The sequence below is a fragment of the Mobula birostris genome, chromosome 6 (assembly GCF_030028105.1).
Source record: "Mobula birostris isolate sMobBir1 chromosome 6, sMobBir1.hap1, whole genome shotgun sequence".
Classification (NCBI taxonomy): domain Eukaryota; kingdom Metazoa; phylum Chordata; class Chondrichthyes; order Myliobatiformes; family Myliobatidae; genus Mobula; species Mobula birostris.
In genome coordinates, this window is record NC_092375.1 from 106,998,037 (window position 1) to 107,064,672 (window position 66,636).

The following is a 66,636-nucleotide window of genomic DNA, read 5'->3' on the forward strand; positions in this document are numbered from 1 at the left end:
TGGGGTCTTCGGGCTTGAGGGTTGCAGACAGGCTTCGGGTCTTGAGTCTTGAGGCTTGGGGTCTTGAGGCTGGAGCTTGGAGACATTCTTGTGGTCATGAGGCTTGAAGCTTGGAGACAGGCTTGGGGTCTAGAGGATAGAGGCTTGGAGACAGGCTTGGGGTCTTGAGGCTAGAGGCTTGGGGTCTCGAGGCAAGATGCTTGGAGACAGGCTTGGGGTCATGAGTCTTGAGACTTGGAGACAAGCTTGGGATCTTGAGTCTTGAGGCTTGGAGACAGGCTTGGGGTCCTGAGGCTGGAGCTTGGAGACAGTCTTGGGGTCTGAAGGCTTGAATATTGGAGACAGGCTTGGAGTCTTGAGGCTAGAAGCATGGAGACAGTCTTGGGGTCTTGAGGCTAGAGGCTTGGGGTCTCGAAGCAAGCGGCTTGGAGACAGGCTTGGGGTTTTGAGGCTGGAGCTTGGAGACAGGCTTGGGTCTTGTCGCTGGAGCTTGGAGACAGGCTTGGGGTCTTGAGGCTGTTAACTTGGAGACAGGCTTGGTGTCTTGAGGCTAGAGGCTTGGTGTCTCGAGGCGAGAGGCCTGGAAACAGTCTTGGGGTCTTGAGCCTAGAGGTTTGGGGACAGGCTTGGGGTCTTGGGGCTTGAGGCTTGGAGACAGGCTTGGGGTCTTGAATCTTGAGGCTTGGAGACAGGCTTTGGGTCTTGAGGCTGGAGCTTGGAGACAGGATTGGGGTCTTGAGGCTGGAGCTTGGAAAAAGTTCGGGGTCTTGAGGGTTGAAGCTTGGAGACAGGCTTGGGGTCTTGTGTCTAGAATCTTGGAGACAGGCTTGGGGTCTTGAGGCTAGAGGCTTGTGGTCTCGAGGCAAGAGAGTTGGATATAGGCTTGGGAGCTTGAGGCTAAAGGCTTGGAGACAGGCTTGGTGTCTTGAGGCTTGAGGCTTGGAGACAGGCTTGCGGTCTTGAGGCTAGAAGGTTGGAGTCTCGAGGCAAGAGGCTTGGAGACAGGCTTGGGGTCTTGAGGCTGGAGGCTTGGAGACAGGCTTGGGGTCTAGGGGGTTGAGGCTTGGAGACAGGCTTGGGGTCCTGAGTCTTGAGGCTTGTAGACAGGCTTGGGTTCTTGAGACTTGAGTTTGGAGACAGTCTTGGGGTCTTGAAGCTTGAAGCTTGGAGACAGGCTTGGGGTCCTGAGGCAAGAGGCTTGGAGACAGGCTTGGGATCTTGAGGCTAGAGGCTTGGAGACAGGCTTGGGGTCTTGGGGCTTGAGGCTTGTAGACAGGCTTGAGGTTTTGAGGCTAGAGGCTTGGAGACAGGCTTGGGGTCCTGAGGCTAGAGGCTTGGTGTCTCGAGGCAAGCAGCTTGGAGTCAGGCTTGGGGTCTTGAGGGTAGAGGCTTGGGGTCTCGAGGCAAGCGGCTTGGAGACAGGCTTGTGGTCTTGAGGCTGGATCTTGGTGACAGGCTTGGGGTCTTGAGGCTTAAGGCTTGGGGTCTTGAGGCTTGAAGCTTGGAGACAGGCTTGGGGTCTTGAGGCTAGAGGCTTGGGGTCTCGAGACAAGAGGCTTGGAGACAGGCTTGGGGTCTTGAGGCAAGCGGCTTGGAGACAGTCTTGGGGTCTTGAGGCTGGATCTTGGTGACAGGCTTGGGGTCTTGAGGCTTAAGGCTTGGGGTCTTGAGGCTTGAAGCTTGGAAACAGGCTTGGGGTCTTGAGGCTAGAGGCTTGGGGTCTCGAGACAAGAGGCTTGGAGACAGGCTTGGGGTCTTGAGGCTAGAGGCTTGGAGACAGGTTTAGGGTCTTGAGGCTTGAGGCTTGGAGACAGGCTTGGGGTCTTGAGGCTAGAGGCTTGTGGTCTCGAGGCAAGAGAGTTGGATATAGGCTTGGGAGCTTGAGGCTAAAGGCTTGGAGACAGGCTTGGTGTCTTGAGGCTTGAGGCTTGGAGACAGCTTTGGGGTCATGGTGCTTGATGCTTGGAAACAGGCTTGGGATCTTGATGATTGAGGCCTGGAGAAAGGCTTGGGATCTTGGGGCTTTAGGCTTGGAGACCGTCTTGGGGTCTTGAGTCTTGAGGCTTGGAGACAGACTTGGGGTCTTGGGGCTTGAGGCTTGTAGACAGGCTTGCGGTCTTGAGTCTTGAGGCTTGGGGTCTTGAGGTTGGAGCTTGGAGACAGTCTTGGGGTCTTGAGGCTTGAAGCTTGGAGACAGGCTTGGGGTCTAGAGGCTTGGAGACAGGCTTGGGGTCTTGTGTATTGAGGCTTGGAGATAGGCTTGGGTTCTTGAGGCTGGAGCTTGGAGGCAGTCTTGGGGTCTTGAGGCTTGAAGATTGGAGACAGGCTTGGGGTCTTGAGGCTTGAAGCTTGGAGACAGGCTTGGGGTCTTGAGGCTTGAAGCATGGACACAGGCTTGGGGTCTTGAGGCTGGAGCTTGGAGACAGGCTTGGGGTCTTGGGTTTGAGGCTTGGAGACAGGCTTGGGATCTTGATGTTAGAGGCTTGCGGTCTCGAGGCAAGCGGCTTGGAGACAGGCTTGGGGTCTTGAGGCTTGAAGCTTGGAGACAGGCTTGGGGTCTTGAAGCTAGAAGGTTGGAGTCTCGAGGCAAGAGGCTTGGAGACAGGCTTGGGGTCTTGAGGCTGGAGGCTTGGAGACAGGCTTGGGGTCTAGGGGGTTGAGGCTTGGAGACAGGCTTGGGGTCCTGAGTCTTGAGGCTTGTAGACAGGCTTGGGTTCTTGAGACTTGAGTTTGGAGACAGTCTTGGGGTCTTGAAGCTTGAAGCTTGGAGACAGGCTTGGGGTCCTGAGGCAAGAGGCTTGGAGACAGGCTTGGGATCTTGAGGCTAGAGGCTTGGAGACAGGCTTGGGGTCTTGGGGCTTGAGGCTTGTAGACAGGCTTGAGGTTTTGAGGCTAGAGGCTTGGAGACAGGCTTGGGGTCCTGAGGCTAGAGGCTTGGGGTCTCGAGGCAAGCAGCTTGGAGTCAGGCTTGGGGTCTTGAGGGTAGAGGCTTGGTGTCTCGAGGCAAGCGGCTTGGAGTCAGGCTTGGGGTCTTGAGGGTAGAGGCTTGGTGTCTCGAGGCAAGCGGCTTGGAGACAGGCTTGTTATCTTGAGGCTGGATCTTGGTGACAGGCTTGGGGTCTTGAGGCTTAAGGCTTGGGGTCTTGAGGCTTGAAGCTTTGAGACAGGCTTGGGGTCTTGAGGCTAGAGGCTTGGGGTCTCGAGACAAGAGGCTTGGAGACAGGCTTGGGGTCTTGAGGCAAGCGGCTTGGAGACAGTCTTGAGGTCTTGAGGCTGGATCTTGGTGACAGGCTTGGGGTCTTGAGGCTTAAGGCTTGGGGTCTTGAGGCTTGAAGCTTGGAGACAGGCTTGGGGTCTTGAGGCTAGAGGCTTGGGGTCTCGAGACAAGAGGCTTGGAGACAGGCTTGGGGTCTTGAGGCTAGAGGCTTGGAGACAGGTTTAGGGTCTTGAGGCTTGAGGCTTGGAGACAGGCTTGGGGTCTTGAGTCTTGAGGCTTGGAGACAGGCTTTGTGTCTTGAGGCTGGGGCTTGGAGACAGGCTTGGGTTCTTGAGGCTGGACCTTGGAGACAGTCTTGGGGTCTTGAGGCTTGAAGCTTGGAGACAGGCCTGGGGTCTGGAATCTAGAAAATTGGAGACAGGCTTGGGGTCTTCAGGCTAGAGGCTTGGGGTCTCGAGGTAAGAGAGTTGGAGACAGGCTTGGGATCTTGAGGCTAAAGGCTTGGAGACAGGCTTTGTGTCTTGAGGCTTGAGGCTTGGAGACATTTTTGTTGTCATTGGGCTTGAGGCATGGAAACAGGCTTGGGTTCTTGAGGCTAGATGCTTGGAGACAGGCTTGGGGTCTTGGGGCTTGAGGCTCGGAGACAGGCTTGGGGTCTTGAGGCTAGAGGATTGGAGACATGCTTGGGGTCTTGTGGCTAGAGGCTTGGGGTCTCGAGGCAAGCAGCTTGGTGACCGGCTTGGGGACTTGAGGCTGGAGCTTGTTGACTGGCTTGGGGTCTTGAGGCTTGAAGATTGGAGACAGGCTTGGGGTCTTGAGGCTAGAAGCTTGAGGTCTTGAGGCAAGAGGCTTGTAAACAGTCTTGGGTTTTTGAGCCTAGAGGTTTGGAGACAGGCTTGGGGTCTTGGGGCTTGAGCCTTGGAGACAGGCTTGGGGACTTGAGTCTTGAGGCTTGGAGACAGGCTTGGGGTCTTGAGTCTTGAGGCTTGGAGACAGGCTTTGCGTCTTGTGGCTGGAGCTTGGAGACAGGCTTGGGGTCTTGAGGCTGGAGCTTGGAGACAGGCTTGGGGTCTTGAGGCTGGAGCTTGGAGACAGTCTTGGGGTCTTGAGGCTTGAAGCTTGGAGACAGGTTTGGGGTCTTGAGGCTAGAAACTTGGAGACAGGCTTGGTGTCTTGAGGCTTGAGGCTTGGAGACTGTCTTGGGGTCATCGGGCTTGAGGCTTGGAAACAGGCTTGGGATCTTGATGCTTGAGGCCTGGAGAAAAGCTTCGGGTCTTGGAGCTTGAGGCTTGTAGACCGTCTTGGGGTGTTGAGTCTTGAGACTTGGAGACAGACTTGGGGTCTTCGGGCTTGAGGGTTGCAGACAGGCTTCGGGTCTTGAGTCTTGAGGCTTGGGGTCTTGAGGCTGGAGCTTGGAGACATTCTTGTGGTCATGAGGCTTGAAGCTTGGAGACAGGCTTGGGGTCTAGAGGATAGAGGCTTGGAGACAGGCTTGGGGTCTTGAGGCTAGAGGCTTGGGGTCTCGAGGCAAGATGCTTGGAGACAGGCTTGGGGTCATGAGTCTTGAGACTTGGAGACAAGCTTGGGATCTTGAGTCTTGAGGCTTGGAGACAGGCTTGGGGTCCTGAGGCTGGAGCTTGGAGACAGTCTTGGGGTCTGAAGGCTTGAATATTGGAGACAGGCTTGGAGTCTTGAGGCTAGAAGCATGGAGACAGTCTTGGGGTCTTGAGGCTAGAGGCTTGGGGTCTCGAAGCAAGCGGCTTGGAGACAGGCTTGGGGTTTTGAGGCTGGAGCTTGGAGACAGGCTTGGGTCTTGTCGCTGGAGCTTGGAGACAGGCTTGGGGTCTTGAGGCTGTTAACTTGGAGACAGGCTTGGTGTCTTGAGGCTAGAGGCTTGGTGTCTCGAGGCGAGAGGCCTGGAAACAGTCTTGGGGTCTTGAGCCTAGAGGTTTGGGGACAGGCTTGGGGTCTTGGGGCTTGAGGCTTGGAGACAGGCTTGGGGTCTTGAATCTTGAGGCTTGGAGACAGGCTTTGGGTCTTGAGGCTGGAGCTTGGAGACAGGATTGGGGTCTTGAGGCTGGAGCTTGGAAAAAGTTCGGGGTCTTGAGGGTTGAAGCTTGGAGACAGGCTTGGGGTCTTGTGTCTAGAATCTTGGAGACAGGCTTGGGGTCTTGAGGCTAGAGGCTTGTGGTCTCGAGGCAAGAGAGTTGGATATAGGCTTGGGAGCTTGAGGCTAAAGGCTTGGAGACAGGCTTGGTGTCTTGAGGCTTGAGGCTTGGAGACAGCTTTGGGGTCATGGTGCTTGATGCTTGGAAACAGGCTTGGGATCTTGATGATTGAGGCCTGGAGAAAGGCTTGGGATCTTGGGGCTTTAGGCTTGGAGACCGTCTTGGGGTCTTGAGTCTTGAGGCTTGGAGACAGACTTGGGGTCTTGGGGCTTGAGGCTTGTAGACAGGCTTGCGGTCTTGAGTCTTGAGGCTTGGGGTCTTGAGGCTGGAGCTTGGAGACAGTCTTGGGGTCTTGAGGCTTGAAGCTTGGAGACAGGCTTGGGGTCTAGAGGCTTGGAGACAGGCTTGGGGTCTTGTGTATTGAGGCTTGGAGATAGCCTTGGGGTCTTGAGGCTGGAGCTTGGAGACAGTCTTGGGGTCTTGAGGCTTGAAGATTGGAGACAGGCTTGGGGTCTTGAGTCTTGAGACTTGGAGCAGGCTTGGGGTCTTGAATCTTGTGGCTTGGAGTCAGGCTTGGGGTCTTGAGGCTGGATCTTAGAGACAGTCTTGGGGTCTTGGGGCTTGAAGCTTGGAGACAGGCTTGGGGTCTTGGGGCTTGAGGCTTGGAGACAGGCTTCGGGTCTTGAGGCTAGAGGCTTGTGGTCTCGAGGCAAGTGGCTTGGAGACAGGCTTGGGGTTTTGAGGCTTGAAGCTTGGAGACAGGCTTGGGGTCTTGAGGCTTGAAGCTTGGAGACATGCTTGGGGTCTTGAGGCTGGAGCTTGGAGACAGGCTTGGGGTCTTGGGTTTGAGGCTTGGAGACAGGCTTGGGATCTTGATGATAGAGGCTTGCGGTCTCGAGGCAAGCGGCTTGGAGACAGGCTTGGGGTCTTGAAGCTTGAAGCTTGGAGACAGGCTTGGGGTCTTGAAGCTAGAAGGTTGGAGTCTCGAGGCAAGAGGCTTGGAGACAGGCTTGGGGTCTTGAGGCTGGAGGTTTGGAGACAGGCTTGGGGTCTAGGGGGTTGAGGCTTGGAGACAGGCTTGGGGTCCTGAGTCTTGAGGCTTGTAGACAGGCTTGGGTTCTTGAGACTTGAGTTTGGAGACAGTCTTGGGGTCTTGAAGCTTGAAGCTTGGAGACAGGCTTGGGGTCCTGAGGCAAGAGGCTTGGAGACAGGCTTGGGATCTTGAGGCTAGAGGCTTGGAGACAGGCTTGGGGTCTTGGGGCTTGAGGCTTGTAGACAGGCTTGGGGTTTTGAGGCTAGAGGCTTGGAGACAGGCTTGGGGTCTTGAGGCTAGAGGCTTGGGGTCTCGAGGCAAGCAGCTTGGAGACAGGCTTGGGGTCTTGAGGGTAGAGGCTTGGGGTCTCGAGGCAAGCGGCTTGGAGACAGGCTTGTGGTCTTGAGGCTGGATCTTGGTGACAGGCTTGGGGTCTTGAGGCTTGAAGCTTGGAGACAGGCTTGGGGTCTTGAGGCTAGAGGCTTGGGGTCTCGAGACAAGAGGCTTGGAGACAGGCTTGGGGTCTTGAGGCTAGAGGCTTGGAGACAGGTTTAGGGTCTTGAGGCTTGAGGCTTGGAGACAGGCTTGGGGTCTTGAGTCTTGAGGCTTGGAGACAGGCTTTGTGTCTTGAGGCTGGGGCTTGGAGACAGGCTTGGGTTCTTGAGGCTGGACCTTGGAGACAGTCTTGGGGTCTTGAGGCTTGAAGCTTGGAGACAGGCCTGGGGTCTGGAATCTAGAAAATTGGAGACAGGCTTGGGGTCTTCAGGCTAGAGGCTTGGGGTCTCGAGGCAAGAGAGTTGGAGACAGGCTTGGGATCTTGAGGCTAAAGGCTTGGAGACAGGCTTTGTGTCTTGAGGCTTGAGGCTTGGAGACAGTCTTGGTGTCATTGGGCTTGTGGCATGGAAACAGGCTTGGGATCTTGAGGCTAGATGCTTGGAGACAGGCTTGGGTTCTTGGGGCTTGAGGCTTGGAGACAGACTTGGGGTCTTGAGGCTAGAGGCTTGGAGACAGGCTTGGGGTCTTGTGGCTAGAGGCTTGGGGTCTCGAGGCAAGCAGCTTGGAGACAGGCTTGGGGTCTTGAGGCTGGAGCTTGTTGACTGGCTTGGGGTCTTGAGGCTTGAAGATTGGAGACAGGCTTGGGGTCTTGATGCTAGAAGCTTGAGGTCTCGAGGCAAGAGGCTTGTAAACAGTCTTGGGTTTTTGAGCCTAGAGGTTTGGAGACAGGCTTGGGGTCTTGGGGCTTGAGCCTTGGAGACAGGCTTGGGGTCTTGAGTCTTGAGGCTTGGAGACAGGCTTGGGGTCTTGAGTCTTGAGGCTTGGAGACAGGCTTTGCGTCTTGAGGCTGGAGCTTGGAGACAGGCTTGGGGTCTTGAGGCTGGAGCTTGGAGACAGGCTTGGGGTCTTGAGGCTGGAGCTTGGAGACAGTCTTGGGGTCTTGAGGCTTGAAGCTTGGAGACAGGTTTTTGCTCTTGAGGCTAGAAACTTGGAGACAGGCTTGGTGTCTTGAGGCTTGAGGCTTGGAGACTGTCTTGGGGTCATCGGGCTTGAGGCTTGGAAACAGGCTTGGGATCTTGATGCTTGAGGCCTGGAGAAAGGCTTGGGGTCTTGGAGCTTGAGGCTTGTAGACCGTCTTGGGGTGTTGAGTCTTGAGACTTGGAGACAGACTTGGGGTCTTGGGGCTTGAGGCTTGGAGACAGGCTTGGGGTCTTGAGTCTTGAGGCTTGGAGACAGGCTTTGTGTCTTGAGGCTGGGGCTTGGAGACAGGCTTGGGTTCTTGAGGCTGCACCTTGGAGACAGTCTTGGGGTCTTGAGGCTTGAAACTTGGAGACAGGCCTGGGGTCTGGAGTCTAGAAAATTGGAGACAGGCTTGGGGTCTTCAGGCTAGAGGCTTGGGGTCTCGAGGCAAGAGAGTTGGAGACAGGCTTGGGATCTTGAGGCTAAAGGCTTGGAGACAGGCTTTGTGTCTTGAGGCTTGAGGCTTGGAGACAGTCTTGGGGTCATTGGGCTTGAGGCATGGAAACAGGCTTGGGATCTTGAGGCTAGATGCTTGGAGACAGGCTTGGGGTCTTGGGGCTTGAGGCTTGGAGACAGGCTTGGGATCTTGAGGCTAGAGGCTTGGAGACAGGCTTGGGGTCTTGTGGCTAGAGGCTTGGGGTCTCGAGGCAAGCAGCTTGGAGACAGGCTTGGGGTCTTGAGGCTGGAGCTTGTTGACTGGCTTGGGGTCTTGAGGCTTGAATATTGGAGACAGGCTTGGGGTCTTGAGGCTAGAAGCTTGAGGTCTCGAGGCAAGAGGCTTGTAAACAGTCTTGGGTTTTTGAACCTAGAGGTTTGGAGACAGGCTTGGAGTCTTGAGGCTAGAGGCATGGAGACAGTCTTGGGGTCTTGAGGCTAGAGGCTTGGGGTCTCGAAGCAAGCGGCTTGGAGACAGGCTTGGGGTCTTGAGGCTGGAGCTTGGAGACAGGCTTGGGTCTTGTCTCTGGAGCTTGGAGACAGGCTTGGGGTCTTGAGGCTATAGGCTTGGAGTCTCGAGGCAAGAGGCTTCGAGTCAGTGTTGGGGTCTTGAGGCTAGAGGCTTGGAGACAGGCTTGGGGTCTGGAGGCTTGAGGCTTGGAGACAGGCTTGGGGACTTGAAGCTAGAGGCTTGGGGTCTCGAGGCAAGCGGCTTGGAGACAGGCTTGGGGTCTTGAGGCTTGAAGATTGGAGACAGGCTTGGGGTCTTGAGGCTGGAGCTTGGAGACAGTCTTGGGGTCTTGAGGCTTGAGGCTTGGAGACAGGCTTTGGGTCTTGAGGCTAGAGGCTTGGAGACAGGCTTGGGGTCTTGAGGCTGGAGCTTGGAGACAGGCTTGGGGTCTTGAGGCTAGAGGCTTGCGGTCTTGAGGCAAGCGGCTTGGAGACAGGCTTGGGGTCTTGAGGCTTGAAGCTTGGAGACTGGAGGCAAGAGGCTTTGAGACAGACTTGGGGTCTTGAGGCTAGAGGCTTGGAGACAGGCTTGGGGTCTTGAGGCTTGAGCTTGGAGACCGTCTTGGGGTCTTGAGGCTTGAAGCTTGGAGACAGGCTTGGGGTCTTGAGGCTTGAAGCTTGGAGACAGGCTTGGGGTCTTGAGGCTAGAGGCTTGGAGTCAGGCTTAATGTCTTGGGGCTTGAGGCTTGGAGTCAGGCTTGGGGTCTTGGGGCTTGAGGCTTGGAGACAGGTTTGGGGTCTTGGGGCTTGAGGCTTGGAGACAGGCTTGGGGTCTTGAAGCTAGAGGCTTGGAGACAGGCTTGGGGTCTTGGGGCTTGAGGCTTGGAGACAGGCTTTGGGCCTTGAGGCTAGAGGCTTTGAGACAGGCTTGGGGTCTTGAGGCAAGAGCCTTGGGGTCTCGAAGCAATCGGCTTGGAGACAGGCTTGGGGTCTTGGGGCTAGAGGCTTGGGGTCTCGAGGCAAGCGGCTTGGAAACAGGCTTGGGGTCTTGAGGCTTGAAGCTTGGAGACAGGCTTGGGGTCTTGAGGCTAGAAGCTTGGGGTCTCGAGGCAAGAGGCTTGGAGACAGTCTTGGGGTTTTGAGCCTAGAGGCTTGGAGGCAGGCTTGGGGTCTTGAGGCAGGATCTTGGAGACAGGCTTGGGGTCTTGAGGCTGGAGCTTGGAGACAGGATTGGGGTCTTGAGGCTGGAGCTTGGAAAAAGTTCGGGGTCTTGAGGGTTGAAGCTTGGAGACAGGCTTGGGGTCTTGAGTCTAGAATCTTGGAGACAGGCTTGGGGTCTTGAGGCTAGAGGCTTGTGGTCTCGAGGCAAGAGAGTTGGATATAGGCTTGGGAGCTTGAGGCTAAAGGCTTGGAGACAGGCTTGGTGTCTTGAGGCTTGAGGCTTGGAGACAGCTTTGGGGTCATGGTGCTTGATGCTTGGAAACAGGCTTGGGATCTTGATGATTGAGGCCTGGAGAAAGGCTTGGGATCTTGGGGCTTTAGGCTTGGAGACCGTCTTGGGGTCTTGAGTCTTGAGGCTTGGAGACAGACTTGGGGTCTTGGGGCTTGAGGCTTGTAGACAGGCTTGCGGTCTTGAGTCTTGAGGCTTGGGGTCTTGAGGCTGGAGCTTGGAGACAGTCTTGGGGTCTTGAGGCTTGAAGCTTGGAGACAGGCTTGGGTTCTAGAGGCTTGGAGACAGGCTTGGGGTCTTGTGTATTGAGGCTTGGAGATAGTCTTGGGGTCTTGAGGCTGGAGCTTGGAGGCAGTCTTGGGGTCTTGAGGCTTGAAGATTGGAGACAGGCTTGGGGTCTTGAGGCTTGAAGCTTGGAGACAGGCTTGGGGTCTTGAGGCTTGAAGCTTGGAGACAGGCTTGGGGTCTTGAGGCTTGAAGCATGGACACAGGCTTGGGGTCTTGAGGCTGGAGCTTGGAGACAGGCTTGGGGTCTTGGGTTTGAGGCTTGGAGACAGGCTTGGGATCTTGATGTTAGAGGCTTGCGGTCTCGAGGCAAGCGGCTTGGAGACAGGCCTGGGGTCTTGAGGCTTGAAGCTTGGAGACAGGCTTGGGGTCTTGAAGCTAGAAGGTTGGAGTCTCGAGGCAAGAGGCTTGGAGACAGGCTTGGGGTCTTGAGGCTGGAGGCTTGGAGACAGGCTTGGGGTCTAGGGGGTTGAGGCTTGGAGACAGGCTTGGGGTCCTGAGTCTTGAGGCTTGTAGACAGGCTTGGGTTCTTGAGACTTGAGTTTGGAGACAGTCTTGGGGTCTTGAAGCTTGAAGCTTGGAGACAGGCTTGGGGTCCTGAGGCAAGAGGCTTGGAGACAGGCTTGGGATCTTGAGGCTAGAGGCTTGGAGACAGGCTTGGGGTCTTGGGGCTTGAGGCTTGTAGACAGGCTTGGGGTTTTGAGGCTAGAGGCTTGGAGACAGGCTTGGGGTCCTGAGGCTAGAGGCTTGGGGTCTCGAGGCAAGCAGCTTGGAGTCAGGCTTGGGGTCTTGAGGGTAGAGGCTTGGGGTCTCGAGGCAAGCGGCTTGGAGACAGGCTTGTGGTCTTGAGGCTGGATCTTGGTGACAGGCTTGGGGTCTTGAGGCTTGAAGCTTGGAGACAGGCTTGGGGTCTTGAGGCTAGAGGCTTGGGGTCTCGAGACAAGAGGCTTGGAGACAGGCTTGGGGTCTTGAGGCAAGCGGCTTGGAGACAGTCTTGGGGTCTTGAGGCTGGATCTTGGTGACAGGCTTGGGGTCTTGAGGCTTAAGGCTTGGGGTCTTGAGGCTTGAAGCTTGGAAACAGGCTTGGGGTCTTGAGGCTAGAGGCTTGGGGTCTCGAGACAAGAGGCTTGGAGACAGGCTTGGGGTCTTGAGGCTAGAGGCTTGGAGACAGGTTTAGGGTCTTGAGGCTTGAGGCTTGGAGACAGGCTTGGGGTCTTGAGGCTAGAGGCTTGTGGTCTCGAGGCAAGAGAGTTGGATATAGGCTTGGGAGCTTCAGGCTAAAGGGTTGGAGACAGGCTTGGTGTCTTGAGGCTTGAGGCTTGGAGACAGCTTTGGGGTCATGGTGCTTGATGCTTGGAAACAGGCTTGGGATCTTGATGATTGAGGCCTGGAGAAAGGCTTGGGATCTTGGGGCTTTAGGCTTGGAGACCGTCTTGGGGTCTTGAGTCTTGAGGCTTGGAGACAGACTTGGGGTCTTGGGGCTTGAGGCTTGTAGACAGGCTTGCGGTCATGAGTCTTGAGGCTTGGGGTCTTGAGGCTGGAGCTTGGAGACAGTCTTGGGGTCTTGAGGCTTGAAGCTTGGAGACAGGCTTGGGGTCTAGAGGCTTGGAGACAGGCTTGGGGTCTTGTGTATTGAGGCTTGGAGATAGGCTTGGGGTCTTGAGGCTGGAGCTTGGAGGCAGTCTTGGGGTCTTGAGGCTTGAAGATTGGAGACAGGCTTGGGGTCTTGAGGCTTGAAGCTTGGAGACAGGCTTGGGGTCTTGAGGCTTGAAGCATGGACACAGGCTTGGGGTCTTGAGGCTGGAGCTTGGAGACAGGCTTGGGGTCTTGGGTTTGAGGCTTGGAGACAGGCTTGGGATCTTGATGTTAGAGGCTTGCGGTCTCGAGTCAAGCGGCTTGGAGACAGGCTTGGGGTCTTGAGGCTTGAAGCTTGGAGACAGGCTTGGGGTCTTGAAGCTAGAAGGTTGGAGTCTCGAGGCAAGAGGCTTGGAGACAGGCTTGGGGTCTTGAGGCTGGAGGCTTGGAGACAGGCTTGGGGTCTAGGGGGTTGAGGCTTGGAGACAGGCTTGGGGTCCTGAGTCTTGAGGCTTGTAGACAGGCTTGGGTTCTTGAGACTTGAGTTTGGAGACAGTCTTGGGGTCTTGAAGCTTGAAGCTTGGAGACAGGCTTGGGGTCCTGAGGCAAGAGGCTTGGAGACAGGCTTGGGATCTTGAGGCTAGAGGCTTGGAGACAGGCTTGGGGTCTTAGGGCTTGAGGCTTGTAGACAGGCTTGGGGTTTTGAGGCTAGAGGCTTGGAGACAGGCTTGGGGTCCTGAGGCTAGAGGCTTGGGGTCTCGAGACAAGCAGCTTGGAGTCAGGCTTGGGGTCTTGAGGGTAGAGGCTTGGGGTCTCGAGGCAAGCGGCTTGGAGACAGGCTTGTGGTCTTGAGGCTGGATCTTGGTGACAGGCTTGGGGTCTTGAGGCTTAAGGCTTGGGGTCTTGAGGCTTGAAGCTTGGAGACAGGCTTGGGGTCTTGAGGCTAGAGGCTTGGGGTCTCGAGACAAGAGGCTTGGAGACAGGCTTGGGGTCTTGAGGCAAGCGGCTTGGAGACAGTCTTGGGGTCTTGAGGCTGGATCTTGGTGACAGGCTTGGGGTCTTGAGGCTTAAGGCTTGGGGTCTTGAGGCTTGAAGCTTGGAGACAGGCTTGGGGTCTTGAGGCTAGAGGCTTGGGGTCTCGAGACAAGAGGCTTGGAGACAGGCTTGGGGTCTTGAGGCTAGAGGCTTGGAGACAGGTTTAGGGTCTTGAGGCTTGAGGCTTGGAGACAGGCTTGGGGTCTTGAGTCTTGAGGCTTGGAGACAGGCTTTGTGTCTTGAGGCTGGGGCTTGGAGACAGGCTTGGGTTCTTGAGGCTGGACCTTGGAGACAGTCTTGGGGTCTTGAGGCTTGCAGCTTGGAGACAGGCCTGGGGTCTGGAATCTAGAAAATTGGAGACAGGCTTGGGGTCTTCAGGCTAGAGGCTTGGGGTCTCGAGGTAAGAGAGTTGGAGCCAGGCTTGGGATCTTGAGGCTAAAGGCTTGGAGACAGGCTTTGTGTCTTGAAGCTTGAGGCTTGGAGACATTTTTGTTGTCATTGGGCTTGAGGCATGGAAACAGGTTTGGGATCTTGAGGCTAGATGCTTGGAGACAGGCTTGGGGTCTTGGGGCTTGAGGCTCGGAGACAGGCTTGGGGTCTTGAGGCTAGAGGATTGGAGACATGCTTGGGGTCTTGTGGCTAGAGGCTTGGGGTCTCGAGGCAAGCAGCTTGGTGACAGGCTTGGGGTCTTGAGGCTGGAGCTTGTTGACTGGCTTGGGGTCTTGAGGCTTGAAGATTGGAGACAGGCTTGGGGTCTTGAGGCTAGAAGCTTGAGGTCTCGAGGCAAGAGGCTTGTAAACAGTCTTGGGTTTTTGAGCCTAGAGGTTTGGAGACAGGCTTGGGGTCTTGGGGCTTGAGCCTTGGAGACAGGCTTGGGGACTTGAGTCTTGAGGCTTGGAGACAGGCTTGGGGTCTTGAGTCTTGAGGCTTGGAGACAGGCTTTGCGTCTTGAGGCTGGAGCTTGGAGACAGGCTTGGGGTCTTGAGGCTGGAGCTTGGAGACAGGCTTGGGGTCTTGAGGCTGGAGCTTGGAGACAGTCTTGGGGTCTTGAGGCTTGAAGCTTGGAGACAGGTTTGGGGTCTTGAGGCTAGAAACTTGGAGACAGGCTTGGTGTCTTGAGGCTTGAGGCTTGGAGACTGTCTTGGGGTCATCGGGCTTGAGGCTTGGAAACAGGCTTGGGATCTTGATGCTTGAGGCCTGGAGAAAAGCTTCGGGTCTTGGAGCTTGAGGCTTGTAGACCGTCTTGGGGTGTTGAGTCTTGAGACTTGGAGACAGACTTGGGGTCTTGGGGCTTGAGTCTTGGAGACAGGGATGGGGTCTTCGGGCTTGAGTGTTGCAGACAGGCTTCGGGTCTTGAGTCTTGAGGCTTGGGGTCTTGAGGCTGGAGCTTGGAGACATTCTTGTGGTCATGAGGCTTGAAGCTTGGAGACAGGCTTGGGGTCTAGAGGATAGAGGCTTAGAGACAGGCTTGGGGTCTTGAGGCTAGAGGCTTGGGGTCTCGAGGCAAGATGCTTGGAGACAGGCTTGGGGTCATGAGTCTTGAGACTTGGAGACAAGCTTGGGATCTTGAGTCTTGAGGCTTGGAGACAGGCTTGGGGTCCTGAGGCTGGAGCTTGGAGGCAGTCTTGGGGTCTGAAGGCTTGAATATTGGAGACAGGCTTGGAGTCTTGAGGCTAGAGGCATGGAGACAGTCTTGGGGTCTTGAGGCTAGAGGCTTGGGGTCTCGAAGCAAGCGGCTTGGAGACAGGCTTGGGGTTTTGAGGCTGGAGCTTGGAGACAGGCTTGGGTCTTGTCGCTGGAGCTTGGAGACAGGCTTGGGGTCTTGAGGCTGTTAACTTGGAGACAGGCTTGGGGTCTTGAGGCTAGAGGCTTGGTGTCTCGAGGCGAGAGGCCTGGAAACAGTCTTGGGGTCTTGAGCCTAGAGGTTTGGGGACAGGCTTGGGGTCTTGGGGCTTGAGGCTTGGAGACAGGCTTGGGGTCTTGAATCTTGAGGCTTGGAGACAGGCTTTGGGTCTTGAGGCTGGAGCTTGGAGACAGGATTGGGGTCTTGAGGCTGGAGCTTGGAAAAAGTTCGGGGTCTTGAGGGTTGAAGCTTGGAGACAGGCTTGGGGTCTTGTGTCTAGAATCTTGGAGACAGGCTTGGGGTCTTGAGGCTAGAGGCTTGTGGTCTCGAGGCAAGAGAGTTTGATATAGGCTTGGGAGCTTGAGGCTAAAGGCTTGGAGACAGGCTTGGTGTCTTGAGGCTTGAGGCTTGGAGACAGCTTTGGGGTCATGGTGCTTGATGCTTGGAAACAGGCTTGGGATCTTGATGATTGAGGCCTGGAGAAAGGCTTGGGATCTTGGGGCTTTAGGCTTGGAGACCGTCTTGGGGTCTTGAGTCTTGAGGCTTGGAGACAGACTTGGGGTCTTGGGGCTTGAGGCTTGTAGACAGGCTTGCGGTCTTGAGTCTTGAGGCTTGGGGTCTTGAGGCTGGAGCTTGGAGACAGTCTTGGGGTCTTGAGGCTTGAAGCTTGGAGACAGGCTTGGGGTCTAGAGGCTTGGAGATAGGCTTGGGGTCTTGTGTATTGAGGCTTGGAGATAGGCTTGGGGTCTTGAGGCTGGAGCTTGGAGACAGTCTTGGGGTCTTGAGGCTTGAAGATTGGAGACAGGCTTGGGATTTTGAGTCTTGAGACTTGGAGCAGGCTTCGGGTCTTGAGTCTTGTGGCTTGGAGTCAGGCTTGGGGTCTTGAGGCTGGATCTTAGAGACAGTCTTGGGGTCTAGGGGCTTGAAGCTTGGAGACAGGCTTGGGGTCTTGGGGCTTGAGGCTTGGAGACAGGCTTCGGGTCTTGAGGCTAGGGGCTTGTGGTCTCGAGGCAAGTGGCTTGGAGACAGGCTTGGGGTTTTGAGGCTTGAAGCTTGGAGACAGGCTTGGGGTCTTGAGGCTTGAAGCTTGGAGACATGCTTGGGGTCTTGAGGCTGGAGCTTGGAGACAGGCTTGGGGTCTTGGGTTTGAGGCTTGGAGACAGGCTTGGGATCTTGATGATAGAGGCTTGCGGTCTCGAGGCAAGCGGCTTGGAGACAGGCTCGGGGTCTTGAGGCTTGAAGCTTGGAGACAGGCTTGGGGTCTTGAAGCTAGAAGGTTGGAGTCTCGAGGCAAGAGGCTTGGAGACAGGCTTGGGGTCTTGAGGCTGGAGGTTTGGAGACAGGCTTGGGGTCTAGGGGGTTGAGGCTTGGAGACAGGCTTGGGGTCCTGAGTCTTGAGGCTTGTAGACAGGCTTGGGTTCTTGAGACTTGAGTTTGGAGACAGTCTTGGGGTCTTGAAGCTTGAAGCTTGGAGACAGGCTTGGGGTCCTGAGGCAAGAGGCTTGGAGACAGGCTTGGGATCTTGAGGCTAGAGGCTTGGAGACAGGCTTGGGGTCTTGGGGCTTGAGGCTTGTAGACAGGCTTGGGGTTTTGAGGCTAGAGGCTTGGAGACAGGCTTGGGGTCTTGAGGCTAGAGGCTTGGGGTCTCGAGGCAAGCAGCTTGGAGACAGGCTTGGGGTCTTGAGGGTAGAGGCTTGGGGTCTCGAGGCAAGCGGCTTGGAGACAGGCTTGTGGTCTTGAGGCTGGATCTTGGTGACAGGCTTGGGGTCTTGAGGCTTGAAGCTTGGAGACAGGCTTGGGGTCTTGAGGCTAGAGGCTTGGGGTCTCGAGACAAGAGGCTTGGAGACAGGCTTGGGGTCTTGAGGCTAGAGGCTTGGAGACAGGTTTAGGGTCTTGAGGCTTGAGGCTTGGAGACAGGCTTGGGGTCTTGAGTCTTGAGGCTTGGAGACAGGCTTTGTGTCTTGAGGCTGGGGCTTGGAGACAGGCTTGGGTTCTTGAGGCTGGACCTTGGAGACAGGCTTGGGGTCTTCAGGCTAGAGGCTTGGGGTCTCGAGGCAAGAGAGTTGGAGACAGGCTTGGGATCTTGAGGCTAAAGGCTTGGAGACAGGCTTTGTGTCTTGAGGCTTGAGGCTTGGAGACAGTCTTGGTGTCATTGGGCTTGAGGCATGGAAACAGGCTTGGGATCTTGAGGCTGGATGCTTGGAGACAGGCTTGGGTTCTTGGGGCTTGAGGCTTGGAGACAGGCTTGGGGTCTTGAGGCTAGAGGCTTGGAGACAGGCTTGGGGTCCTGTGGCTAGAGGCTTGGGGTCTCGAGGCAAGCAGCTTGGAGACAGGTTTGGGGTCTTGAGGCTGGAGCTTGTTGACTGGCTTGGGGTCTTGAGGCTTGAAGATTGGAGACAGGCTTGGGGTCTTGAGGCTAGAAGCTTGAGGTCTCGAGGCAAGAGGCTTGTAAACAGTCTTGGGTTTTTGAGCCTAGAGGTTTGGAGACAGGCTTGGGGTCTTGAGGCTAGAGGCTTGGAGACAGGCTTGGGGTCTTGTGGCAAGAGGCTTGGGGTCTCGAGGCAAGCAGCTTGGAGACAGGCTTGGGGTCTTGAGGCTGGAGCTCGTTGACTGGCTTGGGGTCTTGAGGCTTGAAGATTGGAGACAGGCTTGGGGTCTTGAGGCTAGAAGCTTGAGGTCTCGAGGCAAGAGGCTTGTAAACATTCTTGGGTTTTTGAGCCTAGAGGTTTGGAGACAGGCTTGGGGTCTTGGGGCTTGAGCCTTGGAGACAGGCTTGGGGTCTTGAGTCTTGAGGCTTGGAGACAGGCTTGGGGTCTTGAGTCTTGAGGCTTGGAGACAGGCTTTGCGTCTTGAGGCTGGAGCTTGGAGACAGGCTTGGGGTCTTGAGGCTGGAGCTTGGAGACAGGCTTGGGGTCTTGAGGCTGGAGCTTGGAGACAGTCTTGGGGTCTTGAGGCTTGAAGATTGGAGACAGGTTTTTGCTCTTGAGGCTAGAAACTTGTAGACAGGCTTGGTGTCTTGAGGCTTGAGGCTTGGAGTCTGTCTTGGGGTCATCGGGCTTGAGGCTTGGAAACAGGCTTGGGATCTTGATGCTTGAGGCCTGGAGAAAGGCTTGGGGTCTTGGAGCTTGAGGCTTGTAGACCGTCTTGGGGTGTTGAGTCTTGAGACTTGGAGACAGACTTGGGGTCTTGGGGCTTGAGGCTTGGAGACAGGGATGGGGTCTTCGGGCTTGAGGGTTGCAGACAGGCTTCGGGTCTTGAGTCTTGAGGTTTGGGGTCTTGAGGCTGGAGCTCAGAGACATTCTTGGGGTCATGAGGCTTGAAGCTTGGAGACAGGCTTGGGGTCCAGAGGATAGAGGCTTGGAGACAGGCTTGGGGTCTTGAGGCTAGAGGATTGGGGTCTCGAGGCAAGATGCTTGGAGACAGGCTTGGGGTCATGAGGCTTGAGGCCTGGAGATAGGCTTGGGTTCTTGAGTCTTGAGACTTGGAGACAAACTTGGGATCTTGAGTCTTGAGGCTTGGAGACAGGCTTGGGGTCCTGAGGCTGGAGCTTGGAGACAGTCTTGGGGTCTGAAGGCTTGAATATTGGAGACAGGCTTGGAGTCTTGAGGCTAGAGGCATGGAGACAGTCTTGGGGTCTTGAGGCTAGAGGCTTGGGGTCTCGAAGCAAGCGGCTTGGAGACAGGCTTGGGGTCTTGAGGCTGGAGCTTGGAGACAGGCTTGGGTCTTGTCGCTGGAGCTTGGAGACAGGCTTGGGGTCTTGAGGCTGTTAACTTGGAGACAGGCTTGGTGTCTTGAGGCTAGAGGCTTGGTGTCTCGAGGCGAGAGGCCTGGAAACAGTCTTGGGGTCTTGAGCCTAGAGGTTTGGGGACAGGCTTGGGGTCTTGGGGCTTGAGGCTTGGAGACAGGCTTGGGGTCTTGAATCTTGAGGCTTGGAGACAGGCTTTGGGTCTTGAGGCTGGAGCTTGGAGACAGGATTGGGGTCTTGAGGCTGGAGCTTGGAAAAAGTTCGGGGTCTTGAGGGTTGAAGCTTGGAGACAGGCTTGGGATCTTGTGTCTAGAATCTTGGAGACAGGCTTGGGGTCTTGAGGCTAGAGGCTTGTGGTCCCGAGGCAAGAGAGTTGGATATAGGCTTGGGAGCTTGAGGCTAAAGGCTTGGAGACAGGCTTGGTGTCTTGAGGCTTGAGGCTTGGAGACAGCTTTGGGGTCATGGTGCTTGATGCTTGGAAACAGGCTTGGGATCTTGATGATTGAGGCCTGGAGAAAGGCTTGGGATCTTGGGGCTTTAGGCTTGGAGACCGTCTTGGGGTCTTGAGTCTTGAGGCTTGGAGACAGACTTGGGGTCTTGGGGCTTGAGGCTTGTAGACAGGCTTGCGGTCTTGAGTCTTGAGGCTTGGGGTCTTGAGGCTGGAGCTTGGAGACAGTCTTGGGGTCTTGAGGCTTGAAGCTTGGAGACAGGCTTGGGGTCTAGAGGCTTGGAGACAGGCTTGGGGTCTTTTGTATTGAGGCTTGGAGATAGGCTTGGGGTCTTGAGGCTGGAGCTTGGAGACAGTCTTGGGGTCTTGAGGCTTGAAGATTGGAGACAGGCTTGGGGTCTTGAGTCTTGAGACTTGGAGCAGGCTTGGGGTCTTGAGTCTTGTGGCTTGGAGTCAGGCTTGGGGTCTTGAGGCTGGATCTTAGAGACAGTCTTGGGGTCTTGGGGCTTGAAGCTTGGAGACAGGCTTGGGGTCTTGGGGCTTGAGGCTTGGAGACAGGCTTCGGGTCTTGAGGCTAGAGGCTTGTGGTCTCGAGGCAAGTGGCTTGGAGACAGGCTTGGGGTTTTGAGGCTTGAAGCTTGGAGTCAGGCTTGGGGTCTTGAGGCTTGAAGCTTGGAGACATGCTTGGGGTCTTGAGGCTTGAGCTTGGAGACAGGCTTGGGGTCTTGGGTTTGAGGCTTGGAGACAGGCTTGGGATCTTGATGATAGAGGCTTGCGGTCTCGAGGCAAGCGGCTTGGAGACAGGCTCGGGGTCTTGAGGCTTGAAGCTTGGAGACAGGCTTGGGGTCTTGAAGCTAGAAGGTTGGAGTCTCGAGGCAAGAGGCTTGGAGACAGGCTTGGGGTCTTGAGGCTGGAGGTTTAGAGACAGGCTTGGGGTCTAGGGGGTTGAGGCTTGGAGACAGGCTTGGGGTCCTGAGTCTTGAGGCTTGTAGACAGGCTTGGGTTCTTGAGACTTGAGTTTGGAGACAGTCTTGGGGTCTTGAAGCTTGAAGCTTGGAGACAGGCTTGGGGTCCTGAGGCAAGAGGCTTGGAGACAGGCTTGGGATCTTGAGGCTAGAGGCTTGGAGACAGGCTTGGGGTCTTGGGGCTTGAGGCTTGTAGACAGGCTTGGGGTTTTGAGGCTAGAGGCTTGGAGACAGGCTTGGGGTCTTGAGGCTAGAGGCTTGGGGTCTCGAGGCAAGCAGCTTGGAGACAGGCTTTAGGTCTTGAGGGTAGAAGCTTGGAGACAGGCTTGGGGTCTTGAGGCTAGAGGCTTGGGGTCTCGAGACAAGAGGCTTGGAGACAGGCTTGGGGTCTTGAGGCTAGAGGCTTGGAGACAGGTTTAGGGTCTTGAGGCTTGAGGCTTGGAGACAGGCTTGGGGTCTTGAGTCTTGAGGCTTGGAGACAGGCTTTTTGTCTTGAGGCTGGGGCTTGGAGACAGGCTTGGGTTCTTGAGGCTGGACCTTGGAGACAGTCTTGGGGTCTTGAGGCTTGAAGCTTGGAGACAGGCCTGGGGTCTGGAGTCTAGAAAATTGGAGACAGGCTTGGGGTCTTCAGGCTAGAGGCTTGGGGTCTCGAGGCAAGAGAGTTGGAGACAGGCTTGGGATCTTGAGGCTAAAGGATTGGAGACAGGCTTTGTGTCTTGAGGCTTGAGGCTTGGAGACAGTCTTGGTGTCATTGGGCTTGAGGCATGGAAACAGGCTTGGGATCTTGAGGCTAGATGCTTGGAGACAGGCTTGGGTTCTTGGGGCTTGAGGCTTGGAGACAGGCTTGGGGTCTTGAGGCTAGAGGCTTGGAGACAGGCTTGGGGTCTTGAGGCTGGAGCTCGTTGACTGGCTTGGGGTCTTGAGGCTTGAAGATTGGAGACAGGCTTGGGGTCTTGAGGCTAGAAGCTTGAGGTCTCGAGGCAAGAGGCTTGTAAACATTCTTGGGTTTTTGAGCCTAGAGGTTTGGAGACAGGCTTGGGGTCTTGGGGCTTGAGCCTTGGAGACAGGCTTGGGGTCTTGAGTCTTGAGGCTTGGAGACAGGCTTGGGGTCTTGAGTCTTGAGGCTTGGAGACAGGCTTTGCGTCTTGAGGCTGGAGCTTGGAGACAGGCTTGGGGTCTTGAGGCTGGAGCTTGGAGACAGGCTTGGGGTCTTGAGGCTGGAGCTTGGAGACAGTCTTGGGGTCTTGAGGCTTGAAGCTTGGAGACAGGTTTTTGCTCTTGAGGCTAGAAACTTGTAGACAGGCTTGGTGTCTTGAGGCTTGAGGCTTGGAGACTGTCTTGGGGTCATCGGGCTTGAGGCTTGGAAACAGGCTTGGGATCTTGATGCTTGAGGCCTGGAGAAAGGCTTGGGGTCTTGGAGCTTGAGGCTTGTAGACCGTCTTGGGGTGTTGAGTCTTGAGACTTGGAGACAGACTTGGGGTCTTGGGGCTTGAGGCTTGGAGACAGGGATGGGGTCTTCGGGCTTGAGGGTTGCAGACAGGCTTCGGGTCTTGAGTCTTGAGGCTTGGGGTCTTGAGGCTGGAGCTCGGAGACATTCTTGGGGTCATGAGGCTTGAAGCTTGGAGACAGGCTTGGGGTCTAGAGGATATAGGCTTGGAGACAGGTTTGGGGTCTTGAGGCTAGAGGCTTGGGGTCTCGAGGCAAGATGCTTGGAGACAGGCTTGGGGTCATGAGGCTTGAGGCTTGGAGATAGGCTTGGGTTCTTGAGTCTTGAGACTTGGAGACAAGCTTGGGATCTTGAGTCTTGAGGCTTGGAGACAGGCTTGGGGTCCTGAGGCTGGAGCTTGGAGACAGTCTTGGGGTCTGAAGGCTTGAATATTGGAGACAGGCTTGGAGTCTTGAGGCTAGAGGCATGGAGACAGTCTTGGGGTCTTGAGGCTAGAGGCTTGGGGTCTCGAAGCAAGCGGCTTGGAGACAGGCTTGGGGTCTTGAGGCTTGAGCTTGAAGACAGGCTTGGGTCTTGTCGCTGGAGCTTGGAGACAGGCTTGGGGTCTTGAGGCTGTTAACTTGGAGACAGGCTTGGTGTCTTGAGGCTAGAGGCTTGGTGTCTCGAGGCGAGAGGCCTGGAAACAGTCTTGGGGTCTTGAGCCTAGAGGTTTGGGGACAGGCTTGGGGTCTTGGGGCTTGAGGCTTGGAGACAGGCTTGGGGTCTTGAATCTTGAGGCTTGGAGACAGGCTTTGGTTCTTGAGGCTGGAGCTTGGAGACAGGATTGGGGTCTTGAGGCTGGAGCTTGGAAAAAGTTCGGGGTCTTGAGGGTTGAAGCTTGGAGACAGGCTTGGGATCTTGTGTCTAGAATCTTGGAAACAGGCTTGGGGTCTTGAGGCTAGAGGCTTGTGGTCCCGAGGCAAGAGAGTTGGATATAGGCTTGGGAGCTTGAGGCTAAAGGCTTGGAGACAGGCTTGGTGTCTTGAGGCTTGAGGCTTGGAGACAGCGTTGGGGTCATGGTGCTTGATGCTTGGAAACAGGCTTGGGATCTTGATGATTGAGGCCTGGAGAAAGGCTTGGGATCTTGTGGCTTTAGGCTTGGAGACCGTCCTGGGGTCTTGAGTCTTGAGGCTTGGAGACAGACTTGGGGTCTTGGGGCTTGAGGCTTGTAGACAGGCTTGCGGTCTTGAGTCTTGAGGCTTGGGGTCTTGAGGCTGGAGCTTGGAGACAGTCTTGGGGTCTTGAGGCTTGAAGCTTGGAGACAGGCTTGGGGTCTAGAGGCTTGGAGACAGGCTTGAGGTCTTGTGTATTGAGGCTTGGAGATAGGCTTGGGGTCTTGAGGCTGGAGCTTGGAGACAGTCTTGGGGTCTTGAGGCTTGAAGATTGGAGACAGGCTTGGGGTCTTGAGTCTTGAGACTTGGAGCAGGCTTGGGGTCTTGAGTCTTGTGGCTTGGAGTCAGGCTTGGGGTCTTGAGGCTGGATCTTAGAGACAGTCTTGGGGTCTTGGGGCTTGAAGCTTGGAGACAGGCTTGGGGTCTTGGGGCTTGAGGCTTCGAGACAGGCTTCGGGTCTTGAGGCTAGAGGCTTGTGGTCTCGAGGCAAGTGGCTTGGAGACAGGCTTGGGGTCTTGAGGCTTGAAGCTTGGAGACAGGCTTGGGGTCTTGAGGCTTGAAGCTTGGAAACAGGCTTGGGGTCTTGAGGCTGGAGCTTGGAGACAGGCTTGGGGTCTTGGGTTTGAGGCTTGGAGACAGGCTTGGGATCTTGATGTTAGAGGCTTGCGGTCTCGAGGCAAGCGGCTTGGAGACAGGCTTGGGGTCGTGAGGCTTGAAGCTTGGAGACAGGCTTGGGGTCTTGAAGCTAGAAGGTTGGAGTCTCGAGGCAAGAGGCTTGGAGACAGGCTTGGGGTCTTGAGGCTGGAGGCTTGGAGACAGGCTTGGGGTCTAGTGGGTTGAGGCTTGGAGACAGGCTTGGGGTCCTGAGTCTTGAGGCTTGTAGACAGGCTTGGGTTCTTGAGACTTGAGTTTGGAGACAGACTTGGGGTCTTGGGGCTTGAGGCTTGTAGACAGGCTTGCGGTCTTGAGTCTTGAGGCTTGGGGTCTTGAGGCTGGAGCTTGGAGACAGTCTTGGGGTCTTGAGGCTTGAAGCTTGGAGACAGGCTTGGGCTCTAGAGGCTTGGAGACAGGCTTGGGGTCTTGTGTATTGAGGCTTGGAGATAGGCTTGGGGTCTTGAGGCTGGAGCTTGGAGACAGTCTTGGGGTCTTGAGGCTTGAAGATTGGAGACAGGCTTGGGGTCTTGAGTCTTGAGACTTGGAGCAGGCTTGGGGTCTTGAGTCTTGTGGCTTGGAGTCAGGCTTGGGGTCTTGAGGCTGGATCTTAGAGACAGTCTTGGGTTCTTGGGGCTTGAAGCTTGGAGACAGGCTTGGGGTCTTGGGGCTTGAGGCTTGGAGACAGGCTTCGGGTCTTGAGGCTAGAGGCTTGTGGTCTCGAGGCAAGTGGCTTGGAGACAGGCTTGGGGTCTTGAGGCTTGAAGCTTGGAGACAGGGTTGGGGTCTTGAGGCTTGAAGCTTGGAGACAGGCTTGGGGTCTTGAGGCCGGAGCTTGGAGACAGGCTTGGGGTCTTGGGTTTGAGGCTTGGAGACAGGCTTGGGATCTTGATGTTAGAGGCTTGCGGTCTCAAGGCAAGCGGCTTGGAGACAGGCTTGGGGTCTTGAGGCTTGAAGCTTGGAGACAGGCTCGGGGTCTTGAAGCTAGAAGGTTGGAGTCTCGAGGCAAGAGGCTTGGAGACAGGCTTGGGGTCTTGAGGCTGGAGGCTTGGAGACAGGCTTGGGGTCTAGGGGGTTGAGGCTTGGAGACAGGCTTGGGGTCCTGAGTCTTGAGGCTTGTAGACAGGCTTGGGTTCTTGAGACTTGAGTTTGGAGACAATCTTGGGATCTTGAAGCTTGAAGCTTGGAGACAGGCTTGGGGTCCTGAGGCAAGAGGCTTGGAGACAGGCTTGGGATCTTGAGGCTAGAGGCTTGGAGACAGGCTTGGGGTCTTGGAGCTTGAGGCTTGTAGACAGGCTTGGGGTTTTGAGGCTAGAGGCTTGGAGACAGGCTTGGGGTCTTGAGGCTAGAGGCTTGGGGTCTCGAGGCAAGCAGCTTGGAGTCAGGCTTGGGGTCTTGAGGGTAGAGTCTTGGGGTCTCGAGGCAAGCGGCTTGGAGACAGGCTTGTGGTCTTGAGGCTGGATCTTGGTGACAGGCTTGGGGTCTTGAGGCTTAAGGCTTGGGGTCTTGAGGCTTGAAGCTTGGAGACAGGCTTGGGGTCTTGAGGCTAGAGGCTTGGGGTCTCAAGACAAGAGGCTTGGAGACAGGCTTGGGGTCTTGAGGCTAGAGGCTTGGAGACAGGTTTAGGGTCTTGAGGCTTGAGGCTTGGAGACAATCATGGGGTCTTGAGGCTTGAAGCTTGGAGATAGTCTTGGGGTCTTGAAGCTAGAAGGTTGGAGTCTCGAGGCAAGAGGCTTGGAGACAGGCTTGGGGTCTTGAGGCTGGAGGCTTGGAGACAGGCTTGGGGTCTAGGGGGTTGAGGCTTGGAGACAGGCTTGGGGTCCTGAGTCTTGAGGCTTGTAGACAGGCTTGGGTTCTTGAGACTTGAGTTTGGAGACAGTCTTGGGGTCTTGAAGCTTGAAGCTTGGAGACAGGCTTGGGGTCCTGAGGCAAGAGGCTTGGAGACAGGCTTGGGATCTTGAGGCTAGAGGCTTGGAGACAGGCTTGGGGTCTTGGGGCTTGAGGCTTGTAGACAGGCTTGGGGTTTTGAGGCTACAGGCTTGGAGACAGGCTTGGGGTCTTGAGGCTAGAGGCTTGGGGTCTCGAGGCAAGCAGCTTGGAGACAGGCTTGGGGTCTTGAGGGTAGAGGCTTGGGGTCTCGAGGCAAGCGGCTTGGAGACAGGCTTGTGGTCTTGAGGCTGGATCTTGGTGACAGGCTTGGGGTCTTGAGGCTTGAAGCTTGGAGACAGGCTTGGGGTCTTGAGGCTAGAGGCTTGGGGTCTCGAGACAAGAGGCTTGGAGACAGGCTTGGGGTCTTGAGGCTAGAGGCTTGGGGTCTCGAGACAAGAGGCTTGGAGACAGGCTTGGGGTCTTGAGGCTAGAGGCTTGGAGACAGGTTTAGGGTCTTGAGGCTTGAGGCTTGGAGACAGGCTTGGGGTCTTGAGTCTTGAGGCTTGGAGACAGGCTTTGTGTCTTGAGGCTGGGGCTTGGAGACAGGCTTGGGTTCTTGAGGCTGGACCTTGGAGACAGTCTTGGGGTCTTGAGGCTTGAAGCTTGGAGACAGGCCTGGGGTCTGGAGTCTAGAAAATTGGAGACAGGCTTGGGGTCTTCAGGCTAGAGGCTTGGGGTCTCGAGGCAAGAGAGTTGGAGACAGGCTTGGGATCTTGAGGCTAAAGGCTTGGAGACAGGCTTTGTGTCTTGAGGCTTGAGGCTTGGAGACAGTCTTGGGGTCATTGGGCTTGAGGCATGGAAACAGGCTTGGGATCTTGAGGCTAGATGCTTGGAGACAGGCTTGGGGTCTTGGGGCTTGAGGCTTGGAGACAGGCTTGGGGTCTTGAGGCTAGAGGCTTGGAGACAGGCTTGGGGTCTTTTGGTAAGAGGCTTGGGGTCTCGAGGCAAGCAGCTTGGAGACAGGCTTGGGGTCTTGAGTCTGGAGCTTGTTGACTGGCTTGGGGTCTTGAGGCTTGAAGATTGGAGACAGGCTTGGGGTCTTGAGGCTAGAAGCTTGAGGTCTCGAGGCAAGAGGCTTGTAAACAGTCTTGGGTTTTTGAGCCTAGAGGTTTGGAGACAGGCTTGGGGTCTTGGGGCTTGAGCCTTGGAGACAGGCTTGGGGTCTTGAGTCTTGAGGCTTGGAGACAGGCTTGGGGTCTTGAGTCTTGAGGCTTGGAGACAGGCTTTGCGTCTTGAGGCTGGAGCTTGGAGACAGGCTTGGGGTCTTGAGGCTGGAGCTTGGAGACAGGCTTGGGGTCTTGAGGCTGGAGCTTGGAGACAGTCTTGGGGTCTTGAGGCTTGAAGCTTGGAGACAGGTTTTTGGTCTGGAGGCTAGAAACTTGGAGACAGGCTTGGTGTCTTGAGGCTTGAGGCTTGGAGACTGTCTTGGGGTCATCGGGCTTGAGGCTTGGAAACAGGCTTGGGATCTTGATGCTTGAGGCCTGGAGAAAGGCTTGGGGTCTTGGAGCTTGAGGCTTGTAGACCGTCTTGGGGTGTTGAGTCTTGAGACTTGGAGACAGACTTGGGGTCTTGGGGCTTCAGGCTTGGAGACAGGGATGGGTTCTTCGGGCTTGAGGGTTGCAGACAGGCTTCGGGTCTTGAGTCTGGAGGCTTGGGGTCTTGAGGCTGGAGCTTGGAGACATTCTTGGGGTCATGAGGCTTGAAGCTTGGAGACAGGCTTGGGGTCTAGAGGATAGAGGCTTGGAGACAGGTTTGGGGTCTTGAGGCTAGAGGCTTGGGGTCTCGAGGCAAGATGCTTGGAGACAGGCTTGGGGTCATGAGGCTTGAGGCTTGGAGATAGGCTTGGGGTCTTGAGGCTGGAGCTTGGAGACAGTCTTGGGGTCTTGAGGCTTGAAGCTTGGAGACAGGCTTGGGTTCTTGAGTCTTGAGACTTGGAGACAAGCTTGGGATCTTGAGTCTTGAGGCTTGGAGACAGGCTTGGGGTCCTGAGGCTGGAGCTTGGAGACAGTCTTGGGGTCTGAAGGCTTGAATATTGGAGACAGGCTTGGAGTTTTGAGGCTAGAGGCATGGAGACAGTCTTGGGGTCTTGAGTCTAGAGGCTTGGGGTCTCGAAGCAAGCGGCTTGGAGACAGGCTTGGGGTCTTGAGGCTGGAGCTTGGAGACAGGCTTGGGTCTTGTCGCTGGAGCTTGGAGACAGGCTTGGGGTCTTGAGGCTATAGGCTTGGAGTCTCGAGGCAAGAGGCTTCGAGTCAGTGTTGGGGTCTTGAGGCTAGAGGCTTGGAGACAGGCTTGGGGTCCTGAGTCTTGAGGCTTGTAGACAGGCTTGGGTTCTTGAGACTTGAGTTTGGAGACAGTCTTGGGGTCTTGAAGCTTGAAGCTTGGAGACAGGCTTGGGGTCCTGAGGCAAGAGGCTTGGAGACAGGCTTGGGATCTTGAGGCTAGAGGCTTGGAGACAGGCTTGGGGTCTTGGGGCTTGAGGCTTGTAGACAGGCTTGGGGTTTTGAGGCTACAGGCTTGGAGACAGGCTTGGGGTCTTGAGGCTAGAGGCTTGGGGTCTCGAGGCAAGCAGCTTGGAGACAGGCTTGGGGTCTTGAGGGTAGAGGCTTGGGGTCTCGAGGCAAGCGGCTTGGAGACAGGCTTGTGGTCTTGAGGCTGGATCTTGGTGACAGGCTTGGGGTCTTGAGGCTTGAAGCTTGGAGACAGGCTTGGGGTCTTGAGGCTAGAGGCTTGGGGTCTCGAGACAAGAGGCTTGGAGACAGGCTTGGGGTCTTGAGGCTAGAGGCTTGGGGTCTCGAGACAAGAGGCTTGGAGACAGGCTTGGGGTCTTGAGGCTAGAGGCTTGGAGACAGGTTTAGGGTCTTGAGGCTTGAGGCTTGGAGACAGGCTTGGGGTCTTGAGTCTTGAGGCTTGGAGACAGGCTTTGTGTCTTGAGGCTGGGGCTTGGAGACAGGCTTGGGTTCTTGAGGCTGGACCTTGGAGACAGTCTTGGGGTCTTGAGGCTGGACCTTGGAGACAGTCTTGGGGTCTTGAGGCTTGAAGCTTGGAGACAGGCCTGGGGTCTGGAGTCTAGAAAATTGGAGACAGGCTTGGGGTCTTCAGGCTAGAGGCTTGGGGTCTCGAGGCAAGAGAGTTGGAGACAGGCTTGGGATCTTGAGGCTAAAGGCTTGGAGACAGGCTTTGTGTCTTGAGGCTTGAGGCTTGGAGACAGTCTTGGGGTCATTGGGCTTGAGGCATGGAAACAGGCTTGGGATCTTGAGGCTAGATGCTTGGAGACAGGCTTGGGGTCTTGGGGCTTGAGGCTTGGAGACAGGCTTGGGGTCTTGAGGCTAGAGGCTTGGAGACAGGCTTGGGGTCTTTTGGTAAGAGGCTTGGGGTCTCGAGGCAAGCAGCTTGGAGACAGGCTTGGGGTCTTGAGTCTGGAGCTTGTTGACTGGCTTGGGGTCTTGAGGCTTGAAGATTGGAGACAGGCTTGGGGTCTTGAGGCTAGAAGCTTGAGGTCTCGAGGCAAGAGGCTTGTAAACAGTCTTGGGTTTTTGAGCCTAGAGGTTTGGAGACAGGCTTGGGGTCTTGGGGCTTGAGCCTTGGAGACAGGCTTGGGGTCTTGAGTCTTGAGGCTTGGAGACAGGCTTGGGGTCTTGAGTCTTGAGGCTTGGAGACAGGCTTTGCGTCTTGAGGCTGGAGCTTGGAGACAGGCTTGGGGTCTTGAGGCTGGAGCTTGGAGACAGGCTTGGGGTCTTGAGGCTGGAGCTTGGAGACAGTCTTGGGGTCTTGAGGCTTGAAGCTTGGAGACAGGTTTTTGGTCTGGAGGCTAGAAACTTGGAGACAGGCTTGGTGTCTTGAGGCTTGAGGCTTGGAGACTGTCTTGGGGTCATCGGGCTTGAGGCTTGGAAACAGGCTTGGGATCTTGATGCTTGAGGCCTGGAGAAAGGCTTGGGGTCTTGGAGCTTGAGGCTTGTAGACCATCTTGGGGTGTTGAGTCTTGAGACTTGGAGACAGACTTGGGGTCTTGGGGCTTCAGGCTTGGAGACAGGGATGGGTTCTTCGGGCTTGAGGGTTGCAGACAGGCTTCGGGTCTTGAGTCTGGAGGCTTGGGGTCTTGAGGCTGGAGCTTGGAGACATTCTTGGGGTCATGAGGCTTGAAGCTTGGAGACAGGCTTGGGGTCTAGAGGATAGAGGCTTGGAGACAGGTTTGGGGTCTTGAGGCTAGAGGCTTGGGGTCTCGAGGCAAGATGCTTGGAGACAGGCTTGGGGTCATGAGGCTTGAGGCTTGGAGATAGGCTTGGGGTCTTGAGGCTGGAGCTTGGAGACAGTCTTGGGGTCTTGAGGCTTGAAGCTTGGAGACAGGCTTGGGTTCTTGAGTCTTGAGACTTGGAGACAAGCTTGGGATCTTGAGTCTTGAGGCTTGGAGACAGGCTTGGGGTCCTGAGGCTGGAGCTTGGAGACAGTCTTGGGGTCTGAAGGCTTGAATATTGGAGACAGGCTTGGAGTTTTGAGGCTAGAGGCATGGAGACAGTCTTGGGGTCTTGAGTCTAGAGGCTTGGGGTCTCGAAGCAAGCGGCTTGGAGACAGGCTTGGGGTCTTGAGGCTGGAGCTTGGAGACAGGCTTGGGTCTTGTCGCTGGAGCTTGGAGACAGGCTTGGGGTCTTGAGGCTATAGGCTTGGAGTCTCGAGGCAAGAGGCTTCGAGTCAGTGTTGGGGTCTTGAGGCTAGAGGCTTGGAGACAGGCTTGGGGGCTGGAGGCTTGAGGCTTGGAGACAGGCTTGGGGTCTTGAGGCTGGAGCTTGGAGACAGTCTTGGGGTCTTGAGGCTTGAGGCTTGGAGACAGGCTTTGGGTCTTGAGGCTAGAGGCTTGGAGACAGGCTTGGGGTCTTGAGGCTGGAGCTTGGAGACAGGCTTGGGGTCTTGAGGCTAGAGGCTTGCGGTCTCGAGGCAAGCGGCTTGGAGACAGGCTTGGGGTCTTGAGGCTTGAAGCTTGGAGACTGGAGGCAAGAGGCTTTGAGACAGGCTTGGTGTCTTGAGGCTAGAGGCTTGGAGACAGGCTTGGGGTCTTGAGGCTTGAGCTTGGAGACAGTCTTGGGGTCTTGAGGCTTGAAGCTTGGAGACAGACTTGGGATCTTGAGTCTTGGGGCTTGGAGACGGGCTTGGGGTCTTGAGGGTGGAGCTTGGAGACAATCTTGGGGTCTTGAGGCATGAAGCTTGGAGACAGGCTTGGGGTCTTGAGGCTAGAGGCTTGGAGTCAGGCTTGGGGTCTTGGGGCCTGAGGCTTGGAGACAGGCTTGGGGTCTTGGGGCTTGTGGCTTGGAGACAGGCTTGGGGTCTTGAAGCTAGAGGCTTGGAGACAGGCTTGGGGTCTTGGGGCTTGAGGCTTGGAGACAGGCTTTGGGTCTTGAGGCTAGAGGCTTGGAGACAGGCTTGGGGTCTTGAGGCAAGAGCCTTGGGGTCTCGAGGCAATCGGCTTGGAGACAGGCTTGGGGTCTTGGGGCTAGAGGCTTGGGGTCTCGAGGCAAGCGGCTTGGAAACAGGCTTGGGGTCTTGAGGCTTGAAGCTTGGAGACAGGCTTGGGGTCTTGAGGCTAGAAGCTTGGGGTCTCGAGGCAAGAGGCTTGGAGAAAGTCTTGGGGTTTTGAGCCTAGAGGCTTGGAGGCAGGCTTGGGGTCTTGAGGCAGGATCTTGGAGACAGGCTTGGGGTCTTGAGGCTGGAGCCTGTAGACAGTCTTGATGTCGTTAGGCTTGAAGGTTGGAGACAGGCTTCGGGTCTTGAGGCTGTTAACTTGGAGACAGGCTTGGGGTCTTGAGGCTAGAGGCTTGGTGTCTCGAGGCGAGAGGCCTGGAAACAGTCTTGGGGTCTTGAGCCTAGAGGTTTGGGGACAGGCTTGGGGTCTTGGGGCTTGAGGCTTGGAGACAGGCTTGGGGTCTTGAATCTTGAGGCTTGGAGACAGGCTTTGGGTCTTGAGGCTGGAGCTTGGAGACAGGATTGGGGTCTTGAGGCTGGAGCTTGGAAAAAGTTCGGGGTCTTGAGTGTTGAAGCTTGGAGACAGGCTTGGGGTCTTGAGTCTAGAACCTTGGAGACAGGCTTGGGGTCTTGAGGCTAGAGGCTTGTGGTCTCGAGGCAAGAGAGTTGGATATAGGCTTGGGAGCTTGAGGCTAAAGGCTTGGAGACAGGCTTGGTGTCTTGAGGCTTGAGGCTTGGAGACAGCTTTGGGGTCATGGTGCTTGATGCTTGGAAACAGGCTTGGGATCTTGATGATTGAGGCCTGGAGAAAGGCTTGGGATCTTGGGGCTTTAGGCTTGGAGACCGTCCTGGGGTCTTGAGTCTTGAGGCTTGGAGACAGACTTGGGGTCTTGGGGCTTGAGGCTTGTAGACAGGCTTGCGGTCTTGAGTCTTGAGGCTTGGGGTCTTGAGGCTGGAGCTTGGAGACAGTCTTGGGGTCTTGAGGCTTGAAGCTTGGAGACAGGCTTGGGGTCTTGATGATTGAGGCCTGGAGAAAGACTTGGGATCTTGGGGCTTTAGGCTTGGAGACCGTCCTGGGGTCTTGAGTCTTGAGGCTTGGAGACAGACTTGGGGTCTTGGGGCTTGAGGCTTGTAGACAGGCTTGCGGTCTTGAGTCTTGAGGCTTGGGGTCTTGAGGCTGGAGCTTGGAGACAGTCTTGGGGTCTTGAGGCTTGAAGCTTGGAGACAGGCTTGGGGTCTAGAGGCTTGGAGACAGGCTTGGGGTCTTGTGTATTGAGGCTTGGAGATAGGCTTGGGGTCTTGAGGCTGGAGCTTGGAGACAGTCTTGGGGTCTTGAGGCTTGAAGATTGGAGACAGGCTTGGGGTCTTGAGTCTTGAGACTTGGAGCAGGCTTGGGGTCTTGAGTCTTGTGGCTTGGAGTCAGGCTTGGGGTCTTGAGGCTGGATCTTAGAGACAGTCTTGGGGTCTTGGGGCTTGAAGCTTGGAGACAGGCTTGGGGTCTTGGGGCTTGAGGCTTCGAGACAGGCTTCGGGTATTGAGGCTAGAGGCTTGTGGTCTCGAGGCAAGTGGCTTGGAGACAGGCTTGGGGTCTTGAGGCTTGAAGCTTGGAGACAGGCTTGGGGTCTTGAGGCTTGAAGCTTGGAAACAGGCTTGGGGTCTTGAGGCTGGAGCTTGGAGACAGGCTTGGGGTCTTGGGTTTGAGGCTTGGAGACAGGCTTGGAATCTTGATGTTAGAGGCTTGCGGTCTCGAGGCAAGCGGCTTGGAGACAGGCTTGGGGTCGTGAGGCTTGAAGCTTGGAGACAGGCTTGGGGTCTTGAAGCTAGAAGGTTGGAGTCTCGAGGCAAGAGGCTTGGAGACAGGCTTGGTGTCTTGAGGCTTGAGGCTTGGAGACAGCTTTGGGGTCATGGTGCTTGATGCTTGGAAACAGGCTTGGGATCTTGATGATTGAGGCCTGGAGAAAGGCTTGGATCTTGGGGCTTTAGGCTTGGAGACCGTCCTGGGGTCTTGAGTCTTGAGGCTTGGAGACAGACTTGGGGTCTTGGGGCTTGAGGCTTGTAGACAGGCTTGCGGTCTTGAGTCTTGAGGCTTGGGGTCTTGAGGCTGGAGCTTGGAGACAGTCTTGGGGTCTTGAGGCTTGAAGCTTGGAGACAGGCTTGGGGTCTTGATGATTGAGGCCTGTAGGCAGAAGGCTTGGGATCTTGGGGCTTTAGGCTTGGAGACCGTCCTGGGGTCTTGAGTCTTGAGGCTTGGAGACAGACTTGGGGTCTTGGGGCCTGAGGCTTGTAGACAGGCTTGCGGTCTTGAGTCTTGAGGCTTGGGGTCTTGAGGCTGGAGCTTGGAGACAGTCTTGGGGTCTTGAGGCTTGAAGCTTGGAGACAGGCTTGGGGTCTAGAGGCTTGGAGACAGGCTTGGGGTCTTGTGTATTGAGGCTTGGAGATAGGCTTGGGGTCTTGAGGCTGGAGCTTGGAGACAGTCTTGGGGTCTTGAGGCTTGAAGATTGGAGACAGGCTTGGGGTCTTGAGTCTTGAGACTTGGAGCAGGCTTGGGGTCTTGAGTCTTGTGGCTTGGAGTCAGGCTTGGGGTCTTGAGGCTGGATCTTAGAGACAGTCTTGGGGTCTTGGGGCTTGAAGCTTGGAGACAGGCTTGGGGTCTTGGGGCTTGAGGCTTCGAGACAGGCTTCGGGTATTGAGGCTAGAGGCTTGTGGTCTCGAGGCAAGTGGCTTGGAGACAGGCTTGGGGTCTTGAGGCTTGAAGCTTGGAGACAGGCTTGGGGTCTTGAGGCTTGAAGCTTGGAAACAGGCTTGGGGTCTTGAGGCTGGAGCTTGGAGACAGGCTTGGGGTCTTGGGTTTGAGGCTTGGAGACAGGCTTGGGATCTTGATGTTAGAGGCTTGCGGTCTCGAGGGAAGCGGCTTGGAGACAGGCTTGGGGTCGTGAGGCTTGAAGCTTGGAGACAGGCTTGGGTCTTGAAGCTAGAAGGTTGGAGTCTCGAGGCAAGAGGCTTGGAGACAGGCTTGGGGTCTTGAGGCTGGAGGCTTGTAGACAGGCTTGGGTTCTTGAGACTTGAGTTTGGAGACAGACTTGGGGTCTTGGGGCTTGAGGCTTGTAGACAGGCTTGCGGTCTTGAGTCTTGAGGCTTGGGGTCTTGAGGCTGGAGCTTGGAGACAGTCTTGGGGTCTTGAGGCTTGAAGCTTGGAGACAGGCTTGGGCTCTGGAGGCTTGGAGACAGGCTTGGGGTCTTGTGTATTGAGGCTTGGAGATAGGCTTGGGGTCTTGAGGCTGGAGCTTGGAGACAGTCTTGGGGTCTTGAGGCTTGAAGATTGGAGACAGGCTTGGGGTCTTGAGTCTTGAGACTTGGAGCAGGCTTGGGGTCTTGAGTCTTGTGGCTTGGAGTCAGGCTTGGGGTCTTGAGGCTGGATCTTAGAGACAGTCTTGGGTTCTTGGGGCTTGAAGCTTGGAGACAGGCTTGGGGTCTTGGGGCTTGAGGCTTGGAGACAGGCTTCGGGTCTTGAGGCTAGAGGCTTGTGGTCTCGAGGCAAGTGGCTTGGAGACAGGCTTGGGGTCTTGAGGCTTGAAGCTTGGAGACAGGGTTGGGGTCTTGAGGCTTGAAGCTTGGAGACAGGCTTGGGGTCTTGAGGCCGGAGCTTGGAGACAGGCTTGGGGTCTTGAGGCTAGAAGCTTGAGGTCTCGAGGCAAGAGGCTTGTAAACAGTCTTGGGTTTTTGAGCCTAGAGGTTTGGAGACAGGCTTGGGGTCTTGGGGCTTGAGCCTTGGAGACAGGCTTGGGGTCTTGAGTCTTGAGGCTTGGAGACAGGCTTGGGGTCTTGAGTCTTGAGGCTTGGAGACAGGCTTTGCGTCTTGAGGCTGGAGCTTGGAGACAGGCTTGGGGTCTTGAGGCTGGAGCTTGGAGACAGGCTTGGGGTCTTGAGGCTGGAGCTTGGAGACAGTCTTGGGGTCTTGAGGCTTGAAGCTTGGAGACAGGTTTTTGGTCTGGAGGCTAGAAACTTGGAGACAGGCTTGGTGTCTTGAGGCTTGAGGCTTGGAGACTGTCTTGGGGTCATCGGGCTTGAGGCTTGGAAACAGGCTTGGGATCTTGATGCTTGAGGCCTGGAGAAAGGCTTGGGGTCTTGGAGCTTGAGGCTTGTAGACCGTCTTGGGGTGTTGAGTCTTGAGACTTGGAGACAGACTTGGGGTCTTGGGGCTTCAGGCTTGGAGACAGGGATGGGTTCTTCGGGCTTGAGGGTTGCAGACAGGCTTCGGGTCTTGAGTCTGGAGGCTTGGGGTCTTGAGGCTGGAGCTTGGAGACATTCTTGGGGTCATGAGGCTTGAAGCTTGGAGACAGGCTTGGGGTCTAGAGGATAGAGGCTTGGAGACAGGTTTGGGGTCTTGAGGCTAGAGGCTTGGGTCTCGAGGCAAGATGCTTGGAGACAGGCTTGGGGTCATGAGGCTTGAGGCTTGGAGATAGGCTTGGGGTCTTGAGGCTGGAGCTTGGAGACAGTCTTGGGGTCTTGAGGCTTGAAGCTTGGAGGCTGGCTTGGGTTCTTGAGTCTTGAGACTTGGAGACAAGCTTGGGATCTTGAGTCTTGAGGCTTGGAGACAGGCTTGGGGTCCTGAGGCTGGAGCTTGGAGACAGTCTTGGGGTCTGAAGGCTTGAATATTGGAGACAGGCTTGGAGTTTTGAGGCTAGAGGCATGGAGACAGTCTTGGGGTCTTGAGTCTAGAGGCTTGGGGTCTCGAAGCAAGCGGCTTGGAGACAGGCTTGGGGTCTTGAGGCTGGAGCTTGGAGACAGGCTTGGGTCTTGTCGCTGGAGCTTGGAGACAGGCTTGGGGTCTTGAGGCTATAGGCTTGGAGTCTCGAGGCAAGAGGCTTCGAGTCAGTGTTGGGGTCTTGAGGCTAGAGGCTTGGAGACAGGCTTGGGGTCCTGAGTCTTGAGGCTTGTAGACAGGCTTGGGTTCTTGAGACTTGAGTTTGGAGACAGTCTTGGGGTCTTGAAGCTTGAAGCTTGGAGACAGGCTTGGGGTCCTGAGGCAAGAGGCTTGGAGACAGGCTTGGGATCTTGAGGCTAGAGGCTTGGAGACAGGCTTGGGGTCTTGGGGCTTGAGGCTTGTAGACAGGCTTGGGGTTTTGAGGCTACAGGCTTGGAGACAGGCTTGGGGTCTTGAGGCTAGAGGCTTGGGGTCTCGAGGCAAGCAGCTTGGAGACAGGCTTGGGGTCTTGAGGGTAGAGGCTTGGGGTCTCGAGGCAAGCGGCTTGGAGACAGGCTTGTGGTCTTGAGGCTGGATCTTGGTGACAGGCTTGGGGTCTTGAGGCTTGAAGCTTGGAGACAGGCTTGGGGTCTTGAGGCTAGAGGCTTGGGGTCTCGAGACAAGAGGCTTGGAGACAGGCTTGGGGTCTTGAGGCTAGAGGCTTGGGTCTCGAGACAAGAGGCTTGGAGACAGGCTTGGGGTCTTGAGGCTAGAGGGTTGGAGACAGGTTTAGGGTCTTGAGGCTTGAGGCTTGGAGACAGGCTTGGGGTCTTGAGTCTTGAGGCTTGGAGACAGGCTTTGTGTCTTGAGGCTGGGGCTTGGAGACAGGCTTGGGTTCTTGAGGCTGGACCTTGGAGACAGTCTTGGGGTCTTGAGGCTTGAAGCTTGGAGACAGGCCTGGGGTCTGGAGTCTAGAAAATTGGAGACAGGCTTGGGGTCTTCAGGCTAGAGGCTTGGGGTCTCGAGGCAAGAGAGTTGGAGACAGGCTTGGGATCTTGAGGGCTAAAGGCTTGGAGACAGGCTTTGTGTCTTGAGGCTTGAGGCTTGGAGACAGTCTTGGGGTCATTGGGCTTGAGGCATGGAAACAGGCTTGGGATCTTGAGGCTAGATGCTTGGAGACAGGCTTGGGGTCTTGGGGCTTGAGGCTTGGAGACAGGCTTGGGGTCTTGAGGCTAGAGGCTTGGAGACAGGCTTGGGGTCTTTTGGTAAGAGGCTTGGGGTCTCGAGGCAAGCAGCTTGGAGACAGGCTTGGGGTCTTGAGTCTGGAGCTTGTTGACTGGCTTGGGGTCTTGAGGCTTGAAGATTGGAGACAGGCTTGGGGTCTTGAGGCTAGAAGCTTGAGGTCTCGAGGCAAGAGGCTTGTAAACAGTCTTGGGTTTTTGAGCCTAGAGGTTTGGAGACAGGCTTGGGGTCTTGGGGCTTGAGCCTTGGAGACAGGCTTGGGGTCTTGAGTCTTGAGGCTTGGAGACAGGCTTGGGGTCTTGAGTCTTGAGCTTGGAGACAGGCTTTGCGTCTTGAGGCTGGAGCTTGGAGACAGGCTTGGGGTCTTGAGGCTGGAGCTTGGAGACAGGCTTGGGGTCTTGAGGCTGGAGCTTGGAGACAGTCTTGGGGTCTTGAGGCTTGAAGCTTGGAGACAGGTTTTTGGTCTGGAGGCTAGAAACTTGGAGACAGGCTTGGTGTCTTGAGGCTTGAGGCTTGGAGACTGTCTTGGGGTCATCGGGCTTGAGGCTTGGAAACAGGCTTGGGATCTTGATGCTTGAGGCCTGGAGAAAGGCTTGGGGTCTTGGAGCTTGAGGCTTGTAGACCATCTTGGGGTGTTGAGTCTTGAGACTTGGAGACAGACTTGGGGTCTTGGGGCTTCAGGCTTGGAGACAGGGATGGGTTCTTCGGGCTTGAGGGTTGCAGACAGGCTTCGGGTCTTGAGTCTGGAGGCTTGGGGTCTTGAGGCTGGAGCTTGGAGACATTCTTGGGGTCATGAGGCTTGAAGCTTGGAGACAGGCTTGGGGTCTAGAGGATAGAGGCTTGGAGACAGGTTTGGGGTCTTGAGGCTAGAGGCTTGGGGTCTCGAGGCAAGATGCTTGGAGACAGGCTTGGGGTCATGAGGCTTGAGGCTTGGAGATAGGCTTGGGGTCTTGAGGCTGGAGCTTGGAGACAGTCTTGGGGTCTTGAGGCTTGAAGCTTGGAGACAGGCTTGGGTTCTTGAGTCTTGAGACTTGGAGACAAGCTTGGGATCTTGAGTCTTGAGGCTTGGAGACAGGCTTGGGGTCCTGAGGCTGGAGCTTGGAGACAGTCTTGGGGTCTGAAGGCTTGAATATTGGAGACAGGCTTGGAGTTTTGAGGCTAGAGGCATGGAGACAGTCTTGGGGTCTTGAGTCTAGAGGCTTGGGGTCTCGAAGCAAGCGGCTTGGAGACAGGCTTGGGGTCTTGAGGCTGGAGCTTGGAGACAGGCTTGGGTCTTGTCGCTGGAGCTTGGAGACAGGCTTGGGGTCTTGAGGCTATAGGCTTGGAGTCTCGAGGCAAGAGGCTTCGAGTCAGTGTTGGGGTCTTGAGGCTAGAGGCTTGGAGACAGGCTTGGGGGCTGGAGGCTTGAGGCTTGGAGACAGGCTTGGGGTCTTGAGGCTGGAGCTTGGAGACAGTCTTGGGGTCTTGAGGCTTGAGGCTTGGAGACAGGCTTTGGGTCTTGAGGCTAGAGGCTTGGAGACAGGCTTGGGGTCTTGAGGCTGGAGCTTGGAGACAGGCTTGGGGTCTTGAGGCTAGAGGCTTGCGGTCTCGAGGCAAGCGGCTTGGAGACAGGCTTGGGGTCTTGAGGCTTGAAGCTTGGAGACTGGAGGCAAGAGGCTTTGAGACAGGCTTGGTGTCTTGAGGCTAGAGGCTTGGAGACAGGCTTGGGGTCTTGAGGCTTGAGCTTGGAGACAGTCTTGGGGTCTTGAGGCTTGAAGCTTGGAGACAGGCTTGGGATCTTGAGTCTTGGGGCTTGGAGACGGGCTTGGGGTCTTGAGGGTGGAGCTTGGAGACAATCTTGGGGTCTTGAGGCATGAAGCTTGGAGACAGGCTTGGGGTCTTGAGGCTAGAGGCTTGGAGTCAGGCTTGGGGTCTTGGGGCCTGAGGCTTGGAGACAGGCTTGGGGTCTTGGGGCTTGTGGCTTGGAGACAGGCTTGGGGTCTTGAAGCTAGAGGCTTGGAGACAGGCTTGGGGTCTTGGGGCTTGAGGCTTGGAGACAGGCTTTGGGTCTTGAGGCTAGAGGCTTGGAGACAGGCTTGGGGTCTTGAGGCAAGAGCCTTGGGGTCTCGAGGCAATCGGCTTGGAGACAGGCTTGGGGTCTTGGGGCTAGAGGCTTGGGGTCTCGAGGCAAGCGGCTTGGAAACAGGCTTGGGGTCTTGAGGCTTGAAGCTTGGAGACAGGCTTGGGGGTCTTGAGGCTAGAAGCTTGGGGTCTCGAGGCAAGAGGCTTGGAGAAAGTCTTGGGGTTTTGAGCCTAGAGGCTTGGAGGCAGGCTTGGGGTCTTGAGGCAGGATCTTGGAGACAGGCTTGGGGTCTTGAGGCTGGAGCTTGTAGACAGTCTTGATGTCGTTAGGCTTGAAGGTTGGAGACAGGCTTCGGGTCTTGAGGCTGTTAACTTGGAGACAGGCTTGGGGTCTTGAGGCTAGAGGCTTGGTGTCTCGAGGCGAGAGGCCTGGAAACAGTCTTGGGGTCTTGAGCCTAGAGGTTTGGGGACAGGCTTGGGGTCTTGGGGCTTGAGGCTTGGAGACAGGCTTGGGGTCTTGAATCTTGAGGCTTGGAGACAGGCTTTGGGTCTTGAGGCTGGAGCTTGGAGACAGGATTGGGGTCTTGAGGCTGGAGCTTGGAAAAAGTTCGGGGTCTTGAGTGTTGAAGCTTGGAGACAGGCTTGGGGTCTTGAGTCTAGAACCTTGGAGACAGGCTTGGGGTCTTGAGGCTAGAGGCTTGTGGTCTCGAGGCAAGAGAGTTGGATATAGGCTTGGGAGCTTGAGGCTAAAGGCTTGGAGACAGGCTTGGTGTCTTGAGGCTTGAGGCTTGGAGACAGCTTTGGGGTCATGGTGCTTGATGCTTGGAAACAGGCTTGGGATCTTGATGATTGAGGCCTGGAGAAAGGCTTGGGATCTTGGGGCTTTAGGCTTGGAGACCGTCCTGGGGTCTTGAGTCTTGAGGCTTGGAGACAGACTTGGGGTCTTGGGGCTTGAGGCTTGTAGACAGGCTTGCGGTCTTGAGTCTTGAGGCTTGGGGTCTTGAGGCTGGAGCTTGGAGACAGTCTTGGGGTCTTGAGGCTTGAAGCTTGGAGACAGGCTTGGGGTCTTGATGATTGAGGCCTGGAGAAAGGCTTGGGATCTTGGGGCTTTAGGCTTGGAGACCGTCCTGGGGTCTTGAGTCTTGAGGCTTGGAGACAGACTTGGGGTCTTGGGGCTTGAGGCTTGTAGACAGGCTTGCGGTCTTGAGTCTTGAGGCTTGGGGTCTTGAGGCTGGAGCTTGGAGACAGTCTTGGGGTCTTGAGGCTTGAAGCTTGGAGACAGGCTTGGGGTCTAGAGGCTTGGAGACAGGCTTGGGGTCTTGTGTATTGAGGCTTGGAGATAGGCTTGGGGTCTTGAGGCTGGAGCTTGGAGACAGTCTTGGGGTCTTGAGGCTTGAAGATTGGAGACAGGCTTGGGGTCTTGAGTCTTGAGACTTGGAGCAGGCTTGGGGTCTTGAGTCTTGTGGCTTGGAGTCAGGCTTGGGGTCTTGAGGCTGGATCTTAGAGACAGTCTTGGGGTCTTGGGGCTTGAAGCTTGGAGACAGGCTTGGGGTCTTGGGGCTTGAGGCTTCGAGACAGGCTTCGGGTATTGAGGCTAGAGGCTTGTGGTCTCGAGGCAAGTGGCTTGGAGACAGGCTTGGGGTCTTGAGGCTTGAAGCTTGGAGACAGGCTTGGGGTCTTGAGGCTTGAAGCTTGGAAACAGGCTTGGGGTCTTGAGGCTGGAGCTTGGAGACAGGCTTGGGGTCTTGGGTTTGAGGCTTGGAGACAGGCTTGGAATCTTGATGTTAGAGGCTTGCGGTCTCGAGGCAAGCGGCTTGGAGACAGGCTTGGGGTCGTGAGGCTTGAAGCTTGGAGACAGGCTTGGGGTCTTGAAGCTAGAAGGTTGGAGTCTCGAGGCAAGAGGCTTGGAGACAGGCTTGGTGTCTTGAGGCTTGAGGCTTGGAGACAGCTTTGGGGTCATGGTGCTTGATGCTTGGAAACAGGCTTGGGATCTTGATGATTGAGGCCTGGAGAAAGGCTTGGGATCTTGGGGCTTTAGGCTTGGAGACCGTCCTGGGGTCTTGAGTCTTGAGGCTTGGAGACAGACTTGGGGTCTTGGGGCTTGAGGCTTGTAGACAGGCTTGCGGTCTTGAGTCTTGAGGCTTGGGGTCTTGAGGCTGGAGCTTGGAGACAGTCTTGGGGTCTTGAGGCTTGAAGCTTGGAGACAGGCTTGGGGTCTTGATGATTGAGGCCTGGAGAAAGGCTTGGGATCTTGGGGCTTTAGGCTTGGAGACCGTCCTGGGGTCTTGAGTCTTGAGGCTTGGAGACAGACTTGGGGTCTTGGGGCCTGAGGCTTGTAGACAGGCTTGCGGTCTTGAGTCTTGAGGCTTGGGGTCTTGAGGCTGGAGCTTGGAGACAGTCTTGGGGTCTTGAGGCTTGAAGCTTGGAGACAGGCTTGGGGTCTAGAGGCTTGGAGACAGGCTTGGGGTCTTGTGTATTGAGGCTTGGAGATAGGCTTGGGGTCTTGAGGCTGGAGCTTGGAGACAGTCTTGGGGTCTTGAGGCTTGAAGATTGGAGACAGGCTTGGGGTCTTGAGTCTTGAGACTTGGAGCAGGCTTGGGGTCTTGAGTCTTGTGGCTTGGAGTCAGGCTTGGGGTCTTGAGGCTGGATCTTAGAGACAGTCTTGGGGTCTTGGGGCTTGAAGCTTGGAGACAGGCTTGGGGTCTTGGGGCTTGAGGCTTCGAGACAGGCTTCGGGTATTGAGGCTAGAGGCTTGTGGTCTCGAGGCAAGTGGCTTGGAGACAGGCTTGGGGTCTTGAGGCTTGAAGCTTGGAGACAGGCTTGGGGTCTTGAGGCTTGAAGCTTGGAAACAGGCTTGGGGTCTTGAGGCTGGAGCTTGGAGACAGGCTTGGGGTCTTGGGTTTGAGGCTTGGAGACAGGCTTGGGATCTTGATGTTAGAGGCTTGCGGTCTCGAGGGAAGCGGCTTGGAGACAGGCTTGGGGTCGTGAGGCTTGAAGCTTGGAGACAGGCTTGGGGTCTTGAAGCTAGAAGGTTGGAGTCTCGAGGCAAGAGGCTTGGAGACAGGCTTGGGGTCTTGAGGCTGGAGGCTTGGAGACAGGCTTGGGGTCTAGTGGGTTGAGGCTTGGAGACAGGCTTGGGGTCCTGAGTCTTGAGGCTTGTAGACAGGCTTGGGTTCTTGAGACTTGAGTTTGGAGACAGACTTGGGGTCTTGGGGCTTGAGGCTTGTAGACAGGCTTGCGGTCTTGAGTCTTGAGGCTTGGGGTCTTGAGGCTGGAGCTTGGAGACAGTCTTGGGGTCTTGAGGCTTGAAGCTTGGAGACAGGCTTGGGCTCTGGAGGCTTGGAGACAGGCTTGGGGTCTTGTGTATTGAGGCTTGGAGATAGGCTTGGGGTCTTGAGGCTGGAGCTTGGAGACAGTCTTGGGGTCTTGAGGCTTGAAGATTGGAGACAGGCTTGGGGTCTTGAGTCTTGAGACTTGGAGCAGGCTTGGGGTCTTGAGTCTTGTGGCTTGGAGTCAGGCTTGGGGTCTTGAGGCTGGATCTTAGAGACAGTCTTGGGTTCTTGGGGCTTGAAGCTTGGAGACAGGCTTGGGGTCTTGGGGCTTGAGGCTTGGAGACAGGCTTCGGGTCTTGAGGCTAGAGGCTTGTGGTCTCGAGGCAAGTGGCTTGGAGACAGGCTTGGGGTCTTGAGGCTTGAAGCTTGGAGACAGGGTTGGGGTCTTGAGGCTTGAAGCTTGGAGACAGGCTTGGGGTCTTGAGGCCGGAGCTTGGAGACAGGCTTGGGGTCTTGGGTTTGAGGCTTGGAGACAGGCTTGGGATCTTGATGTTAGAGGCTTGCGGTCTCAAGGCAAGCGGCTTGGAGACAGGCTTGGGGTCTTGAGGCTTGAAGCTTGGAGACAGGCTCGGGGTCTTGAAGCTAGAAGGTTGGAGTCTCGAGGCAAGAGGCTTGGAGACAGGCTTGGGGTCTTGAGGCTGGAGGCTTGGAGACAGGCTTGGGGTCTAGGGGGTTGAGGCTTGGAGACAGGCTTGGGGTCCTGAGTCTTGAGGCTTGTAGACAGGCTTGGGTTCTTGAGACTTGAGTTTGGAGACAATCTTGGGATCTTGAAGCTTGAAGCTTGGAGACAGGCTTGGGGTCCTGAGGCAAGAGGCTTGGAGACAGGCTTGGGATCTTGAGGCTAGAGGCTTGGAGACAGGCTTGGGGTCTTGGAGCTTGAGGCTTGTAGACAGGCTTGGGGTTTTGAGGCTAGAGGCTTGGAGACAGGCTTGGGGTCTTGAGGCTAGAGGCTTGGGGTCTCGAGGCAAGCAGCTTGGAGTCAGGCTTGGGGTCTTGAGGGTAGAGGCTTGGGGTCTCGAGGCAAGCGGCTTGGAGACAGGCTTGTGGTCTTGAGGCTGGATCTTGGTGACAGGCTTGGGGTCTTGAGGCTTAAGGCTTGGGGTCTTGAGGCTTGAAGCTTGGAGACAGGCTTGGGGTCTTGAGGCTAGAGGCTTGGGGTCTCAAGACAAGAGGCTTGGAGACAGGCTTGGGGTCTTGAGGCTAGAGGCTTGGAGACAGGTTTAGGGTCTTGAGGCTTGAGGCTTGGAGACAATCATGGGGTCTTGAGGCTTGAAGCTTGGAGATAGTCTTGGGGTCTTGAAGCTAGAAGGTTGGAGTCTCGAGGCAAGAGGCTTGGAGACAGGCTTGGGGTCTTGAGGCTGGAGGCTTGGAGACAGGCTTGGGGTCCAGGGGGTTGAGGCTTGGAGACAGGCTTGGGGTCCTGAGTCTTGAGGCTTGTAGACAGGCTTGGGTTCTTGAGACTTGAGTTTGGAGACAGTCTTGGGGTCTTGAAGCTTGAAGCTTGGAGACAGGCTTGGGGTCCTGAGGCAAGAGGCTTGGAGACAGGCTTGGGATCTTGAGGCTAGAGGCTTGGAGACAGGCTTGGGGTCTTGGGGCTTGAGGCTTGTAGACAGGCTTGGGGTTTTGAGGCTACAGGCTTGGAGACAGGCTTGGGGTCTTGAGGCTAGAGGCTTGGGGTCTCGAGGCAAGCAGCTTGGAGACAGGCTTGGGGTCTTGAGGGTAGAGGCTTGGGGTCTCGAGGCAAGCGGCTTGGAGACAGGCTTGTGGTCTTGAGGCTGGATCTTGGTGACAGGCTTGGGGTCTTGAGGCTTGAAGCTTGGAGACAGGCTTGGGGTCTTGAGGCTAGAGGCTTGGGGTCTCGAGACAAGAGGCTTGGAGACAGGCTTGGGGTCTTGAGGCTAGAGGCTTGGGGTCTCGAGACAAGAGGCTTGGAGACAGGCTTGGGGTCTTGAGGCTAGAGGCTTGGAGACAGGTTTAGGGTCTTGAGGCTTGAGGCTTGGAGACAGGCTTGGGGTCTTGAGTCTTGAGGCTTGGAGACAGGCTTTGTGTCTTGAGGCTGGGGCTTGGAGACAGGCTTGGGTTCTTGAGGCTGGACCTTGGAGACAGTCTTGGGGTCTTGAGGCTTGAAGCTTGGAGACAGGCCTGGGGTCTGGAGTCTAGAAAATTGGAGACAGGCTTGGGGTCTTCAGGCTAGAGGCTTGGGGTCTCGAGGCAAGAGAGTTGGAGACAGGCTTGGGATCTTGAGGCTAAAGGCTTGGAGACAGGCTTTGTGTCTTGAGGCTTGAGGCTTGGAGACAGTCTTGGGGTCATTGGGCTTGAGGCATGGAAACAGGCTTGGGATCTTGAGGCTAGATGCTTGGAGACAGGCTTGGGGTCTTGGGGCTTGAGGCTTGGAGACAGGCTTGGGGTCTTGAGGCTAGAGGCTTGGAGACAGGCTTGGGGTCTTTTGGTAAGAGGCTTGGGGTCTCGAGGCAAGCAGCTTGGAGACAGGCTTGGGGTCTTGAGTCTGGAGCTTGTTGACTGGCTTGGGGTCTTGAGGCTTGAAGATTGGAGACAGGCTTGGGGTCTTGAGGCTAGAAGCTTGAGGTCTCGAGGCAAGAGGCTTGTAAACAGTCTTGGGTTTTTGAGCCTAGAGGTTTGGAGACAGGCTTGGGGTCTTGGGGCTTGAGCCTTGGAGACAGGCTTGGGGTCTTGAGTCTTGAGGCTTGGAGACAGGCTTGGGGTCTTGAGTCTTGAGGCTTGGAGACAGGCTTTGCGTCTTGAGGCTGGAGCTTGGAGACAGGCTTGGGGTCTTGAGGCTGGAGCTTGGAGACAGGCTTGGGGTCTTGAGGCTGTTGCTTGGAGACAGTCTTGGGGTCTTGAGGCTTGAAGCTTGGAGACAGGTTTTTGGTCTGGAGGCTAGAAACTTGGAGACAGGCTTGGTGTCTTGAGGCTTGAGGCTTGGAGACTGTCTTGGGGTCATCGGGCTTGAGGCTTGGAAACAGGCTTGGGATCTTGATGCTTGAGGCCTGGAGAAAGGCTTGGGGTCTTGGAGCTTGAGGCTTGTAGACCGTCTTGGGGTGTTGAGTCTTGAGACTTGGAGACAGACTTGGGGTCTTGGGGCTTCAGGCTTGGAGACAGGGATGGGTTCTTCGGGCTTGAGGGTTGCAGACAGGCTTCGGGTCTTGAGTCTGGAGGCTTGGGGTCTTGAGGCTGGAGCTTGGAGACATTCTTGGGGTCATGAGGCTTGAAGCTTGGAGACAGGCTTGGGGTCTAGAGGATAGAGGCTTGGAGACAGGTTTGGGGTCTTGAGGCTAGAGGCTTGGGGTCTCGAGGCAAGATATTTGGAGACAGGCTTGGGGTCATGAGGCTTGAAGCTTGGAGATAGGCTTGGGGTCTTGAGGCTGGAGCTTGGAGACAGTCTTGGGGTCTTGAGGCTTGAAGCTTGGAGACAGGCTTGGGTTCTTGAGTCTTGAGACTTGGAGACAAGCTTGGGATCTTGAGTCTTGAGGCTTGGAGACAGGCTTGGGGTCCTGAGGCTGGAGCTTGGAGACAGTCTTGGGGTCTGAAGGCTTGAATATTGGAGACAGGCTTGGAGTTTTGAGGCTAGAGGCATGGAGACAGTCTTGGGGTCTTGAGTCTAGAGGCTTGGGGTCTCGAAGCAAGCGGCTTGGAGACAGGCTTGGGGTCTTGAGGCTGGAGCTTGGAGACAGGCTTGGGTCTTGTCGCTGGAGCTTGGAGACAGGCTTGGGGTCTTGAGGCTATAGGCTTGGAGTCTCGAGGCAAGAGGCTTCGAGTCAGTGTTGGGGTCTTGAGGCTAGAGGCTTGGAGACAGGCTTGGGGGCTGGAGGCTTGAGGCTTGGAGACAGGCTTGGGGTCTTGAAGCTAGAGGCTTGGGGTCTCGAGGCAAGCGGCTTGGAGACAGGCTCGGGGTCTTGAGGCTTGAAGCTTGGAGACAGGCTTGGGGTCTTGAGGCTGGAGCTTGGAGAGTCTTGGGGTCTTGAGGCTTGAGGCTTGGAGACAGGCTTTGGGTCTTGAGGCTAGAGGCTTGGAGACAGGCTTGGGGTCTTGAGGCTGGAGCTTGGAGACAGGCTTGGGGTCTTGAGGCTAGAGGCTTGCGGTCTCGAGGCAAGCGGCTTGGAGACAGGCTTGGGGTCTTGAGGCTTGAAGCTTGGAGACTGGAGGCAAGAGGCTTTGAGACAGGCTTGGGGTCTTGAGGCTAGAGGCTTGGAGACAGGCTTGGGGTCTTGAGGCTTGAGCTTGGAGACAGTCTTGGGGTCTTGAGGCTTGAAGCTTGGAGACAGGCTTGGGATCTTGAGTCTTGGGGCTTGGAGACGGGCTTGGGGTCTTGAGGGTGGAGGTTGGAGACAATCTTGGGGTCTTGAGGCATGAAGCTTGGAGACAGGCTTGGGGTCTTGAGGCTAGAGTCTTGGAGTCAGGCTTGGGGTCTTGGGGCCTGAGGCTTGGAGACAGGCTTGGGGTCTTGGGGCTTGTGGCTTGGAGACAGGCTTGGGGTCTTGAAGCTAGAGGCTTGGAGACAGGCTTGGGGTCTTGGGGCTTGAGGCTTGGAGACAGGCTTTGGGTCTTGAGGCTAGAGGCTTGGAGACAGGCTTGGGGTCTTGAGGCAAGAGCCTTGGGGTCTCGAGGCAATCGGCTTGGAGACAGGCTTGGGGTCTTGGGGCTAGAGGCTTGGGGTCTCGAGGCAAGCGGCTTGGAAACAGGCTTGGGGTCTTGAGGCTTGAAGCTTGGAGACAGGCTTGGGGTCTTGAGGCTAGAAGCTTGGGGTCTCGAGGCAAGAGGCTTGGAGAAAGTCGGGGTTTTGAGCCTAGAGGCTTGGAGGCAGGCTTGGGGTCTTGAGGCAGGATCTTGGAGACAGGCTTGGGGTCTTGAGGCTGGAGCTTGCAGACAGTCTTGATGTCGTTAGGCTTGAAGGTTGGAGACAGGCTTCGGGTCTTGAGGCTGTTAACTTGGAGACAGGCTTGGGGTCTTGAGGCTAGAGGCTTGGTGTCTCGAGGCGAGAGGCCTGGAAACAGTCTTGGGGTCTTGAGCCTAGAGGTTTGGGGACAGGCTTGGGGTCTTGGGGCTTGAGGCTTGGAGACAGGCTTGGGGTCTTGAATCTTGAGGCTTGGAGACAGGCTTTAGGTCTTGAGGCTGGAGCTTGGAGACAGGATTGGGGTCTTGAGGCTGGAGCTTGGAAAAAGTTCGGGGTCTTGAGTGTTGAAGCTTGGAGACAGGCTTGGGGTCTTGAGTCTAGAATCTTGGAGACAGGCTTGGGGTCTTGAGGCTAGAGGCTTGTGGTCTCGAGGCAAGAGAGTTGGATATAGGCTTGGGAGCTTGAGGCTAAAGGCTTGGAGACAGGCTTGGTGTCTTGAGGCTTGAGGCTTGGAGACAGCTTTGGGGTCATGGTGCTTGATGCTTGGAAACAGGCTTGGGATCTTGATGATTGAGGCCTGGAGAAAGGCTTGGGATCTTGGGGCTTTAGGCTTGGAGACCGTCCTGGGGTCTTGAGTCTTGAGGCTTGGAGACAGACTTGGGGTCTTGGGGCTTGAGGCTTGTAGACAGGCTTGCGGTCTTGAGTCTTGAGGCTTGGGGTCTTGAGGCTGGAGCTTGGAGACAGTCTTGGGGTCTTGAGGCTTGAAGCTTGGAGACAGGCTTGGGGTCCAGAGGCTTGGAGACAGGCTTGGGGTCTTGTGTATTGAGGCTTGGAGATAGGCTTGGGGTCTTGAGGCTGGAGCTTGGAGACAGTCTTGGGGTCTTGAGGCTTGAAGATTGGAGACAGGCTTGGGGTCTTGAGTCTTGAGACTTGGAGCAGGCTTGGGGTCTTGAGTCTTGTGGCTTGGAGTCAGGCTTGGGGTCTTGAGGCTGGATCTTAGAGACAGTCTTGGGGTCTTGGGGCTTGAAGCTTGGAGACAGGCTTGGGGTCTTGGGGCTTGAGGCTTCGAGACAGGCTTCGGGTCTTGAGGCTAGAGGCTTGTGGTCTCGAGGCAAGTGGCTTGGAGACAGGCTTGGGGTCTTAAGGCTTGAAGCTTGGAAACAGGTTTGGGGTCTTGAGGCTTGAAGCTTGGAGACAGGCTTGGGGTCTTGAGGCTGGAGCTTGGAGACAGGCTTGGGGTCTTGGGTTTGAGGCTTGGAGACAGGCTTGGGATCTTGATGTTAGAGGCTTGCGGTCTCGAGGCAAGCGGCTTGGAGACAGGCTTGGGGTCTTGAGGCGAAGCTTGGAGACAGGCTTGGGGTCTTGAAGCTAGAAGGTTGGAGTCTCGAGGCAAGAGGCTTGGAGACAGGCTTGGGGTCTTGAGGCTGGAGGCTTGGAGACAGGCTTGGGGTCTAGGGGGTTGAGGCTTGGAGACAGGCTTGGGGTCCTGAGTCTTGAGGCTTGTAGACAGGCTTGGGTTCTTGAGACTTGAGTTTGGAGACAGTCTTGGGGTCTTGAAGCTTGAAGCTTGGAGACAGGCTTGGGGTCCTGAGGCAAGAGGCTTGGAGACAGGCTTGGGATCTTGAGGCTAGAGGCTTGGAGACAGGCTTGGGGTCTTGGGGCTTGAGGCTTGTAGACAGGCTTGGGGTTTTGAGGCTAGAGGCTTGGAGACAGGCTTGGGGTCTTGAGGCTAGAGGCTTGGGGTCTCGAGGCAAGCACCTTGGAGACAGGCTTGGGGTCTTGAGGGTAGAGGCTTGGGGTCTCGAGGCAAGCGGCTTGGAGACAGACTTGGGGTCTTGAGGCTGGATCTTGGTGACAGGCTTGGGGTCTTGAGGCTTAAGGCTTGGGGTCTGAGGCTTGAAGCTTGGAGACAGGCTTGGGGTCTTGAGGCTAGAAGCTTGCAGTCTGGAGGCAAGAGTCTTTGAGACAGGCTTGGGGTCTTGAGGCTAGAGGCTTGGAGACAGGCTTGGGGTCTTGGGGCTTGAGGCTTGTAGACAGGCTTGGGTTCTTGAGACTTGAGTTTGGAGACAGTCTTGCGGTCTTGAGGCTTGAAGCTTCGAGACAGGCTTGGGGTCCTGAGGCAAGAGGCTTGGAGACAGGCTTGGGATCTTGAGACTTGAGACTTGGAGGCAGGCTTGGGGTCGTGAGTCTTGAAGCTTGTAGACAGGCTTGGGTACTTGAGACTTGAGTTTGGAGACAGTCTTGCGGTCTTGGGGCTTGTAGCTTGGAGACAGGCTTGGGGTCTTGAGTCTTGAGGCTTGGAGACAGGCTTTGGGTCCTGAGGCTAGAGGCATGGGGTCTTGAGGCTAGAGGCTTGGAGACAGGCTTGGGGTCTTGAGGCTTTAAGCTTGGAGACAGGCTTGGGGTCTTGAGTCTTGAGACTTGGAGACAGGCTTGGGGTCTTGGGCCTTGAGGCTTGTAGACAGGCTTCGGGTCTTGAGGCTAGAGGCTTGTGGTCTCGAGGCAAGTGGCTTGGAGACAGGCTTGGGGTCTTTAGTCTTGAGACTTGGAGCAGGCTTGGGGTCTTGAGTCTTGTGGCTTGGAGTCAGGCTTGGGGTCTTGAGGCTGGATCTTGGAGACAGTCTTGGGGTCTTGGGGCTTGAAGCTTGGAGACATGCTTGGGGTCTTGGGGCTTGAGGCTTGGAGACAGGCTTCGGGTCTTGAGGCTAGAGGCTTGTGGTCTCGAGGCAAGTGGCTTGGAGACAGGCTTGGGGTCTTGAGGCTTGAAGCTTGGAGAGAGGCTTGGGGTCTTGAGGCTTGAAGCTTGGAGACAGGCTTGGGGTCTTGAGGCTGTAGCTTGGAGACAGGCTTGGGGTCTTGGGTTTGAGGCTTGGAGACAGGCTTGGGATCTTGATGTTAGAGGCTTGCGGTCTCGAGGCAAGCGGCTTGGAGACAGGCTTGGGGTCTTGAGGCTTGAAGCTTGGAGTCAGACTTGGGGTCTTGAAGCTAGAAGGTTGGAGTCTCAAGGCAAGAGGATTGGAGACAGGCTTGGGGTCTTCAGGCTGGAGGCTTGGAGACAGGCTTGGGGTCTAGGGGGTTGAGGCTTGGAGACAGGCTTGGGGTCCTGAGTCTTGAGGCTTGTAGACAGGCTTGGGTTCTTGAGACTTGAGTTTGGAGACAGTCTTGGGGTCTTGAAGCTTGAAGCTTGGAGACAGGCTTGGGGTCCTGAGGCAAGAGGCTTGGAGACAGGCTTGGGATCTTGAGGCTAGAGGCTTGGAGACAGGCTTGGGGTCTTGGGGCTTGAGGCTTGGAGACAGGCTTGGGGTCTTGAGGCTGGAGGCTTGGAGACAGGCTTGGGGTCTTGGGTCTTGAGGCTTGTAGACAGGCTTGGGGTTTTGAGGCTAGAGGCTTGGAGGCAGGCTTGGGGTCTTGAGGCTAGAGGCTTGGGGTCTCGAGGCAAGCAGCTTGGAGACAGGCTTGGGGTCTTGAGGGTAGAGGCTTGGGGTCTCGAGGCAAACGGCTTGGAGACAGGCTTGGGGTCTTGAGGCTGGATACTGGTGACAGGCTTGGGGTCTTGAGGCTTAAGGCTTGGGGTCTTGAGGCTTGAAGCTTGGAGACAGGCTTGGGGTCTTGAGTCTTGAAGCTTGGAAGCAGGCTTGGGATGTTGAGGCTATAAACTTGGGGTCTCGAGGCAAGAGGTTTGGAGACAGTCTTGGGATCTTGAGGCTAGAGGCTTGGGGTCTTGAGGCTGTAGCTTGGAGACAGGCTTGGGGTCTTGGGTTTGAGGCTTGGAGACAGGCTTGGGATCTTGATGTTAGAGGCTTGCGGTCTCGAGGCAAGCGGCTTGGAGACAGGCTTGGGGTCTTGAGGCTTGAAGCTTGGAGTCAGGCTTGGGGTCTTGAAGCTAGAAGGTTGGAGTCTCAAGGCAAGAGGATTGGAGACAGGCTTGGGGTCTTCAGGCTGGAGGCTTGGAGACAGGCTTGGGGTCTAGGGGGTTGAGGCTTGGAGACAGGCTTGGGGTCCTGAGTCTTGAGGCTTGTAGACAGGCTTGGGTTCTTGAGACTTGAGTTTGGAGACAGTCTTGGGGTCTTGAAGCTTGAAGCTTGGAGACAGGCTTGGGGTCCTGAGGCAAGAGGCTTGGAGACAGGCTTGGGATCTTGAGGCTAGAGGCTTGGAGACAGGCTTGGGGTCTTGGGGCTTGAGGCTTGGAGACAGGCTTGGGGTCTTGAGGCTGGAGGCTTGGAGACAGGCTTGGGGTCTTGGGTCTTGAGGCTTGTAGACAGGCTTGGGGATTTGAGGCTAGAGGCTTGGAGGCAGGCTTGGGGTCTTGAGGCTAGAGGCTTGGGGTCTCGAGGCAAGCAGCTTGGAGACAGGCTTGGGGTCTTGAGGCTGGATCTTGGTGACAGGCTTGGGGTCTTGAGGCTTAAGGCTTGGGGTCTTGAGGCTTGAAGCTTGGAGACAGGCTTGGGGTCTTGAGTCTTGAAGCTTGGGAGCAGGCTTGGGATGTTGAGGCTATAAACTTGGGGTCTCGAGGCAAGAGGTTTGGAGACAGTCTTGGGATCTTGAGGCTAGAGGCTTGGGGTCTTGGGGCTTGAGGCTTGGAGACAGGCTTGGGGTCTAGAGGCTAGAGGCTTGTAGACAGGCTTGGGATCTTGAGGCTCGGGGCTTGGGGTCTCGAGGCAAGCGGCTTGGAGACAGGCTTGGGGTCTTGAGTCTGGGGCTTGGTGACAGGCTTGGGGTCTTGAGGCTTGAAGCTTGGAGACAGGCTTGGGGTCTTGAGGCTAGAAGCTTGGAGTCTGGAGGCAAGAGTCTTTGAGACAGGCTTGGGGTCTTGAGGCTAGAGGCTTGGAGACAGGCTTGGGGTCTTGAGGCTTGAAGCTTGGAGACAGGCTTGGGGTCCTGAGGCAAGAGGCTTGGAGACAGGCTTGGGATCTTGAGACTTGAGACTTGGAGACAGGCTTGGGGTCATGAGTCTTGAGGCTTGTAGACAGGCTTGGGTTCTTGAGACTTGAGTTTGGAGACAGTGTTGCGGTCTAGGGGCTTGTAGCTTGGAGACAGGCTTGGGGTCTTGAGTCTTGAGGCTTGGGTCTTGAGGCTGGAGCTTGGAGACAGTCTTGGGGTCTTGAGGCTTGAAGCTTGAAGGGAGGCTTGGGGTCTAGAGGCTAGAGGCATGGAGGCAGGCTTGGGGTCTTGAGGCTAGAGGCATGGGGTCTCGAGGCAAGAGGTTTGGAGACAGGCTTGGGGTCTAGAGGCTGAGGCTTGGAGATAGGCTTGGGGTCTTGAGTCTTGAGTCTTGCAAACAGGGTTGGGGTCTTGAGGCTTGAAGCTTGGAGACAGGCTTGGGGTCTTGAGTCTTGAGACTTGGAGACAGGTTTGGGGTCTTGAGTCTTGAGGCTTGGAGACAGGCTTTGGGTCCTGAGGCTGGAGCTTGGAGACAGTCTTGGGGTCTTGAGGCTGGAGCTTGGAGATAGGCTTGGGGTCTTGATGCTGGAGCTTGGAGACAGGCTTGTGGTCTTGAGGCTACAGGCTTGGAGTCTAGAGGCAAGAGGCTTGGAGACAAGGTTGGGGTCTTGAGGCTAGAGGCTTGGAGACAGGCTTGGGTTCTGGAGGCTTGAGGCTTGGAGACAGGCTTGGGGTCTTGAGGCTATAGGGTTAGAGTCTCGAGGCAAGAGGCTTGGAGACAGGGTTGGGGTCTTGAGGCTGGAGCTTGGAGACAGGCTTGGGGTCTTGAGGCTAGAGGCTTGTGGTCTCGAGGCAAGCGGCTTGGAGACAGGCTTGGGGTCTTGAGGCTTGAAGCTTGGAGACAGGCTTGGGGTCTTGAGACTGGAGCTTGGAGACAGTCTTGGGGTCTTGAGGCTTGAAGCTTGGAGACAGGCTTGGGATCTTCAGTCTTGAGGCTTGGAGACGGGCTTGGTGTCTTGAGGGTGGAGCTTGGAGACAATCTTGGGGTCTTGAGGCTTGAAGCTTGGAGATAGTCTTGGGGTCTTGAGGCCAGAAGGTTGGAGTCTCGAGGCAAGAGGTTTGGAGACAGGCTTGGGGTCTTGAGGCTGGAGGCTTGGAGACAGGCTTGGGGTCTAGGGGGTTGAGGCTTGGAGACAGGCTTGGGGTCCTGAGTCTTGAGGCTTGTATACAGGCTTGGGTTCTTGAGACTTGAGTTTGGAGACAGTCTTGGGGTCTTGAAGCTTGAAGCTTTTAGACAGTCTTGGGATCCTGAGGCAAGTGGCTTGGAGACAGGCTTGGGATCTTGAGGCTAGAGGCTTGGAGACAGGTTTGGGGTCTTGGGGCTTGAGGCTTGGAGACAGGCTTGGGGTCTTGAGGCTAGAGGCTTGGAGACAGGCTTGGGGTCTTGGGGCTTGAGGTTTGTAGACAGGCTTCGGGTCTTGAGGCTAGAGGCTTGTGGTCTCGAGGCAAGTTGCTTGGAGACAGGCTTGGGGTCTTGAGGCTTGAAGCTTGGAGACAGGCTTGGGGTCTTGAGGCTTGAAGCTTGGAGACAGGCTTGGGGTCTTGAGGCTGGAGCTTGGAGACAGGATTGGGGTCTTGGGTTTGAGGCTTGGAGACGGGCTTGGGATCTTGATGTTAGAGGCTTGCAGTCTTGAGGCAAGCGGCTTGGAGACAGGCTTGGGGTCTTGAGGCTTGAAGCTTGGAGACAGGCTTGGGGTCTTGAGGCTAGAAGGTTGGAGTCTCGAGGCAAGCGGCTTGGAGACAGGCTTGGGGTCTTGCGGCTGGAGGCTTGGAGACAGGCTTGGGGTCTAGGGGGTTGAGGCTTGGAGACAGGCTTGGGGTCCTGAGTCTTGAGGCTTGTAGACAGGCTTGGGTTCTTGAGACTTGAGTTTGGTGACAGTCTTGGGGTCTTGAAGCTTGAAGCTTGGAGACAGGCTTGGGGTCCTGAGGCAAGAGGCTTGGAGACAGGCTTGGGATCTTGAGGCTAGAGGCTTGGAGACAGGCTTGGGGTCTTGGGGCTTGAGGCTTGGAGACAGGCTTGGGATCTTGAGGCTGGAGGCTTGGAGACAGGCTTGGGGTCTTGAGGCTCGGGGCTTGGGGTCTCGAGGCAAGCGGCTTGGAGACAGGCTTGGGGTCTTGAGGCTGGGGCTTGGTGACAGGCTTGGGGTCTTGAGGCTTAAGTCTTGGGGTCTCGAGGCAAGCGGCTTGGAGTCAGGCTTGGGGTCTTGAGGCTGGGGCTTGGTGACAGGCTTGAGGTCTTGAGGCTTGAAGCTTGGAGACAGGTTTGGGGTCTTGAGGCTGAAGCTTGGAGACAGGCTTGGGGTCTTGAGGATTGAAGCTTGGAGACAGGCTTGGGGTCTTGAGGCTAGAAGCTTGGAGTCTGGAGGCAAGAGTCTTTGAGACAGGCTTGGGGTCTAGAGGCTGAGGCTTGGAGATAGGCTTGGGGTCTTGAGTCTTGAGTCCTGCAGACAGGCTTGGGGTCTTGAGGCTTGAAGCTTGGAGACAGGCTTGGGGTCTTGAGTCTTGAGACATGGAGACAGGTTTGGGGTCTTGAGTCTTGAGGCTTGGAGACAGGCTTTGGGTCCTGAGGCTGGAGCTTGGAGACAGTCTTGGGGTCTTGAGGCTGGAGCTTGGAGATAGGCTTGGGGTCTTGATGCTGGAGCTTGGAGACAGGCTTGGGTTCTTGAGGCTATAGGCTGAGAGTCTAGAGGCAAGAGGCTTGGAGACAGGGTTTAGGTCTTGAGGCTAGAGGCTTGGAGACAGGCTTGGGTTCTGGAGGCTTGAGGTTTGGAGACAGGCTTGGTGTCTTGAGGCTACAGGGTTGGAATCTCGAGGCAAGAGGCTTGGAGACACGTTTGGGGTCTTGAGGCTGGAGCTTGGAGACAGGCTTGGGGTCTTGAGGCTAGAGGCTTGTGGGTCGAGGCAAGCGGCTTGGAGACAGGCTTGGGGTCTTGAGGCTTGAAGCTTGGAGACAGGCTTGGGGTCTTGAGGCTGGAGCTTGGAGACAGTCTTGGGGTTTTGAGGCTTGAAGCTTGGAGACAGGCTTGGGATCTTGAGTCTTGAGGCTTGGAGACGGGCTTGGGGTCTTGAGGGTGGAGCTTGGAGACAATCTTGGGGTCTTGAGGCTTGAAGCTTGGAGATAGTCTTGGGGTCTTGAGGCTGCAGGCTTGGAGACAGGCTTGGGGTCTAGGGGGTTGAGGCTTGGAGACAGGCTTGGGGTCCTGAGTCTTGAGGCTTGTATACAGGCTTGGGTTCTTGAGACTTGAGTTTGGAGACAGTTTTGGGGTCTTGAAGCTTGAAGCTTGGAGACAGTCTTGGGATCCTGAGGCAAGAGGCTTGGAGACAGGCTTGGGATCTTGAGGCTAGCGGCTTGGAGACAGGTTTGGGGTCTTGGGGCTTGAGGCTTGGAGACAGGCTTGGGGTCTTGAGGCTAGAGGCTTGGAGACAGGCTTGGGGTCTTGGGGCTTGAGGCTTGTAGACAGGCTTCGGGTCTTGAGGCTAGAGGCTTGTGTTCTCGAGGCAAGTGGCTTGGAGACAGGCTTGGGGTCTTGAGGCTTGAAGCTTGGAGACAGGCTTGGGGTCTTGAGGCTTGAAGCTTGGAGACAGGCTTGTGGTCTTGAGGCTGGAGCTTGGAGACAGGATTGGGGTCTTGGGTTTGAGGCTTGGAGACGGGCTTGAGATCTTGATGTTAGAGGCTTGCAGTCTTGAGGCAAGCGGCTTGGAGACAGGCTTGTGGTCTTGAGGCTTGAAGCTTGGAGACAGGCTTGGGGTCTTGAGGCTAGAAGGTTGGAGTCTCGAGGAAAGAGGCTTGGAGACACGGTTGGCGTCTTGAGGCTGGAGCTTGGAGACAGGCTTGGGGTCTTGAGGCTAGAGGCTTGTGGTCTCGAGGCAAGCGGCTTGGAGACAGGCTTGGGGTCTTGAGGCTTGAAGATTGGAGACAGGCTTGGGGTCTTGAGGCTGGAGCTTGGAGACAGTCTTGGGGTCTTGAGGGTTGAAGCCTGGAGACAGGCTTGGGATCTTGAGTCTTGAGGCTTGGAGACGGGCTTGGGGTCTTGAGGGTGGAGCTTGGAGACAATCTTGGGGTCTTGAGGCTTGAAGCTTGGACATAGTCTTGGGGTCTTGAGGCTAGAAGGATGGAGTCTCGAGGCAAGAGGCTTGGAGACAGGCTTGGGGTCTTGAGGCTGGTGGCTTGGAGACAGGCTTGGGGTCTAGGGGGTTGAGGCTTGGAGACAGGCTTGGGGTCCTGAGTCTTGAGGCTTGTATACAGGCTTGGGTTCTTGAGACTTGAGTTTGGAGACAGTCTTGGGGTCTTGAAGCTTGAAGCTTGGAGACAGTCTTGGGATCCTGAGGCAAGAGGCTTGGAGACAGGCTCGGGATCTTGAGGCTAGAGGCTTGGAGACAGGTTTGGGGTCTTGGGGCTTGAGGTTTGGAGACAGGCTTGGGGACTTGAGGCGAGAGGCTTGGAGACAGGCTTGGGGTCTTTGGGCTTGAGGCTTGTAGACAGGCTTCGGGTCTTGAGGCTAGAGGCTTGTGGTCTCGAGGCAAGTGGCTTGGAGACAGGCTTGGGGTCTTGAGGCTTGAAGCTTGGAGACAGGCTTGGGGTCTTGAGGCTTGAAGCTTGGAGACAGGCTTGGGTCTTGAGGCTGGAGTTTGGAGACAGGATTGGGGTCTTGGGTTTGAGGCTTGGAGACGGGTTTGGGATCTTGATGTTAGAGGCTTGCAGTCTTGAGGCAAGCGGCTTGGAGACAGGCTTGGGGTCTTGAGGCTTGAAGCTTGGAGACAGGCTTGGGGTCTTGAGGCTGGAGCTTGGAGACAGGATTGCGGTCTTGGGTTTGAGGCTTGGAGACGGGCTTGGGATCTTGATGTTAGAGGCTTGCAGTCTTGAGGCAAGCGGCTTGGAGACAGGCTTGGGGTCTTGAGGCTTGAAGCTTGGAGACAGGCTTGGGGTCTTAAGGCTAGAAGGTTGGAGTCTCGAGGCAAGAGGCTTGGAGACAGGCTTGGGGTCCTGAGTCTTGAAGCTTGTAGACAGGCTTGGGTTCTTGAGACTTGAGTTTGGAGACAGTCTTGGGATCTTGAAGCTTGAAGCTTGGAGACAGGCTTGGGATCCTGAGGCAAGAGGCTTGGAGACAGGCTTGGGATCTTGAGGCTAGAGGCTTGGAGACAGGCTTGGGGTCTTGGGGCCTGTGGCTTGGAGACAGGCTTGGGGTCTTGAGGCTAGAGGCTTGGAGACAGGCTTGGGGTCTTGGGGCTTGAGGCTTGTAGACAGGCTTGGGGTTTTGAGGCTAGAGGCTTGGAGACAGGCTTGGGGTCTTGAGGCTAGAGGCTTGGGGTCTTGGGTTTGAGGCTCGGAGACTGGCTTGGGGTCTTGAGGGTAGAGGCTTGCGGTCTCGAGGCAAGCGGCTTGGAGACAGGCTTGGGGTCTTGAGGCTTGAAGCTTGGAGACAGGCTTGGGGTCTTGAGGCTAGAAGGTTGGAGTCTCGAGGCAAGAGGCTTGGAGACAGGCTTGGGGTCTTGAGGCTGGAGGCTTGGAGACAGGCTTGGGGTCTAGGGGGTTGAGGCTTGGAGACAGGCTTGGGGTCCTGAGTCTTGAGGCTTGTAGACAGGCTTGGGTTCTTGAGACTTGAGTTTGGAGACAGTCTTGGGGTCTTGAAGCTTGAAGCTTGGAGACAGGCTTGGGGTCCTGAGGCAAGAGGCTTGGAGACAGGCTTGGGATCTTGAGGCTAGAGGCTTGGAGACAGGCTTGGGGTCTTGGGGCTTGAGGCTTGGAGACAGGCTTGGGGTCTTGGGGCTTGAGGCTTGTAGACAGGCTTGGGGTTTTGAGGCTAGAGGCTTGGAGACAGGCTTGGGGTCTTGAGGCTAGAGGCTTGGGGTCTCGAGGCAAGCAGCTTGGAGACAGGCTTGGGGTCTTGAGGGTAGAGGCTTGGGGTCTCGAGGCAAGCGGCTTGGAGACAGTCTTGGGGTCTTGAGGCTGGATCTTGGTGACAGGTTTGGGGTCTTGAGGCTTAAGGCTTGGGGTCTTGAGGCTTGAAGCTTGGAGACAGGCTTGGGGTCTTGAGGCTGGAGCTTGGAGACAGGCTTGGGGTCTTGGGTTTGAGGCTTGGAGATTGGCTTGGGTTCTTGGGGCTTGAGGCTTGGAGACAGGCTTGGGATCTTGAGTCTTTAGGCTTGGAGACAGGCTTGGGGTCTTGAGTCTTGAGGCTTGGAAGCAGGCTTGGGATCTTGAGGCTATAAACTTGGGGTCTCGAGGCAAGAGGTTTGGAGACCGTCTTGGGATCTTAAGGCTAGAGGCTTGGGGTCTTGGGGCTTGAGGCTTGGAGACAGGCTTGGGGTCTAGAGGCTAAAGGCTTGGAGACAGGCTTGGGGTCTTGAGGCTTAAGCCTTGGGGTCTCGAGGCAAGCGGCTTGGAGACAGGCTTGGGGTCTTGAGACTGGGGCTTGGTGACAGGCTTGGGGTCTTGAGGCTTAAGGCTTGAAGCTTGGAGACATGCTTGGGGTCTTAAGGCTAGAAGCTTGAGGTCTCCAGGCAAGAGGCTTGGAGACAGTTTTGGGGTCTTGAGCCTAGAGGCTTGGAGACAGGCTTGGGGTCTTGAGGCTTGAGGCTTGGAACCAGGCTTGGGGCCTTGAGTCTTGAGGCTTGGAGACAGGTTTGGGGTCTTGAGTCTTGAGGTTTGGAGACAAGCTTTGTGTCTTGAGGCTGGAGCTTGGAGACAGGCTTGGGTTCTTGAGGCTGGAGCCTGGAGACAGTCTTGGGGTCTTGAGGCTTGAAGCTTGGAGACAGGCCTGGGGTCTTGGGTCTAGAAAATTGGAGACAGGCTTGGGGTCTTCAGCCTAGAGGCTTGGAGACAGGCTTGGGGTCTTGGGGCTTGAGGCTTGGAGACATGCGTGGGGTCTTGAGGCTGGAGCTTGTTGACTGGCTTGGGGTCTTGAGGCTTAAGGTTTGGGGTCTTGAGGCTTGAAGATTGGAGACAGGCTTGGGGTCTTGAGGCTTGAGGCTTGGAGACAGGCTTGGGGTCTTGAGGCTGGAGCTTGTTGACTGGCTTGGGGTCTTGAGGCTTAAGGTTTGGGGTCTTGAGGCTTGAAGATTGGAGACAGGCTTGGGGTCTTGAGGCTAGAAGCTTGAGGTCTCGAGGCTAGAAGCTTGAGGTCTCGAGGCAAGAGGCTTGGAAACAGTCTTGGGTTTTTGAGCCCAGAGGTTTGGAGACAGGCTTGGGGTCTTGAGTCTTGAGGCTTGGAGACAGGCTTTGCGTCTTGAGGCTGGAGCTTGGAGGCAGGCTTGGGGTCTTGAGGCTATAGGCTTGGAGTCTAGAGGCAAGAGGCTTGGAGACAGGGTTGGGGTCTTGAGGCTAGAGGCTTGGAGACAGGCTTGGGTTCTGGAGGCTTGAGGCTTGGAGACAGGCTTGGGGTCTTGAGGCTATAGGGTTGGAGTCTCGAGGCAAGAGGCTTGGAGACAGGGTTGGGGTCTTGAGGCTGGAGCTTGGAGACAGGCTTGGGGTCTTGAGGCTAGAGGCTTGTGGTCTCGAGGCAAGCGGCTTGGAGACAGGCTTGGGGTCTTGAGTCTTGAGGCTTGGAAACGGGCTTGGGGTCTTGAGGGTGGAGCTTGGAGACAATCTTGGGGTCTTGAGGCTTGAAGCTTGGAGATAGTCTTGGGGTCTTGAGGCTAGAAGGTTGGAGTCTCGAGGCAAGAGGCTTGGAGACAGGCTTGGGGTCTTGAGGCTGGAGGCTTGGAGACAGGCTTGGGGTCTAGGGGGTTGAGGCTTGGAGACAGGCTTGGGATCCTGAGTCTTGAGGCTTGTATACAGGCTTGGGTTCTTGAGACTTGAGTTTGCAGACAGTCTTGGGGTCTTGAAGCTTGAAGCTTGGAGACAGTCTTGGGATCCTGAGGCAAGAGGCTTGGAGACAGGCTCGGGATCTTGAGGCTAGAGGCTTGGAGATAGGTTTGGGGTCTTGGGGCTTGAGGCTTGTAGACTGGCTTCGGGTCTTGAGGCTAGAGGCTTGTGGTCTCGAGGCAAGTGGCTTGGAGACAGGCTTGGGGTCTTGAGGCTTGAAGCTTGGTGACAGACTTGGGGTCTTGAGGCTTGAAGCTTGGAGACAGGCTTGGGGTCTTGAGGCTGGAGCTTGGAGACAGGATTGGGGTCTTGGGTTTGAAGCTTGGAGATGGGCTTGGGATCTTGATGTTAGAGGCTTGCAGTCTTGAGGTAAGCGGCTTGGAGACAGGCTTGGGGTCTTGAGGCTTGAAGCTTGGAGACAGGCTTGGGGTCTTGAGGCTAGAAGGTTGGAGTCTCGAGGCAAGAGGCTTGGAGACAGGCTTGGGGTCTTGAGGCTGGAGGCTTGGAGACAGGCTTGGGGTCTAGGGGGTTGAGGCTTGGAGATAGGCTTGGGGTCCTGAGTCTTGAGGCTTGTAGACAGGCTTGGGTTCTTGAGACTTGAGTTTGGAGACAGTCTTGGGATCTTGAAGCTTGAAGCTTGGAGACAGGCTTGGGATCCTGAGGCAAGAGGCTTGGAGACAGGCTTGGGATCTTGAGGCTAGAGGCTTGGAGACAGGCTTGGGGTCTTGGGGCTTGAGGCTTGTAGACAGGCTTGGGGTTTTGAGGCCAGAGGCTTGGGGACAGGCTTGGGGTCTTGAGGCTAGAGGCTTGGGGTCACGAGGCAAGCGGCTTGGAGACAGACTTGGGGTCTTGAGGCTGGATCTTGGTGACAGGCTTGGGGTCTTGAGGCTTAAGGCTTGGGGTCTGAGGCTTGAAGCTTGGAGACAGGCTTGGGGTCTTGAGGCTAGAATCTTGGGGTCTCCAGGCAAGAGGCTTGGAGACAGGCTTGGGTTCTTGGGGCTTGAGGCTTGGAAGCAGGCTTGGGATCATGAGGCAATAAACTTGGGGTCTCGAGGCAAGAGGTTTGGAGACAGTCTTGGGATCTTGAGGCTAGAGGCTTGGGGTCTTGGGGCTTGAGGCTTGGAGACAGGCTTGGGGTCTAGAGGCTAGAGGCTTGGAGACAGGCTTGTGATCTTGAGGCTCGGGGCTAGTGGTCTCGAGGCAAGCGGCTTGTAGACAGGCTTGGGGTCTTGAGGCTGGGGCTTGGTGACAGGCTTGGGGTCTTGAGGCTTAAGGCTTGGGGTCTCGAGGCAAGCGGCTTGGAGTCAGGCTTGGGGTCTTGAGGCTGGGGCTTGGTGACAGGCTTGGGGTCTTGAGGCTTGAAGCTTGGAGACAGGTTTGGGGTCTTGAGGCTGAAGCTTGGAGACAGGCTTGGGGTCTTGAGGCTTGAAGCTTGGAGACAGGCTTGGGGTCTTGATGCTAGAAGCTTGGAGTCTGGAGGCAAGAGTCTTTGAGACAGGCTTGGGGTCTTGAGGCTAGAGGCTTGGAGACAGGCTTGGGGTCTTGGGGCTTGAGGCTTGGAGACAGGCTTGTTGTCGTGAGTCTTGAGGCTTGTAGACAGGCTTGGGTTCTTGAGACTTGAGTTTGGAGACAGTCTTGCGGTCTTGAGGCTTGAAGCTTGGAGACAGGCTTGGGGTCCTGAGGCAAGAGGCTTGGAGACAGGCTTGGGATCTTGAGACTTGAGACTTGGAGGCAGGCTTGGGGTCGTGAGTCTTGAGGCTTGTAGACAGGCTTGGGTTCTTGAGACTTGAGTTTGGAGACAGTCTTGCGGTCTTGGGGCTTGTAGCTTGGAGACAGGCTTGGGGTCTTGAGGGTAGAGGCTTGGGGTCTCGAGGCAAGAGGCTTGGAGACAGACTTGGGGTCTTGAGGCTGGATCTTGGTGACAGGCTTGGGGTCTTGAGGCTTAAGGCTTGGGGTCTGAGGCTTGAAGCTTGGAGACAGGCTTGGGGTCTTGAGGCTAGAATCTCTGGGTCTCCAGGCAAGAGGCTTGGAGACAGTCTTGGGTTCTTGGGGCTTGAGGCTTGGAGACAGGCTTGGGATCTTGAGTCTTGAGGCTTGGAGACAGGCTTGGGGTCTTGAGTCTTGAGGCTTGGAAGCAGTCTTGGGATCATGAGGCAATAAACTTGGGGTCTCGAGGCAAGAGGTTTGGGGACAGTCTTGGGATCTTGAGGCTAGAGGCTTGGGGTCTTGGGGCTTGAGGCTTGGAGACAGGCTTGGGGTCTAGAGGCTAGAGGCTTGAAGACAGGCTTGTGATCTTGAGGCTCGGGGCTTGGGGTCTCGAGGCAAGCGGCTTGGAGACAGGCTTGGGGTCTTGAGGCTGGGGCTTGGTGACAGGCTTGGGGTCTTGAGGCTTAAGGCTTGGGGTCTCGAGGCAAGCGGCTTGGAGTCAGGCTTGGGGTCTTGAGGCTGGGGCTTGGTGACAGGCTTGGGGTCTTGAGGCTTGAAGCTTGGAGACAGGTTTGGGGTCTTGAGGCTGAAGCTTGGAGACAGGCTTGGGGTCTTGAGGCTTGAAGCTTGGAGACAGGCTTGGGGTCTTGAGGCTAGAAGCTTGGAGTCTGGAGGCAAGAGTCTTTGAGACAGGCTTGGGGTCTTGAGGCTAGAGGCTTGGAGACAGGCTTGGGGTCTTGGGGCTTGAGGCTTGGAGACAGGCTTGTTGTCGTGAGTCTTGAGGCTTGTAGACAGGCTTGGGTTCTTGAGACTTGAGTTTGGAGACAGTCTTGCGGTCTTGAGGCTTGAAGTTTGGAGACAGGCTTGGGGTCCTGAGGCAAGAGGCTTGGAGACAGGCTTGGGATCTTGAGACTTGAGACTTGGAGGCAGGCTTGGGGTCGTGAGTCTTGAGGCTTGTAGACAGGCTTGGGTTCTTGAGACTTGAGTTTGGAGACAGTCTTGCGGTCTTGGGGCTTGTAGCTTGGAGACAGGCTTGGGGTCTTGAGTCTTGAGGCTTGGAGACAGGCTTTGGGTCCTGAGGCTAGAGGCATGGGGTCTTGAGGCTAGAGGCTTGGAGACAGGCTTGGGGTCTTGAGGCTTGAAGCTTGGAGACAGGCTTGGGGTCTTGAGTCTTGAGACTTGGAGACAGGCTTCGGGTCTTGAAGCTAGAGGCTTGTGGTCTCGAGGCAAGTGGCTTGGAGACAGGCTTGGGGTCTTTAGTCTTGAGACTTGGAGCAGGCTTGGGGTCTTGAGTCTTGTGGCTTGGAGTCAGGCTTGGGGTCTTGAGGCTGGATCTTGGAGACAGTCTTGGGGTCTTGGGGCTTGAAGCTTGGAGACATGCTTGGGGTCTTGGGGCTTGAGGCTTGGAGACAGGCTTCGGGTCTTGAGGCTAGAGGCTTGTGGCCTCGAGGCAAGTGGCTTGGAGACAGGCTTGGGGTCTTGAGGCTTGAAGCTTGGAGAGAGGCTTGGGGTCTTGAGGCTTGAGGCTTGGAGACAGGCTTTGGGTCTTGAGGCTAGAGGCTTGTGGTCTCGAGGCAAGTGGCTTGGAGACAGGCTTGGGGTCTTGAGGCTTGAAGCTTGGAGAGAGGCTTGGGGTCTTGAGGCTGTAGCTTGGAGACAGGCTTGGGGTCTTGGGTTTGAGGCTTGGAGACAGGCTTGGGATCTTGATGTTAGAGGCTTGCGGTCTCGAGGCAAGCGGCTTGGAGACAGGCTTGGGGTCTTGAGGCTTGAAGCTTGGAGTCAGGCTTGGGGTCTTGAAGCTAGAAGGTTGGAGTCTCAAGGCAAGAGGATTGGAGACAGGCTTGGGGTCTTGAGGCTGGAGGCTTGGAGACAGGCTTGGGGTCTAGGGGGTTGAGGCTTGGAGACAGGCTTGGGGTCCTGAGTCTTGAGGCTTGTAGACAGGCTTGGGTTCTTGAGACTTGAGTTTGGAGACAGTCTTGGGGGTCTTGAAGCTTGAAGCTTGGAGACAGGCTTGGGGTCCTGAGGCAAGAGGCTTGGAGACAGGCTTGGGATCTTGAGGCTCGAGGCTTGGAGACAGGCTTGGGGTCTTGGGGCTTGAGGCTTGGAGATAGGCTTGGGGTCTTGAGGCTGGAGGCTTGGAGACAGGCTTGGGGTCTTGGGTCTTGAGGCTTGTAGACAGGCTTGGGGTTTTGAGGCTAGAGGCTTGGAGACAGGCTTGGGGTCTTGAGGCTAGAGGCTTGCGGTCTCGAGGCAAGCAGCTTGGAGACAGGCTTGGGGTCTTGAGGGTAGAGGCTTGGGGTCTCGAGGCAAGCGGCTTGGAGACAGGCTTGGGGTCTTGAGGCTGGGGCTTGGTGACAGGCTTGGGGTCTTGAGGCTTAAGGCTTGGGGTCTCGAGGCAAGCGTCTTGGTAGTCAGACTTGGGGTCTTGAGGCTGGGGCTTGGTGACAGGCTTGGGGTCTTGAGGCTTGAAGCTTGGAGACAGGTTTGGGGTCTTGAGGCTGAAGCTTGGAGACAGGCTTGGGTTCTTGAGGCTTGAAGCTTGGAGACAGGCTTGGGGTCTTGAGGCTAGAAGCTTGGAGTCTGGAGGCAAGAGTCTTTGAGACAGGCTTGGGGTCTTGAGGCTAGAGGCTTGGACACAGGCTTGGGGTCTTGGGGCTTGAGGCTTGGAGACAGGCTTGTTGTCGTGAGTCTTGAGGCTTGTAGACCGGCTTGGGTTCTTGAGACTTGAGTTTGGAGACAGTCTTGCGGTCTTGAGGCTTGAATCTTGGAGACAGGCTTGGGGTCCTGAGGCAAGAGGCTTGGAGACAGGCTTGGGATCTTGAGACTTGAGACTTGGAGGCAGGCTTGGGGTCGTGAGTCTTGAGGCTTGTAGACAGGCTTGGGTTCTTGAGACTTGAGTTTGGAGACAGTCTTGCGGTCTTGGGGCTTGTAGCTTGGAGACAGGCTTGGGGTCTTGAGTCTTGAGGCTTGGAGACAGGCTTTGGGTCCTGAGGCTAGAGGCATGGGGTCTTGAGGCTAGAGGCTTGGAGACAGGCTTGGGGTCTTGAGGCTTGAAGCTTGGAGACAGGCTTGGGGTCTTGAGTCTTGAGACTTGGAGACAGGCTTCGGGTCTCGAAGCTAGAGGCTTGCGGTCTCGAGGCAAGAGGCTTGGAGACAGGCTTGGGGTCTTTAGTCTTGAGACTTGGAGCAGGCTTGGGGTCTTGAGGCTTGTGGCTTGGAGTCAGGCTTGGGGTCTTGAGGCTGGATCTTGGAGACAGTCTTGGGGTCTTGGGGCTTGAAGCTTGGAGACATGCTTGGGGTCTTGGGGCTTGAGGCTTGGAGACAGGTTTCGGGTCTTGAGGCTAGAGGCTTGTGGTCTCGAGGCAAGTGGCTTGGAGACAGGCTTGGGGTCTTGAGGCTTGAAGCTTGGAGAGAGGCTTGGGGTCTTGAGGCTTGAGGCTTGGAGACAGGCTTCGGGTCTTGAGGCTAGAGGCTTGTGGTCTCGAGGCAAGTGGCTTGGAGACAGGCTTGGGGTCTTGAGGCTTGAAGCTTGGAGAGAGGCTTGGGGTCTTGAGGCTGTAGCTTGGAGACAGGCTTGGGGTCTTGGGTTTGAGGCTTGGAGACAGGCTTGGGATCTTGATGTTAGAGGCTTGCGGTCTCGAGGCAAGCGGCTTGGAGACAGGCTTGGGGTCTTGAGGCTTGAAGCTCGGAGTCAGGCTTGGGGTCTTGAAGCTAGAAGGTTGGAGTCTCAAGGCAAGAGGATTGGAGACAGGCTTGGGGTCTTGAGGCTGGAGGCTTGGAGACAGGCTTGGGGTCTAGGGGGTTGAGGCTTGGAGACAGGCTTGGGGTCCTGAGTCTTGAGGCTTGTAGACAGGCTTGGGTTCTTGAGACTTGAGTTTGGAGACAGTCTTGGGGTCTTGAAGCTTGAAGCTTGGAGACAGGCTTGGGGTCCTGAGGCAAGAGGCTTGGAGACAGGCTTGGGATCTTGAGGCTAGAGGCTTGGAGACAGGCTTGGGGTCTTGGGGCTTGAGGCTTGGAGATAGGCTTGGGGTCTTGAGGCTGGAGGCTTGGAGACAGGCTTGGGGTCTTGGGTCTTGAGGCTTGTAGACAGGCTTGGGGTTTTGAGGCTAGAGGCTTGGAGACAGGCTTGGAGTCTTGAGGCTAGAGGCTTGGGGTCTCGAGGCAAGCAGCTTGGAGACAGGCTTGGGGTCTTGAGGGTAGAGGCTTGGGGTCTCGAGGCAAGCGGCTTGGAGACAGGCTTGGGGTCTTGAGGCTGGATCTTGGTGACAGGCTTGGGGTCTTGAGGCTTGAAGCTTGGAGACAGGGTTGGGGTCTTGAGTCTTGAAGCTTGGAAGCAGGCTTGGGATCTTGAGGCTATAAACTTGGTGTCTCGAGGCAAGAGGTTTGGAGACAGTCTTGGGATCTTGAGGCTAGAGGCTTGGGGTCTTGAGGCTTGAGGCTTGGAGACAGGCTTGGGGTCTAGAGGCTAGAGGCTTGTAGACAGGCTTGGGATCTTGAGGCTCGGGGCTTGGGGTCTCGAGGCAAGCGGCTTGGAGACAGGCTTGGGGTCTTGAGGCTGGGGCTTGGTGACAGGCTTGGGGTCTTGAGGCTTGAAGCTTGGAGACAGGTTTGGGGTCTTGAGGCTGAAGCTTGGAGACAGGCTTGGGGTCTTGAGGCTGAAGCTTGGAGACAGGCTTGGGGTCTTGAGGCTTGAAGCTTGGAGACAGGCTTGGGGGTCTTGAGGCTAGAAGCTTGGAGTCTGGAGGCAAGAGTCTTTGAGACAGGCTTGGGGTCTTGAGGCTAGAGGCTTGGAGACAGGCTTGGGGTCTTGAGGCTTGAAGCTTGGAGACAGGCTTGGGGTCCTGAGGCAAGAGGCTTGGAGACAGGCTTGGGATCTTGAGACTTGAGACTTGGAGACAGGCTTGGGGTCATGAGTCTTGAGGCTTGTAGACAGGCTTGGGTTCTTGAGACTTGAGTTTGGAGACAGTCTTGCGATCTTGGGGCTTGTAGCTTGGAGACAGG